The 72,089-nt window shown below is 36.8% G+C and overlaps 1 protein-coding gene across 1 annotated transcript; it reads right to left on the bottom strand.

Annotated features, from left to right (window-relative positions):
* Nucleotides 1–51,337: 51,337 nt before the first annotated feature.
* LOC149246109 (uncharacterized) lies at nt 51,338–52,072 on the bottom strand. The gene has a single exon (XM_089439857.1). It carries the CDS (start codon nt 52,070–52,072, stop codon nt 51,338–51,340), a length of 735 nt encoding a protein of 244 aa, XP_089295983.1.
* Between the last annotated feature and the right edge of the window lie 20,017 nt (nt 52,073–72,089).

Genomic DNA, 72,089 nt, shown 5'->3' with positions numbered 1-72,089 from the left:
CATAAAGCCACAAGAATTCCAAACAGTGCTGCAAAACCCTGGTCTTTCCTTTGCCAAAATGCTGAAGTAAAATATACAATAAAGTCTCAAAGCCTCTTCCCCAAGAGTCCAACCTGTGCTACTGAATGAAAATTTACATATATAGATCAAGCTAACCTCATTCCCTAACCTATAGGGGTCAAGCTCCTCCTTCTAGGAGCTGTTTCAACCAATTCTAAACAAGGAATTGAAAACTAGGTAGTCAAACAACTAACCCCTATATGCTAGGAAACTGATTCATTCATTAAATTTTTGCTATTTTGTGAATGAATCATCTAGAATAGGTAATATAGTGCCAAAATTACATCATATACATCAAATTACATCAAGGAAAACCAAAAATTACATCAAGAGGTGAAATTGGTCAAAACTGGCCGAAATTCTGAGCTAGAAGGTGAAAAATTGGCCAAAATCCTCAATGCGCAGCACGCTGATCTCTACGCGCAGCACACTTTTCAGGCTGATTTTGAGGCACTTCCCGGCATCCAAATTGAGCTCAGGTTGGCTTGTTGGAAAGCCCTAGATGTCTACTTTCCAACCCAAGTGGAATTTTCCCATTTGGTGTCCATTTGCCCCTCCAAAAGTTCATTCTCCCAAGACTGCTTCCTGTGTGTCCAACAAGGGGCAGTGAGGTCATTTTTTGCATGTTTTTTGACCCTTTGGGGACCCAAACCTTGATGAAATGCCTTGGCAATATCTGAGCAGGTATATTTCATCATGAAAAATCCAAAAATGCAAACCATTTGTGATTTGGACCTCCCAATCTTATGGGTAGCGCGCTGCGCGTTGAGCCAAAAAATTCAAAAATGACAAAATTTTCTCCAAATTCCTTGAAATTTGGGCTAGGGGTCCCCAATCAAGTACCATGCTCAGCCAAAGAGGCTTCGGCCAAAATCTGAAGACGATCAAGCTCTTTTTTTCTTTTTTGCTTTTTGACCGCTTTCTTCAATTTTGCCTTTAGACTCCTAATTCGCGCCTTGCAAACTAGGTTCCGGGCCTTGTAATGCATAGTCATGTGTTTCAATAATGCATTGTCTCTATTGGCCTTTTTTAGTCGTTCCTCCAAGTAGATGTTGACCCTCTCGAGAGTAGCCTCTCGATCCTCATTTACCTGTTCAATGGGTGTCATCTCATGTATATGTCTTCGGGCAGCTTGTCGGTCTTCACGGATTTGTCGCAGCTCCATAAGTGTGTGTTGAAATCAAAACTTCAATGCATACTCAAAACCCAAATATGTTTACTAAAGCATCATGAAAACCAAGCCATAATGGTAATGCTCTGTTTCTATGAATTGGCATAAAACAGTCACTGTTTGACAAATGGACAAAAATATAATGTGTACCCTTTGCAACGTTGCCTAGAGTTTACAAATGAGTATGGGACTATTGTTCATCAATAGAGGATGGAAAATCTTCACAAAACCACCCGCATGTCCTTTAAAAAACCCTTAAGGAGTGATTTTCACATGAACATAGGGTTTCGGTTTTCAAGAGCCAATACAACAAATTTCCCATCTTGTAACACACTTCAAACATTATAACATTGACTGAGCAGCAAGAAAATACCTACTTGCAAGTTTTGGAGTGGGTTTGGTATGATCTGGTTGCATGGACAGAGTTTTCTTCTTGCTGTAACTCAATGCGTGGCGCACAAACCCAACGCGCAGCGCACCCCTCTATGCGCAGCGCCCTTGTTAATTTACACTGGCCAGTGAGGCCCAATGCGCAGCGCACCTCTCTATGCGCAGCGCACACTTTCTATGCGCAGCGCATTTTGCAGGAGGCTTCTGGAGGCCTTCCCAGTGTCCAAATTAGGTGTGTGATAGCTCGTTGGAAATTTATTTGAGTCTACTTTCCAACCCAATTGTAACTTTTCAATTTGGAGTTCATTTTCCTTGTCAAAAATCAAATCTCCCAAGACTGGTCAAAATGTGCCAAATGAGGCTGCCTCAAGGCAAAGTGCTGTTGCAGTCAGCTTTTGAATGCCTTCCTCAACTCCAAATTGAGCTCATAATAACTCATTGGAAAGATATTTTTGTCTAGTTATCCTTTGACTCATCAAGAAAGTTATTTGGCCAACCAAGCTAGGAGAAAAATTGATTTTCCCAAGGTCACTTCAGAGGTGCATCAATTCTCCTAAGGCGATTGTATTTTTGACATTTCTCCAAAACCATTATACCTGTGTAAAAAGTGAAGGAGGTTTTTCTTCCTTGGCCTGTTTTGGAAAAAAACCTCTCTCCGTTTTCCCAAATTCATCTTTGATTGCTCATAAACATCATTTGAGTGAAACTTATCCCGATGTGTGAAACAAGGGATTTTGTCGAAATGAAGGGGATAAGGGGCTTCTAAATTCTTGGGGAAATTTTTGGAAGTAGGGAGGGATGTTAGGAAGCAGAGAAAAGTGGAATCTCAAAGATCGAGTGAGGGGAAGGGGTCCAAAAGGGCAAAACACAGGCCCAACCTAGAAAATTGTTGGTTGTAGCAAGAAACTAGGGTTTGTGCGAAAATGAAGAATTTGGGGGATCTCAGTGATGGAAAGTGTTTAACAAAGTATATTAAGGATAGGGGAAGGTGTATGAACATCAGGATGCAAGTTTTGCTAATGATTTGACCATTCAAGAGAAATTACCTCCAAAACCCTAGGAGAGGGAAATGGACCTTACCAAGGCACAACTGAAGCATGAATAAGGTGTAACATGACCCAATGGAACCTGATATGATGATAAAAACCATATGAATGATGATAGACTCAGCTGAATAGTGACATAGACTGACATTTGGGCAACTTTGAAAAGAGTGAAAACAAACCCTAGACCTAATGCCTAGTAACCAAATTTTGCTTGAAGACTCACTGAAATGACAAAATTTGACCTTGACACTCTAAGACCACTTTGTAAGAGCATGTTTGATCATTGGAGGAAGGCTGCAAAGACTGACACTAACATTGGCTCCAATGGGGATGGTAGCTCCTTGGAGGTGCCAAGAACAGCAGATATTTGGGAGAGCAGACCAGTGCCTTCATCCATCGGGCGATGGAGTCATTATTCCAACAACCAACACAAGATTTCCGACTCATTTATGGACTGAAACTTGACTGAAATGATTGAAAAACTGACTCGGCAAACTTCACACTAAAACTGTAATAAAACTGGAACAAAATGCTGCCCTTTGGCTGCTTATTTATTTACAAAATCTACCCTACTCTGCTGTAAAAACAATAGATCAGGTGATACTGAAATGCCAGATCAACCATTCAAGTAAACCTGAGAATGATGCCGCTTGAGAATGCTTCCACCAGGACACAGATGTAATTGCTGGCAGCCCTTCATGCACGTAATGAATCTGGCTATGTATTAGACAGCTTGATTTGTCAGTCAAACTGAAAAACATTTCCATGTACATCGCAATTGGATCACGAAAGCCAGACTCCGTTTGCTGCCCCAACTCCGCAATACATACCTCCAGCTGCACACTGTCAATGCAAACATCTGTAGGCAATTCTATTATTCCTTGTTTCGAAGGAGAAAGGATTTCCAAGAACTTTTTAGGGTCTTGGAAATCATATGACTGGATCTGCTCATCTAAACATTGAATCTCCTTCTCAACTCTTTCAACAACTAACTCACAGACACCAGTTTTAGCTTCAAGAGGAAACTTCGGAGATTTCAAACATTGAAGCAAGGCACTGAAAAATTCTTCATTAATTTCAAACTCTGCTAACTGATTTCTTACTTCTTTTACAGCTTCACAAAGTGCAGGGTTTGCCACATACCCTACCATTGCATAAATGGATCAGCGAGCACTGGACTGTCTGGATCAAGTTGGAGTCGCCAAGTGAATGTCTCAGCCTTCATATGTGTCTGATTGCTGTCCACCATCAGCATCAGATCTGCAACTTGATTTCATGTACTGGAGCAAGACAATCTACAAGTCGAATGTCACATCAACAGCAAACCATCTTCCCCAGTATGGTCGCCACTATGTTAGCGCTCGAATCTGCCTCAGGCTGAGGAAGGCAAAACTCGAGGCAACATCAAACCAAGCTCAGCCTCATAGCTAGCCCTACGAGGGCAGGAGAGGGCTCTCTCCGGGTCTATCTCGGCTAAAGGTTTTCAAAGGGGCTGAGATGACTCAAATTTAATACTGATTTTAGGCTAGTAAAGAGATAGGAAGGTTTGCTTTAGATTTTTGAGTTTTTTGCTGGAGAAATGGGAAAACCAATTTTGGGTGCGGGGATTGAGGTCAGATTTTTGCAGAGATCGAGTTGGGGCGAGGTAGGCAATAGTCTTGATGCCTTTTGATCAGGTGTATGGACGGATCAGAATGACCAGGAGTTGAAGAGGGCAAAAGAGAATATGGATCCTCTTCAAACTGACGAAAACATAGAAAATTAAACAAACTTAAAGGCAGAGCATAACAATCTATGGATTCTACCTTAACACTTCATTTGTTCAATTGCAGAAGATGAAAGAAGGGAAATGATACACATTAACAACTTACAATTACAGAAAGAAGCACACCATCAACACACAAAGCCACAAGGATCCCAACAGGTGCTGCAAAATCTCTGATCTTCCCTTAGCCAAAATATGAAAAAATATGTACAATAGTGTCCAAAATCTTCCCAAGAGTCCAACCTGTGCTACTGAATGAAAATTTACATATATAGATCAAGCTAACCTCATTCCCTAACCTCTAGGGGTCGAGCTCCTCCTTCTGAGAGTGGTTTCAACAAATTCTAAACATGGAGCAGGAATCTAGGTGACCAAAACAACCTGCTTCTAAAAAGAAGGAAACTGATTCATTACATTAATTGTTTGCTAATTTGTGAATGAATCATCTAGAAGAAGGTAGATAAGTGCCATGTTACCTTACATACATCAATTTACATCATGGTGGGTCAAAAATTACATCAAGGAGTAAAACTGGTGAAAACTGGCCGAATTCCTGAGCTGGAGGATGAAAACTGGACCAAAAACCTCAATGCGCAGCGCCCTGATCTCAATGCGCAGCGCACCTTTCAGACTGATTTTGAGGCACTTCCCGGCATCCAAATTGAGCTCAAGATAGCTCGTTGGAAAGCTCTGGATGTCTACTTTCCAACCCAAGTGGAATTTCCCAATTTGGAGCTCATTTTCTCCCTCAAAACTGAATTCTCCCAGAGGTACTTCCTGTTGTTGCAAAAGGTGGCAGTGAGGTCATTTTTTGCATGTTTTTTGACCCTTTGGGTACCCAAACCTTGATGAAATGCCTTGGCAATAGCTGAGCAGGTATATTTCATCATGAAAAATCCAAGGATGCAAACCATTTTTTATTTGGACCTCCCGATCTTATGGGTAGCGCGCTGCGCATTGAACCAAAAAACCTATTTTTAGGACAAAATTTTCAAAAATGACAAAAATTTCTCCGAATTTGCTCAAATTCAGAGTAATGACCCTCTATCATGTATTTTGCTTCGCCAATGAAGCCTCGTCCAAAATCTGGAGTGGATCGGGCTTTTTCCGCCGTTTTAGTGCCTTGCTCGATCGCCTCTTAAGGATCTTCATTTTCGCTTTGCAAACATGCATGCAGGCCCAGTAATGATTTTTCATGTGATGAAGCAAGTCTTTGTCTCTATTGGCCTTCGCCAACAACCCCTCCAAATGTCGGTTGACCTTCTCAAGCACAAATTGTCGCGCAACAGGTGTCAAATCACCCGGTCTTTTACGGGCCAACCTACGGTCTTCACGGATTCGTTGCAGCTCTATAAGTGTGTGCTCGTCCTCTAACTGTTTATTGCGCTGCTCCAAGTATTTGATCTGACACTCTGCCTTCAGCAACTTCTCATTCAATCTATCAATTTCAGTCTTTTCCACATCACTCAATGCAACATCAATATCATGACCACCTGAATGGCCCTCCTCGTAAATTGGCTCCTTTCCTCTGTCCTGAACCTGTACCTGTACTGAAGAAGAAGGCGAGACCCCTTCCATACCATGTGGAGATAATACTCGCCGTGTAGCTGCAAATAAGGCCCTGTGGCCTCGCTGATATGTCACACATGCTGGAGCGCTGACATGCTCGGTCTCAGGAATGTCAAACTGATGTGAAGGCCCTCCCTCATCATGAACTATCTCAGGAGGTGGCTGTGGCACTGTGAAAATATCACGAGAAATGAAATCCTCCCAAGTAATGCCCTGCTGCGCCAACTGATGAACCACTATGATCTTGATCAAAGCATAATGATAAATACTCCTGTGCTGCTGTGCTGGGGTCTTCCTTTGTACTAAAGGCACCATCCTCTCTATGTTGCGACACATGAAAAATGGAATGTTCATCATACGTACCCTTGTGAAATGCATCAACAAACGAACATGGTACGCATATAGACGTGAGAATCTGCCCTCACAACTGAAATATCGGATGATGAGTTTCATCAATGGTGCATACTCATCCCTCAGGAATCTGAAAGGAAAAACTGCACTCAAATGTCTTATATACGCGGACTTAATATATGGCTGATAGTAAGATTTCTCTAACTGCTGACGTTTACTCCATTGCTCTCCAACATTTGGTATCCCAGTGGCCTCTGCAATAATCTCTGGTGACAAAATGAAATCAACTCCGGCGAGGTTTACATGGCCATCATGTAAATGTAGAATGAACAACCGAGCTAATTCACGATGAAACTGAATTTGTGAGATTAGCTCACAATAGTGATAGCATGACTGACGATGAAAACAATCCATTGCAAGCGGGCAAGCCTGCAATTGAACCAAAGAAATAGGCTCTTCCCTGAGAGGCTTACCACCTTTGCCACCTCTGCGAGACCTTCGTGGCACATTACCCTCTGCTGTAGAATCACTGTCATACTGCTGCTCATACTCTGACTCTGTGTCTGACATAGCTCTGAAAACACAATGTCTGCAAAAATGTATGCTGTCTGCAATAGTAGGTTGTAGGTGTGGTGAAATTATTATTTCAATACATGCTCAAAAACCAACCGAAACATCATAAGACTTATGCCATAATGGACATTCTGTTTTAGTGTATTGGGCATAAAACAGTCCTAAGGACAGTTTGACAAATGGACCAAATATGAAGTGTTGTTGGCTTAAAGCTTTCACATGGGCATGGAGCTATGTTTCACCGAGGAAGGGCAGAAAAATCTTCACCACTTACCCATATGTCTTTTAATACCCTTAAAAAAAAATTTGCTAGGGGCTTAGGGTTTCATTTGATTTCTTACACCCAACACATCACCTCCTCTCTTCAAACACACTATGAACACTATCAAATTGATTGAATCAGTTATAGAACACCTACTTGCAGCTTTGGAGGCGTTTAGGCACGATCTGGGCGCATAGACAAGTTTTTCCTGTGGCTGAGATTCAACGCGCAGCGCGCCACCCCAGTGCGCAGCGCACGCTCCTATGCGCAGCGCCCGTGTAATTTTGCACTGGCTCAAACCGCCCAATGCGCAGCGCACTGCCCAACGTGCAGCGCGCACTTCCTATGCGCAGCGCACACCTGTAACACTGTCCACGGGTTTGTAAACACGGTCTTTCGCCTTCCAACACTTGAACACGCTCTTGCCTTGATAGTTGGTGAACAAATAGACTTGTTTTCCCCTTTTATAAGTAAACAAAATATCTCATTTGATTTAAATTGATTTTCAAAAACCCACTTTGTAAGGTTTGGCACTTTTCACTTTTGGTCTTTAATACAACACTGCTTTTTGATTTTTTCTTGCTTTTCTGAGGTTTGGACTGATCATTTTTGTTGATTTTGCAGGGATCTGGCATTTGGCTTTGGAAAAGATCAGAGGCTTGCATCTGGATCTTCTTGTGATGAAACAAATACAATTATTTCAAAATGAAGTTTGACAATTTTTAGTTCCAAAACAGAGTTTTGGACTAAAAATGTCTTTAAATGCTTTTTGAGAAAGAATATAAAATGAAAATCTTTGAAACCATCCTCATGACCTGCAGGCTTCTATTACATATATGCAAAGGACTGAAAACCCTAGACTCGACTAAAAATGTCTTTAAATGCTTTTTGAGAAAGAATATAAAATGAAAATCTTTGAAACCATCCTCATGACCTGCAGGCTTCTATTACATATATGCAAAGGACTGAAAACCCTAGACTCTAGGACTAAAGACTCTTCTTTACCGAAACCAATTATTTATGACAATAAGCTTTGGTAATTGTTTAGGAATTTGGACTAACCCTGCAGGTACAAGCATGAGGCAACACAAGACAACCAGACCCCCTCGTCAGTCAATGGCATGCCCCTAGCGAAATGCAACGAAGTGGAACAAGCGAGACACCTAAAAATGATATGCAAAAGCGAAAAGATCTCTGACGGAGGGCTGTAAGGACCGACTCTAACAAGAGACATGAATGATAAGATGGATCTTGTAGTGGCTAGAAAATTTTAACTCGTAATCCACTAGCCCAATATGCTTGAGAATCATATGGAGGCAATAAAAATATGGATCAAGCTTCTTGTGGTGATATACTTTGAGGGACTTTTGCTTATTTGGTTATACATAACGGAGCACCTAATATGTTTCTTCAAAATGACATTTAAAGAGATGTTGATCAACTTATTGCTTCATTGTTAAGGTCCTACTATATCCCCATTACTTAGATGCTTTATTAATATAGGAGGCCACCTTCCTTGAATAATCCCCATTAAATAATTAGTTAATTTCCAATAATTGTATAAAGTTCTTTTTTATTAATAAGGCCCAGATTAGTTAGTCAGAACTCATTACAAGGGGTCCATACGTAGTTAACATTATATATATATATATATATATATATATATTAGAATTTTATGTAATGTTTCATGAATAATTGTTATTGTATTTGGAGCATTGTTCTTTGAGGTTGCCCCCTTGAAGAGGCAAGTGAATATAGATCTATTTTCTTTTATTATTAAAGAAATATTTCATAGAAGCTACCTCTCTTTTCTCTTGTGTTCATGGGTTTGCACTATATTTTATGTGAATCACACCACAAATGGTACTAAATCTTTTTGTTTGTTTGTTTTTTTGTGACATGAAGTAAGATAATTTTTTAGCACAAAGTCTAAGAACTTTTTTTTGCTAATTTTTGAGGTAAGAAAAAGGCCAACAAAAATTAGATCAATTTATAAAATCGTATATAAAGATTAAGAAAATCCAATTGAATAATTGCATTCCTTTCCAAAAATTACTCAATTTCAAAAACAAAATGCTCACAAAATGGAGTCTTAAATGTAGAATTTTAAACTTTATTTATTAAAATAAATAAATTGTTACTATTATTTTATCATTTAATCTATATATATATATATATATATATAACCAAACAAAAAAACTAAAAGCCATTAATAAATAAAGATATATATATATATATCTATATATATATATATATATATATATATATATATATAGATATAAACAAAAAATAAAAACCATTAACTATATATCTAGACAAAACAAAATTAAATAATTAAGGAAGGAAAGAAAAATGAAAGCTGTTAAACCCAAGGTAATATATATATATATATATATATATATATATATATATAGATAGATAGATATATAAATAAAAAATAAAAACCATTAACTATATATCTAGACAAAACAAAATTAAATAATTAAGGAAGGAAAGAAAAATGAAAGCCGTTAAACCCAAGGTAAAATGAACCAATAACAAAGACTCATAGGAATAACAGACATAAACCAAATAGGCTTTAATTTTACTAGATTGTTAATTTTTTATTATAATTTTTTTTTTGCAAGCTAAGTGGTAAATCCTTTCATTATTTCAAAAGATGTTATAGTATCCAACCCATAACCGATGTATGGTAGACGGACTCACTATATCTTGTGAAACCAGGTCCGTTGACCATTTATTAACATAATAAATAGTCTAAAATTTTAACAAAATCATGAATTGCAGTTTCACAAAAGAGATTACATCATCATCAAACCATAGAACTAGAACTAAACACATCATTAAATTAAGTATTAGAGGAGGTCACGAGTTTTAGATCTCTTGCACTCGATCCTAGGAGGGTGGGGCTAGAGTTACAATTCCAAGGTTGTGCTTCTCAATTTTGGCAAGTTGTTTGTCCATCTGCTCCATATAAAATAACATGTTCCATTGTTGGCTTTTGACATCTACTAAGTTGGAAAATATATTGTATTGCTCTGCTTGCCTCTCCATCAAAATCCCTCCCATAAATGATTTCATTTTACAATATAGGAAAAGGGCTTGAAGATATTGCTTCCTTATACCCCTGGTATGTCCAGGGTCTAATACTAGTTTCCTAAACTCCTCCACCAGCTTTGAATCTGACATTAAATGTTTATCTATAGTCCCTAGTTCCTCCAAGTGATGCAATTCATTGCGAACTTCAACAAAGGTAGTTTCATGAAAAGTTAATGCTACCTTTATGGCTTGGTTTTGTTCTTGAATATGCCCTTTTGGGCCCTGACCACCACCCACACCCCTTTGACAATGCATTTGTTGTCGTTGCATGGTGTTATAATAGCTTCCTCAAACCTATATATCTCCTCAACACAAATAATAGAGGTCTGCGTCAAGGTTTCCAAAACACCACCACTCAGATACTAACAAGCAATCATTGACTCAAGCCTAGTTCAAATCTCCTCTCAAGCATAATGAAATCACCGTTAAAGCACCAAGCATAGAAATCCCAGAGATATTGATCAAACCTGCAACAAGCTTTTTCAAATTGATGTCTCTACCACCCAAGGGGTTTGAAGATTCATAAACCACTTACAAATAGCCAATAATACAAAGGATTATCAATTTTCTCCATTTTCCATAGTCACGAGGTATCTAAACATTGATATAACCATCCACATAGCTTAATACTTCATAAAAATTTGCAATCACTACAACAGATAAGACCGTACAATTACAGATAGACTTTCTAGACAACATAGGGATAAACCCCTCCCACAAAAATGAGCCAAAGAATAATTCAGTCTAAAGGACTAGTGAGCCCACAATTCCAAAGAAGTTTAACGGAATTAAGAAATTTCAGGACTAGAGGAGAAAGATAAAATGTCTTAGGATGACCTCTAGGGCGTTGGCTCTCAACACCACAACCACTGTAAATAACCACAGTTAAACTCTCCCTTTCTTTTATAGGTAAAACCCCCTCCCTTGTGGAGCTCAAGCACAAAGGAAACTAGGACAACCATGCATTTTTCAGGCCAATATAGAACCAAGAAATTAACTAGAGAAAATTATCAAATGTGGAATGAAACAATCATACGACAACCCAAACATTAGTATTCAAGATAGAGAATAGAAAACGCAGGCGAGGCAGAGGAATTATGATCCCAATGCAAACATACATGTAAGACTACAATGCAAAAAAGACAAGTTTGACCCATAGGCACCAATGTGATTGACAAGTTCAAAGCCCCAATTCCATTAACTCTACACAACCGAGATTTGCCCAAACACTAATACCTTCGAAGCATGAAAACAATCCTCTCAACCCTGGTTGCAATACCTAGCATATACAATTCTCAAAACTCAGCACTGACTGAGAAAAACTCGGCTCCCCAGCCAAACCAGTTCAAGCACCATTGTATACCAACTAGCCAAATAAACCTCCGATCGAACAAAAATGTGAATTACTTCACATGTAGTGGCATGTGCAAAGATGACCATGTTACCCCCGAAAATTAATGCCAAGCATTCTCGAGCAACGTAAGGCGGTGGGAACGAATCCCGCTGAGCTTTTAAATCTTATACTCACCTCGTCATAAAATTCTTTTTATTAGAATTATTAAAAAAACATATATTTTTAAAATTTAAAATTTTAATTATTTAATTAACTATTAAAATATATATGAGTAAATTATATTTATTTAATAAAAAATATACATATATGTTATTTATAGAATTAATAATATATCTAATTGACGTTTCGTTTTTGACTCGATGAAAAAACCTAACTTTAAAACTTTTTATTTATTTCTTTTAATTGAATTAATTGTAATTCTGATTTGATATTTTCGAAATGTGCAGATAAAGCATTTTCTCACAGGGGAGAAGGTCCAATTGTCATGTGATATTCTCTATCTTCCGAGAGAACATTTGCTTTCTTACTTTAAACATGTGAATAAACATTATTATTTTTCTTTAATATTGACAGCGAGTTTAAATATTATGTGAATAAACACTATTATTTTTCTTTAATATTGACAGTGAGTTTAAATATTTCAATGTTGATTCAATATAGCCGAGATGGTATAGTATTTATAAAATGAAGAATTAGATTGATAAATAATAATGGAGTTGTTTTTAGTGTGATTTTTTTTGGATTTTTTAGTGTGGGAATTTAGCTAAAAAAATTGAGGTGAAATTTTGATTTGTCTTATTTAAACTGGTTTATTGATTATATATATGGATTCAACACCATGAAAAACCCCTAAGGCACTTCAATTGTGTAGGGATTACCCATCAAACTTGTGATTTCAATATATTCTTGTGGGATTTTAGATAAATTACATCAATAAAACCCACTGAAAGCTTCCAAAAAATCTCAAAAAAAACAACTTGAATAATAATAATAGAACATAACATCAACTCAATTTAAAAAGTAATAAAAAATTCATTTAATTTGATTATAATTTTGTTTTTAATAAAATTATAAATAATTTATCTTCTAAAAAACTCATAATATGCATATTACATTAAAATAAATTTAAATAATAATATAATCATAATATTTAAAAATATATAATTATTAAATATATAAAAATCTAATTAATAAACCTATAATTAAGAAAAAAAATATTATTTATATATAATTAAAAAAATCAAATCTTTCAAAATAAATCTATATTAATTAATATCGCAATCTTATGATGATGATAGTGGTGGTGGTTAACGTTCACTCAGACCAAACTTTGGTTTATCGAACCTAAAAAAACAAATTATTTAGTTTGATTTAAGATTTTATTCCTATGCTCAAAAAGCTTGGAGAGAAGCCTCCTGAGCTCACTATAATTTTGACATCGTAAAAGGCTAGGAAGGTCAGTATTGCGACAAAGATTATGAAATTGAGATCTAATGTGGTTGTACGTGGGGCACTCTAAGAGGAAGTGGTTTTCATCCTCGATGTTCCTATTCTCACAGAGATGGCAGATCCTTTCCATCCATGGTGTTTTAGGAACTGCACAACAACCTATTTCACTATGGAGCTCATGAGTGTTCGTTCTAATCTTTGCTATATTAATTTTCTTCTTTGAGCTAGTTAACACAGAGAGATACTTTTGATCTTTTAAGATGGGGTTGATGACCTTCTTATAATAACTTAATTTTCTTTTAGCTACTAAATCTTTCTCACACCACATTTTTTCTTTGAACTTAGAAGTAACAATGTTTTTAATGTTATTAATGTTTTGCAATGCATCATTCTCATTGATCTCCCAAAGGTTTAACCAGGCCCTCGTGTGTTTATACCACCCCCACTTGAGCCTTAGGTGGTTGTGGTTGGAATTTAAAGCTAGCTTAGGAAGTCTATGATCTCTTATGTTATTGAGTTTGTGCTAGTACAATAGAAGCCTAGTCATAGCTAGGCTCTCGATAGGGGAAAGACCTACATCTATAAGGAGAATAGGATAGGGTGTATTACTTTTAATTTTCAGGTTATATGTTATAAAACACTTCTAGATTTGCTCAATCTTTCTCCAGGATTCTCTAGAGATGCTGCAACCCCAGACCTCACATCCAGATAAGATAACAAGAGTGACTAAAGTTTCAAAGAGGAACTTCTTTTTATCCCACATTACGAGGTTTGTCGTTTTAAAATTATTTTCAAGACCAAAATGAGCTTTCCACCCCCCATTAATCCTTTTCTCAATGCTATAGTTCTAGTTGAGCTTGTGATGAATATCAATTCCTAGGTACTTGTAAGAATACACTTCCTCCAAGTTATTATTGTCATACATAAAATTAGCATGTCCTTCTTGGATTTGATAATCATAACTTTTGTTTTGTTAGTGTTAACAGTCATACCCATGGTAGAGCAGAAATCCTTAAAAAGCCTAAGTTGATTATCAAGATCAGATGGACACCTTGCGAGAAGAACAATATCATCAGCATAGAGAAGAAAAATGATGATTATCCCAGCTATGATTGTGCCAACGCAACTTGCTTCCTCTAAATAAATTTTAAACTTGTCGATGTAAATACCAAATAAAATAAGAGAGAAAAAAACCTAGCTATTTAAAATAGCTTTTACTTCTAAAACCTATTTGATATCCTTATTTTCAAGTTCTCGTTATTCATATAAGTGATTGAAATTAATACTTTACTCTTTCATATCATCATTTTCCTAAAACTACGTAGAGGTAATGATTTCTTTTCATATTCCAAATGTTGACTGCCAAATATCCTCTAAATTATTAGTAATTAAAGTGTCAATGGCCTATATATATATTTTCAAATTATCTGCCACCATATGTATATATATAATTTTATCCAAATCTACTTAAAACTAATGACCCAATAAACCATTTGGTGGAACACTTGCGAAAATGAGCAATTCTCATTGACTTTCATCTCTACAACGAATGTGATCATAATTCTTATCTAATTGTTACATAAATTTCGACATTAATAAAACCGAATTTCATTTTAATGGAGGTGCGTAAAATTATATATATATATATATAACAAAAATATGCAATAAAAATTTATTTTCGTTTTAAATTGTATTTTTACTACTTTTAGATGTAACTTATTATTTAAAAATAAATTAACATGTTAATTTATAATTAAATTATTTTATAATTAATATTTTTAAAATTAAATTACAAATATTTTTTAATTATATAGACAAGTACATTTATTTTAGAATAAGTTAAATTATTAGATAAATAGCGGAGATTTAATTTCTAAATAATATGTCAAAATATTCGTAATACTATACATACATCAAAAATTAAGATGTATCTCCAAATTAGTTATGTTCCTTTAATTAATTTATCTCAAATTAATTAATTAAAGAAAATGTCATATCAACACTTGTCATATTTAGAGTATGTGCTATAGATAAGTTATGGTATTCACCCATGATATTGTAACAAAAGTTATTTACAAGTTAAAAAATTTCATGATAAAGTAGGAATGAATCTTAGTGGTTAAAAATATTGTTTAACTCATGTATTATAGAGTAACTGTTTCGATGCTAATATTTATTAACATTTACTAGCGATTTAATTTATATAACTATACTAATTTATTTTAATTACATAACTCACATTAAAATAAAAAATAAAATAAAAATATTGATGCCTCATACAATGTTTGAATCATGTTATTGTATGGTCAACTTCCATTGATATTTCAATACTCTACCAATATCTTATTCGTATTGCACTGAAGTTTCTCAATTATTTATCGGTATAAAATTTATGCTTTGAGATTTTGTTGTGGGTATGTTTTTATTATTAATAATTATATTTTATTGACAATGATTATTAACGTCCACTAAGACCAATATGGTCTATCGAACCTTAAGAAAGAAGTGGTTAATTGGGATTATTTAAAATTTTATTTCTATGATAAAAAAGGAGGGAAAGAAGCATTTTGAGGTCACTGTAGTTTGCTGACTGAACAAGTCGAGGAGGTTGGTAGTGGGGAGAATGTTTTGGAAATGAGAGCGAATGTGAGTAAGGGTTGGACAATTTAAGAGAAAATGTTTTTCATCTTTGACTCTCTTAGTATCGCAAAGGAGGCATATTCTCTCATCCCAAGGTATCTTGGGAATAGACCAATGTCCGATTTCACTCTGAAGATCATGAGAATTAGTTCTAATCCTTGCAATATTCATTCTCTTCTTAGCATTGGTTAAGATAGAAAGGTAATTCTGGTTAGCAAGTGTGGGGTTGATAACCTCCTTATAATATCTTAACTTTATTTTCCCCTCTAACTCCTTATCACTCCACAACTTATCCTTAAATTTGGAAGTAATGATGTTTTTAATATTATCCTTATTCCCCAAGATGATCTCCTCCTTTATCTCCCAATGATCGAGCCAGGACTTGGCATCCTTATGCCACCCTCACTTGAGTCGAAGGTGGTTTTGACTAGAGTTAGAAGCAATTTTTGGGAGTCTCTTGGCTTCCATGTTGTACAACTTCTTCTTATACATCAAATACCTAAACATAGTTGTGCATTCAATGGGGGAAAGGCTAGCCTCAATTAAGAGAATGGGGTAGGGAGTATTACCTTTAATCTTGAGGCTGTAGGTTATGAATTGCTTTTGGATTATTTCAACATTTCTCCATGAATCTCTAGACAGATTGCAACCCCGCACCTCACATCCATATAAAATAAGAGGGGTGATGAGAGTTGCGAAGATGAACTTTTTTTACTCCAAACCCAAAGATCAGTCATCGTCGTATTAAGTTTATATTATGAATTTTACTTTGGTATTAGATTTATATCATTTTTATAATATAAATATATATTTTTAATAATGTCAATGTAATAAATTTTAATTTTAAATATATGATATGTTGAGGGGCTTAATTTTTTCAAAATTGTAAAATTATTTAATTATAAAGATTAAAAATATATATTTTAAAATATATATAATCATTGTATAATAAATTTGAAGTTAAGATAAATTTGCATTGGTTATACATTAAACTTATAAAAAATAAATTTAAAATAAGATTTCAAAAACATTATTTCCATGTTTTTTTTACTTGAAATGAAAGCAGGGGAAACCTGGAAGTACTTCCTCACATTTTTTGGATAGTAAACTGGGTAAACTGTCGACCTTGATTATGGGGCCTCGACCCAAGGGAATTAAAGAGAGTTGAACCTATGATCAACAACAACTAACAACAATATCCAAGAACTTCACGTATGGCTCTAGACCACTTGAGCTAATCCTTGGGGCTTAATTCCACTTACATAAGTGTTCTATAAAGCCAACCTAGATCTATCTTAACCCTTGATTTATCAAGTGTCAATAGGCATCAAATCTCTCGAGGTGAAAACCTCTTCTTTGAGTCGAAAACTTGAGGAAATGTTTGCACCTCAAGAGATTTGATCCCTCTCAACACTTAATAGATTTGGGGTTAAGATAGATCTAGGTTGGTTTCAGTCATACGTGGTCACATAAAATTTGTTGAACATATAGTTATTATGATCATTTTAAATATGCTAAATATGTTTAGTAATCTAGTCATTTTAATTTTAAATTTTCTTAGTTACCTCATATTGTTGAGATGATAGAGATTGTTAATAACTTGAATGGTGAAAAAAATGAAATAATATTTTTGAATGCAAAGTGATGATTTGAATGGAAAGTGGCATCCAACTTGGAATTTACCTATGGTATTGTAAGCGACATCTACCCATGGTATTCATTCACCCATGGTATTGTAAGTGGCATCTACCTATGGTTTTCATGCACCCATGGTATCTACAAACCCATGGAATTTACTCATGGTATTGTAACAAAATATAAGTAACAAGTCGTATTTTTGTAAAAGGACAGAAAGTCCACCATAATGTAGCTTTTACAGTTATTCTCTATTTTAATAAAAAGTTTCTTTGTGGTTTTATTTACTGTGTGTTCTCTTTCTCTTGCATTTCAAGTTTCAGATCTTGTGGGACTTTGTTGAATATGAAGAGCCACTGAAGAGAAGGGTTTTGTCTCGTTAACCCATGACCGTGATGAATGAAGATCCAAGGATAGAGATACCCTATAATGCTTGTGACCAATTGTGATACTAACAATGTGCGACCTAGAAAATGGAATTTGATGAAGCGTGGGTTTTTGGATGACCGATAACCATGTAAAACGAATATATGAGGATAGAGATTCCTTGTAATGCTTGTGACCAACTAATATCTGCTTTCTTTAAGAATTCAAGATATATTTGAAGAACTAGAATCCTCTTTCCTTCAAAGAATTGATGAGAATTATGCAAATACTGATACTTTCCCCCAGTATGAAATATTTGAGAATTTTGCAGATTGGAGAATCCAAGAAGGAAAATGCAGAAAAATCCAAGTTACCAGAGTATCCCAATGCATACAAAGATCCCTCCAGTATTTGAAAACATATGCTTATCAGTGGGATTTTCATAGTTTAAGAATTAGAGACAGTATAGAACCAAATCCTTTTTCTCAAGTATTCAACCATGAAAGTATTGGTAATTCTAAAACTTGTAACAATCAAGAGTTAATCAAACAGCATGCTGAATTCTTAAAGAAAGCAGATATTTTATCATCTCCTCTTTTATGGGAATTTCTTCTAGATCCAAAATCATGGCACCTGTGAAAATACTAAGGGCAAAGTCAACACTTCCTATGATCTGATAATAATTCAGAGGAGGAAAATGGCCTCCAAAAACGAAATTTTGTGTCTCTTCATCATTGTCCAAACAGCCCGCTACAAGAGCAGACTGTGCACCTTTGCTAGAACAAGACTCTCAAGAGCCCAATGATTTGGAGCAGGTATATCAAGTAGGAAATTATTTGACTACTTGGTGTTCTCATGCTGAAGATGTTCTAGATAATTTAGGACAACAAGCAGAATTGATAAATGCGAATTTAAAATTGTTATATGAAGAGCAACAGGAAGAAAAAAGATAAAGAGAGGAGAGAAGAAAAAGAAAAATGAAGAAAAATGGTAAGAAAATCCCTAAATTTCATGTGGATATGACAGCCGCAAATTACTGGGATTTAGAAGAAGAAGCACCAGAAACAAGTGAAGGAGAAGGGACTTCCAGAGACACTGGAAAATTGACCAGTGGATCTTTTAGAACATTCAAAGCAGAAAAACCTTTTGAATCTAAGAAGGAAGTCATGACTTTGGAACAAGCTGCAATAAAGTTTCCATCCTTTATTATGCCATCAGTAAAAAATCAAAATAAAGCCCATATCCTGAAAGAAGATGTTAAGTATCCTAGAATCGAAGAAGATCTGTTTGCTACAAATTCTAGTGGTTACATTCTAGATCTAGATAACTCATCCAATCCTGGTGAGTCTATTAGAATCTGGATAGGAGCCTTATATCAAATGCAGGTCACTACAAGATTAGACAATGTGTCTATCATGATTCTAGCAGAAAAGAGGATGGCAGGAATAGTGTTTGACTGGTGGATGGGAGGAACAGAAGCAGAGAGAATAGCGGTCATGGAAGCAGGATTAGCTACATTTGAAATGTTGCTGAAAACTCAGTTTATGCCAAAACCAAAAGATGAAAAGAAACAACTATTGACTGACCTTAGCCGCATGGAACTAAAAGATCTAAAATATTTATCAATTCGGTAAAGAATTTATGGCTAAAGTCTTTAAAGCTAATCTGTTCAATGACATTGCTCAAAAAGTTTCTTTTTTATCAAAATTACTAGGAAATTTAGGAGATCTGATCATGAAAGATCTTGAGGTTCAAATGAAAAGCTTAGAACAAGTTTATTGGGTTGATCTTCTGTTTAGAGTGTCAGAAAAGGTCAAATATTTGTGTTGGTAGAAGAAGGCACATGACATCACCCCAAGTTCAAATGTCTGCAAAACTGTATTACCATGGACGCCTTTTAAATCAAAGAAGAAGAGATACAAAAGGTATGGTAGATACAAACCCAAAAGAGTATCGAACCCGAAGAGACCTTTCAAAAATTCAAATATTTGAAAAAGAGAACAGCTCCAAGAAACAACAATTGTTGTTTCATTTGTAAAAAGGAAGGACATTTTGCCAGAAAGTGTCCTCAGAAAGAATCTGGTAAACTCAAAGCTTGTATAGATATAGAAGAATTTCAAGATGATTGGTCTATAGTAGAATCGGATGAAGAAATTTCTGATGTATATATTCTTACAGAAATTTCAGATAATGAAGATGAAGAACCTGTACAGAAAATGAACATTTGTATGAATTGTTTTGAAGATGATTTTTCTAGTGAACAGCACTATAGTGAAATTGAAAGTTCTTCAACTGTTGTGTCATCAAGTGAGACAGAAGATGATTCAGACCCAGAATCCAATTCTGACGAGGAATCAGAAGAAAAAGAAGAACTATCAGAGAAGCCAGATAAAGGTAAACAAATTGCATTACCTTTGCCTAAATTAAACTCTTTATGTCAATTTGAAAAGAAAATTGCACCATCAACTAGTATACCTCTGCCAGAGATTACAAGAAATGAACAAAACACATTGCTGAAAAAGATTGTCAAAACAGAAAGCTTGATTTATATTCCAGTGGAAGTACAAGTCAGAAATGAATGGATTTCAGTAGATGCATTTGTAGACACTGGAGGATCAAATAATCTAGCTCGACCATCTTTGTTCAAACCTCTCTGGAAACCATTAAAGAATATACTAGTTTCAGAAACAATTGGAGGATCTGTCCAGCTCACACACTATGTAGAAAATATTTCTTTAAAAGTTGGGGGGAGTATTGTAAAAATCTCAGCAATTTAGCACTATGACCCTTCAGCAAGTTTGATGTTAGGCATGCCATTTATAAACTCTGTGCTTCCAGTAACTATCAGCCAAGATAAGCTGATAATAAATCTGAAGAAAAAAGTTATATCTGTGCCTAGGCTAAGTATTGCAAACTCTGAAGCTAGGCGCGAGAATAGCCAAAAGAAAGTAGGAACTAGAAGGCCGTCTAAAGATTCAAATGATTGGCAAGAGGTCCTACAAATTTATGAAGCTAGAGCAGAAAAGATAAATAAACAATCAGCATGCATTGAAGAAAATTGGTCTACAGAACAGAGAGATATCTACCAGAGACTTCTAAAAAGCTGTTCGGACAACCCACAACAGTTTTGGGAAACTGAGAGTCCGATGCAGGAGATAGTCACCTTACATGACAATGGAGTAAAAGGAAAAGTGATTCCTTGCACACCATCTGATGAACAAGAAATGAGGAATCAAATTCAAGAACTACTAAAGATGCAGCTTATAGAAACCAATGAATCTCATTATGCATGTTCTGCATTTTTAATTAGAAACCATTCTGAGATAGTAAGAGGTAAACAATGGATGGTTATCAACTACAAACCTCTTAATGCCATTACTCGGAATTTTAATTACCCATTGCCAAGGCCAGAAGTGATTATGCAAAAGATTCAGCATAGCAAGGTGTTCAGTAAATTTGATATGAAGTCAGGTTACTATCAGATACAGATTCAGCCAGAAGACAGACATAAAACAACTTTCATATGTCCAGCAGGATTTTATCAGTGGAAAGTTGTTCCATTTGGGTTGAAGAACGCTCCAACCTTCTTCCAAAGAAGGATGGATTATATTTAGCTAAATATGATTTCATAGTTACATATATAGATGATATTTTGATTCATAGTCCAGATGTACATACTCATTTGAAACATCTAGAGATTTTTCTTGAAATTCATGGCATTGTTTTGTCAAATACTAAGATGTCCTTATTTCAGGATAGAATTGATTTTTTGGGATAAATGTTGCAAATGGTTCTATTCAAATGCAGCCCCATGTGTTAACAAAATTGACACAGTTTCCTGATGAACTGAAGGACAAAAAGGCAATTCAAAGATTTATTGGAGTTCTGAATTACTTGCACAAATACATCCCAAATCTCTCAGAAAAGACAGCTCCTATAAGAAGACACAGCAAAGGAGGGTGGTCAGATGAAGCTACTGAAGCAGTGAAGAAACTCAAAGAAGAATGTCAGCATCTACCAAAGCTTCAACCACCAGGTGATGGTTTATTAATTTTACAAACTGATGCTTCACTTGATTTTTGGTCAGCTGTACTTTTAGAACAAAGAAGAAATAGTAAAGGAGAGATTGAAGAAAATTTGTGTGGATATGCTTCTGGGGAGTTTACAGCAAGTCAGAAAAACTACTTCATAGCTGAAAAGGAAACCTTAGCTATCTTCAACAGGATTCAGCGGTTTGAGGTATATCTAACCCCGGTTAAGTTTTTAATCAGAACAGACTCCAAAAATTTTAAGTATTTTCTGTCAACAAAAATTTCAAGACAACTTGCAAAAGGCATAATTTTAGCCTGGCAAATCTGGTTTCAGCAATTTGAATTTGAAGTTGAGTGGATACCAGGCAACTCAAATTTCTTGACAGACGTTCTGACCAGAGATATGAGCAAAATGTTTATAACCTGTAAATATTCAGTTTTTGAGATTCCAGGTAAAAGCCCTACAGATGATAATTTTGCCACCTTTGTAGATAGATTTCGACTCTTAGAAAATTATGCAAGTTCTGTGACAGATGAAATCAAGAAAGTGGTTGGTTTCAGACTAAGGAGAAATTGGTGGATCAGAAGATGCCAAGCATGGCAGTCAAAGAATTTGGGCATATCTTTAGGCCTTGATGAAAACTTGGTGAAAGTCTTTTCTTTACCAAATATGAAGGTTAAGCTTTTCTTCAGAAGCTTATCTGATTTATGGTCTAGTGTCTACACACACGAAATGATCTGGACACTCAGAATTTTGAATTATTATCATATCATAGGAAGTGTTGACTTTGCCCTTAGTATTTTCATAGGTGCCAAGATTTTGCATCTAGAAGAAATTCCCATAAAAGAGGAGATGATAAAATATCTGCTTTCTTTAAGAATTCCAGATATATTTGAAGAACTAGAATCCTCTTTCCTTCAAAGAATTGATGAGAATTATGCAAATACTGATACTTTCCCTCAGTATGAAATATTTGAGAATTTTGCAGATTGGAGAATCCAAGAAGGAAAATGCAGAAAAATCCAAGTTACCAGAGTATCCCAATGCATACAAAGATCCCTCCATTATTTGAAAACATATGCTTATCAGTGGGATTTTCATAGTTTAAGAATTAGAGACAGTATAGAACCAAATCCTTTTTCTCAAGTATTCAGCCATGAAAGGATTGGTAATTCTAAAACTTGTAACAATCAAGAGTTAATCAAACATCATGCTGAATGGTTCCACGAGTTTGGGAATTTGAGAATGGTAGAAAAAATTCAAATTCTTAATAAAATGGATAGTCTGCAAGGACAACCAAAAGCTTTAAAATTTGCAATTAATCAAAAGGCATTAATCACCATCTCAGTTATATCTCCAAATTAGAACAATAATGTCATCCACATTATTATTTTGATGATATCCAAAAGAATATGCACGTCAATGATTTTTGAGTTAGGATGGCAGCATAGAGACTGTTTGAGTGAAAACTGCAGGTTATGGGTTCAACACTCTATTGAAAGTTCCACCAATATGTTTCAGATGTTCAAATGGGAATCATTAGATGGTATAGAATTGGCAGTACAAAGATCACCAACAGCACGCAATGCGTTTAAAGATTCTTTTCTAGATATTGAAATAAGTGCTCTTCCTTTTTTGAACAAGTGGGAAAAACAAGAGTTGATACATACACCACAAAAACCAGGACTTCACAGAATCAAAACAAATATCATAAAGGGAGAATCGTCATCTGCAGCATCTCATCGTATGACAAGATCGCCAAAAGAAAAGAAAGAAATGACAGATGCACAAGATCCAAATGAAGGAATCGAAGAACAGTATGACCGACTTATGAATAGATACCATCAACAACTCATCGATGAGTACGAACCATCCGCTGGATCGTCAGAAGAAGATTTATGGGAGAATAGGAGTCCGACAGGACCGTGGTAAAGAATCTCTTGTTAGCAATGTGACACTGTTGGTCACATGTTGTGACTGGAATCTTTGTACAAAAGAAAGATTGAGTAGACACCGTCGCTGGAAAAAGATACCGACAGGACCCTCTAGTTCTTCTCCTCAGGGAACACGCACGAGTCTTACACGACCTCTCTCCACAGGTCTTCACTCCAGCGCCTTACAGTTCAACCTCTTTCACAAAATAGAAACTATCCTCAGATGTGCAGAACTGTCCTCAGACAGACGGCCCAGTAGGATTCGATAGTAATAAAAAGCAAGAACAGAATACAAAGCTTATTACAACAGAAGCGTCTCAGAGTTCATTACAACACACATGCTCTCAATCGAACGATGTCTTGAACTCATGAGAACTCATTCTTAAATAGACCTAAAACGAATCTAAGCTTAGCTAAGACATGACATAAAGTAGAAATAATTGAGGGTCCTGTCGGTATCTTTTTCCACCGACGGTGTCTACTCAATCTTTCTTTTGTACAAAGATTCCTATCACAACATGTGACCAACAGCGTCACATTGCTGACAAGAGATTCTTTACCACGGTCCTATCGGACTCCTATTCTCCCATAAATCTTCTTCTGACGATCCAGCGGATGGTTCGTACTCATCGATGAGTTGTCGATGGTATCTATTCATAAGTCGGTCATACTGTTCTTCGATTCCTTCATTTGGATCTTGTGCATCTGTCATTTCTTTCTTTTTTTTTGGTGATCTTGTCATACGGTGAGATGCTGCAGATGACGATTCTCCCTTTATGATATTTGTTTTGATTCTGTGAAGTCCTGGTTGTTGTGGTGTATGTATCAACTCTTGTTTTTCCCACTTGTTCAAAAAAGGAAGAGCACTTATTTCAATATCTAGAAAAGAATCTTTAAACGCATTGCGTGCTGCTGGTGATCTTTGTACTACCAATTCTATACCATCTAATGATTCCCATTTGAATATCTGAAACATATTGGTGGAACTTTCAATAGAGTGTTGAACCCATAACCTGCAGTTTTCACTCAAACAGTCTCTATGCTGCCATCCTAACTCAAAAATCATTGACGTGCATATTCTTTTGGATATCATCAAACTAATAATGTGGATGACATTATTGTTCCAATTTGGAGATATAACTGAGATGGTGATTAATGCCTTTTGATTAATTGCAAATTTTAAAGCTTTTGGTTGTCCTTGCAGACTATCCATTTTATTAAGAATTTGAATTTTTTCTACCAGTCTCAAATTCCCAAACTCGTGGAACCATTCAGCATGCTGTTTGATTAACTCTTGATTGTTACCAGTTTCAGAATTACCAATCCTTTCATGGCTGAATACTTGAGAAAAAGGATTTGGTTCTATGCTGTCTCTAATTCTTAAACTATGAAAATCCCACTGATAAGCATATGTTTTCAAATACTGGAGGGATCTTTGTATGCATTGGGATACTCTGGTAACTTGGATTTTTCTGCATTTTCCTTCTTGGATTCTCCAATCTGCACAATTCTCAAATATTTCATACTGAGGGAAAGTATCAGTATTTGCATAATTCTCATCAATTCTTTGAAGGAAAGAGGATTCTAGTTCTTCAAATATATCTGGAATTCTTAAAGAAAGCAGATATTTTATCATCTCCTCTTTTATGGGAATTTCTTCTAGATCCAAAATCTTGGCACCTGTGAAAACACTAAGGGAAAAGTCAACACTTCATATGATCTGATAATAATTCAAAATTCTGAGTGTCCAGATCATTTCATGTGTGTAGACACTAGACCATAAATCAGATAAGCTTCTGAAGAAAATCTTAATCTTCATATTTGGTAAAGAAAAGACTTTCACCAAATTTTCATCAAGGCCTAAAGATATGCCCAAATTCTTTGACTGCCATGCTTGGCATCTTCTGATCCACCAATTTCTCCATAGTCTGAAACCAACCACTTTCTTGATTTCATCTGTCACAGAACTTGCATAATTTTCTAAGAGTCAAAATCTATCTACAAAGGTGGAAAAATTATCATCTGTAGGGCTTTTACCTGGAATCTCAAAAACTAAATATTTACAGGTTATAAACATTTTGCTGATATCTCTGGTCAGAACGTCTGTCAATAAATTTGAGTTGCCTGGTATCCACTCAACTTCAAATTCAAATTGCTGAAACCAGATTTGCCAGGCTAAAATTCTGCCTTTTGCAAATTGTCTTGAAATTTTTGCTGACAGAAAATACTTAAAATTTTTGGAGTCTGTTCTGATTAAAAACTTAACCGGTGTTAGATATACCTCAAACCGCTGAATTCCGTTGAAGATAGCTAAGGTTTCCTTTTCAGCTATGAAGTAGTTTTTCTGACTTGCTGTAAACTCCCCAGAAGCATATCCACACAAATGTTCTTCAATCTCTCCCTTACTATTTCTTCTTTGTTCTAAAAGTACAGCTGACCAAAAATCATGTGAAGCATCAGTTTGTAAAATTAATAAACCATCACCTGGTGGTTGAAGCTTTGGTAGATGCTGACATTCTTCTTTGAGTTTCTTCACTGCTTCAGTAGCTTCATCTGACCACCCTCCTTTGCTGTGTCTTCTTATAGGAGCTGTCTTTTCTGAGAGATTTGGGATGTATTTGTGCAAGCAATTCAGAACTCCAATAAATCTTTGAATTGCCTTTTTGTCCTTCAGTTCATCAGGAAACTGTGTCAATTTTGTTAACACATGGGGCTGCATTTGAATAGAACCATTTGCAACATTTATCCCCAAAAAATCAATGCTATCCTGAAATAAGGACATCTTAGTATTTGACAAAACAATGCCATGATTTTCAAGAAAAATCTCTAGATGTTTCAAATGAGTATGTACATCTAGACTATGAATCAAAATATCATCTATATATGTAACTATGAAATCATATTTAGCAAAAATATAATCCATCCTTCTTTGGAAGAAGGCTGGAGCGTTCTTCAACCCAAATGGAACAACTTTCCACTGATAAAACCCTGCTGGACATATGAAAGTTGTTTTATGTCTGTCTTCTGGCTGAATCTGTATCTAATAGTAACCTGACTTCATATCAAATTTACTGAACACCTTGCTATGCTGAATCTTTTGCATAATCACTTCTGGCCTTGGAAATGGGTAATTAAAATTTTGAGTAATGGCATTAAGAGGTTTGTAGTTGATAACCATCCGTGGTTTACCTCTTACTATCTCAGAATGGTTTCTAACTAAAAATGCAGAACATGCATAATGAGATTCACTGGTTTCTATAAGCTGCATCTTTAGTAGTTCTTGAATTTGATTCCTCATTTCTTGTTCATCAGATGGTGTGCAAGGAATCACTTTTCCTTTTACTTCATTGTCATGTAAGGTGACTATCTCCTGCATCGGACTCTCAGTTTCCCAAAACTGTTGTGGGTTGTCCGAACAGCTTTTTAGAAGTCTCTGGTAGATATCTCTCTGTTCTGTAGACCAATTTTCTTCAATGCATGCTGATTGTTTATTTATCTTTTCTGCTCTAGCTTCATAAATTTGTAGGACCTCTTGCCAATCATTTGAATCTTTAGACGGCCTTCTAGTCCCTACTTTCTTTTGGCTATTCTCGCGCCTAGCTTCAGAGTTTGCAATACTTAGCCTAGGCACAGATATAACTTTTTTCTTCAGATTTATTATCAGCTTATCTTGGCTGATAGTTACTGGAAGCACAAAGTTTATAAATGGCATGCCTAACATCAAACTTGCTGAAGGGTCATAGTGCTGAATTGCTGAGATTTTTACAATACTCCCCCCAACCTTTAAAGAAATATTGTCTACATAGTGTGTGAGCTGGACAGATCCTCCAATTGTTTCTGAAACTAGTATATTCTTTAATGATTTCCAGAGAGGTTTGAACAAAGATGGTCGAGCTAGATTATTTGATCCTCCAGTGTCTACAAATGCATCTATTGAAATCCATTCATTTCTTACTTGTACTTGCACTGGAATATAAATCAAGCTTTCTGTTTTGACAATCTTTTTCAGCAATGTGTTTTGTTCATTTCTTGTAATCTCTGGCAGAGGTATACTAGTTGATGGTGCAATTTTCTTTTCAAATGGACATAAAGAGTTTAATTTAGGCAAAGGTAATGCAATTTGTTTACCTTTATCTGGCTTGTCTGATAGTTCTTCTTTTTCTTCTGATTCCTCGTCAGAATTGGATTCTGGGTCTGAATCATCTTCTGTCTCACTTGATGACAAAACAGTTGAAGAACTTTCAATTTCACTATAGTGCTGTTCACTAGAAAAATCATCTTCAGAACAATTCATACAAATGTTCATTTTCTGTACAGGTTCTTCATCTTCATTATCTGAAATTTCTGTAAGAATATATACATCATAAATTTCTTCATCCGATTCTACTACAGACCAATCATCTTGAAATTCTTCTATATCTATACAAGCTTTGAGTTTACCAGATGCTTTCTGAGGACACTTTCTGGCAAAACGTCCTTGCTTTTTACAAATGAAACAGCAATTGTTGTTTCTTGGAGCTGTTCTCTTTTTCAAATATCTGAATTTTTTGAAAGGTCTCTTCGCGTTCGATACTCTTTTGGGTTTGTATCTACCATACCTTTTGTATCTCTTCTTCTTTGATTTAAAAGGCGTCCATGGTAATACAGTTTTGCAGACATCTGAACTTGGGGTGATGTCATGTGCCTTCTTCTCCCAACACAAATATTTGACCTTTTCTGACACTTTAAACAGAAGATCAACCCAATAAACTTGTTCTAAGCTTTTCATTTGAACCTCAAGATCTTTCATGATCAGATCTCCTAAATTTCCTGGTAATTTGGATAAAAAGGAAACTTTTTGAGCAATGTCATTGAACAGATTAGCTTTAAAGACTTTAGCCATAAATTCTTTACCGAATTGATCTAAATATTTTAGATCTTTTAGTTCCATGCGGCTAAGGTCAGTCAATAGTTGTTTCTTTTCATCTTTTGGTTCTGGCATAAACTGAGTTTTCAGCAACATTTCAAATGTAGCTAATCCTGCTTCCATGACCGCTATTCTCTCTGCTTCTGTTCCTCCCATCCACCAGTCAAACACTATTCCTGTCATCCTCTTTTCTGCTAGAATCATGATAGACACATTGTCTAATCTTGTAGTGACCTGCATTTGATATAAGGCTCATATCTAGATTCTAATAGACTCACCAGGATTGGATGAGTTATCTAGATCTAGAATGTAACCACTAGAATTTGTAGCAAACAGATCTTCTTCGATTCTAGGATACTTAACATCTTCTTTCAGGATATGGGCTTTATTTTGATTTTTTACTGATGGCATAATAAAGGATGGAAACTTTATTGCAGCTTGTTCCAAAGTCATGACTTCCTTCTTACATTCAAAAGGTTTTTCTGCTTTGAATGTTCTAGAAGATCCACTGGTCAATTTTCCAGTGTCTCTGGAAGTCCCTTCTCCTTCACTTGTTTCTGGTGCTTCTTCTTCTAAATCCCAGTAATTTGCGGTTGTCATATCCACATGAAATTTAGGGATTTTCTTACCCTTTTTCTTCATTTTTCTTTTTCTTCTCTCCTCTCTTTCTCTTTTTTCTTCCTGTTGCTCTTCATATAACAATTTTAAATTTGCATTTATCAATTCTGCTTGTTGTCCTAAATTATCTAGAACATCTTAAGCATGAGAACACCACTAGAAGATGAAATAAAAAAGTTTAGAAAATATGCTAAGGAAGGAAATAAGAGTCTGACTCTCTAGTTCTTCTCCTCAGGGAACACACACGAGTCTTACACGACCTCTCTCCACGGGTCTTCACTCCAGCGCCTTACAGTTCAACCTCTTTCGGAAAACAGAAACTGTCCTCAGACGTGCAGAACTGTCCTTAGACAGACGGCCCAGTAGGCTTCGATATTAATAAAAAGCAAGAACAGAATACAAAGCTTATTACAACAGAAGCGTCTCAGAGTTCATTACAACACACATGCTCTCAATCGAACGATGTCTTGAACTCATGAGAACTCATTCTTAAATAGACCTAAAACGAATCTAAGCTTAGCTAAGACATGACATAAAGTAGAAATAATTGAGGGTCCTGTCAGTATCCTTTTCCACCGACGGTGTCTACTCAATCTTTCTTTTGTACAAAGATTCCTGTCACAACATGTGACCAACAGTGTCACATTGCTGACAAGAGATTCTTTACCACGGTCCTGTCGGACTCCTATTCTCCCATAAATCTTCTTCTGAAGATCCAGCGGATGGTTCGTACTCATCGATGAGTTGTTGATGGTATCTATTCATAAGTCGGTCATACTGTTCTTCGATTCCTTCATTTGGATCTTGTGCATCTGTCATTTCTTTCTTTTCTTTTGGCGATCTTGTCATACGGTGAGATGCTGCAGATGACGATTCTCCCTTTATGATATTTGTTTTGATTCTGTGAAGTCCTGGTTGTTGTGGTGTATGTATCAACTCTTGTTTTTCCCACTTGTTCAAAAAAGGAAGAGCACTTATTTCAATATCTAGAAAAGAATCTTTAAACGCATTGCGTGCTGCTGGTGATCTTTGTACTGCCAATTCTATACCATCTAATGATTCCCATTTGAAAATCTGAAACATATTGGTGGAACTTTCAATAGAGTGTTGAACCCATAACCTGCAGTTTTCACTCAAACAGTCTCTATGCTGCCATCCTAACTCAAAAATCATTGACGTGCATATTCTTTTGGATATCATCAAACTAATAATGTGGATGACATTATTGTTCCAAATTGGAGATATAACTGAGATGGTGATTAATGCCTTTTGATTAATTACAAATTTTAAAGCTTTTGGTTGTCCTTGCAGACTACCCATTTTATTAAGAATTTGAATTTTTTCTACCAGTCTCAAATTCCCAAACTTGTGGAACCATTCAGCATGCTGTTTGATTAACTCTTTATTGTGACAAGTTTCAGAATTACCAATCCTTTCATGGCTGAATACTTGAGAAAAAGGATTTGGTTCTATACTGTCTCTAATTCTTAAACTATGAAAATCCCACTGATAAGCATATGTTTTCAAATACTGGAGGGATCTTTGTATGCATTGGGATACTCTGGTAACTTGGTTTTTTCTGCATTTTCCTTCTTGGATTCTCCAATCTGCAAAATTCTCAAATATTTCATACTGAGGGAAAGTATCAGTATTTGCATAATTCTCATCAATTCTTTGAAGGAAAGAGGATTCTAGTTCTTCAAATATATCTGTAATTCTTAAAGAAAGCAGATATTTTATCATCTCCTCTTTTATGGGAATTTCTTCTAGATCCAAAATCTTGGCACCTGTGAAAATACTAAGGGCAAAGTCAACACTTCCTTTGATCTGATAATAATTCAAAATTCTGAGTGTCCAGATCATTTCATGTGTGTAGACATTAGACCATAAATCAAATAAGCTTCTGAAGAAAAGCTTAATCTTCACATTTGGTAAAGAAAAGACTTTCACCAAATTTTCATCAAGGTCTAAAGATATGCCCAAATTCTTTGACTGCCATGCTTGGCATCTTCTGATCCACCAATTTCTCCTTAGTCTGAAACCAACCACTTTATTGATTTCATCTGTCACAGAACTTGCATAATTTTCTAAGAGTCGAAATCTATCTACAAAGGTGGAAAAATTATCATCTATAGGGCTTTTACCTGGAATCTCAAAAACTGAATATTTACAAGTTATAAACATTTTGCTCATATCTCTGGTCAGAACGTCTGTCAAGAAATTTGATTTGCCTGGTATCCACTCAACTTCAAATTCAAATTGCTGAAACCAGATTTGTCAGGGTAAAATTCTGCCTTTTGCAAGTTGTCTTGAAATTTTTGCTGACAGAAAATACTTAAAATTTTTGGAGTCTGTTCTGATTAAAAACTTAACCGGGGTTAGATATACCTCAAACCGCTGAATTCCGTTGAAGATAGCTAAGGTTTCCTTTTCAGCTATGAAGTAGTTTTTCTGACTTGCTGTAAACTCCCCAGAAGCATATCCACACAAATTTTCTTCAATCTCTCCTTTACTATTTCTTCTTTGTTCTAAAAGTACAGCTGACCAAAAATCAAGTGAAGCATCAGTTTGTAAAATTAATAAACCATCACCTGGTGGTTGAAGCTTTGGTAGATGCTGACATTCTTCTTTGAGTTTCTTCACTGCTTCAGTAGCTTCATCTGACCATCCTCCGTTGCTGTGTCTTCTTATAGGAGCTGTCTTTTCTGAGAGATTTGGGATGTATTTGTGCAAGTAATTCAGAACTCCAATAAATCTTTGAATTGCCTTTTTGTCCTTCAGTTCATCAGGAAACTGTGTCAATTTTGTTAACACATGGGGCTGCATTTGAATAGAACCATTTGCAACATTTATCCCCAAAAAATCAATGCTATCCTGAAATAAGGACATCTTAGTATTTGACAAAACAATGCCATGAATTTCAAGAAAAATCTCTAGATGTTTCAAATGAGTATGTACATCTGGACTATGAATCAAAATATCATCTATATATGTAACTATGAAATCATATTTAGCTAAATATAATCCATCCTTCTTTGGAAGAAGGCTGGAGCGTTCTTCAACCCAAATGGAACAACTTTCCACTGATAAAATCCTGCTGGACATATGAAAGTTGTTTTATGTTTGTCTTCTGGCTGAATCTGTATCTGATAGTAACCTGACTTCATATCAAATTTACTGAACACCTTGCTATTCTGAATCTTTTGCATAATCACTTCTGGCCTTGGCAATGGGTAATTAAAATTCTGAGTAATGGCATTAAGAGGTTTGTAGTTGATAACCATCCGTTGTTTACCTCTTACTATCTCAGAATGGTTTCTAACTAAAAATGCAGGACATGCATAATGAGATTCACTGGTTTCTATAAGCTGCATCTTTAGTAGTTCTTGAATTTGATTCCTCATTTCTTGTTCATCAGATGGTGTGCAAGGAATCACTTTTCCTTTTACTCCATTGTCATGTAAGGTGACTATCTCCTGCATCGGACTCTCAGTTTCCCAAAACTGTTGTGGGTTGTCCGAACAGCTTTTTAGAAGTCTCTGGTAGATATCTCTCTGTTCTGTAGACCAATTTTCTTCAATGCATGCTGATTGTTTATTTATCTTTTCTGCTCTAGCTTCATAAATTTGTAAGACCTCTTGCCAATCATTTGAATCTTTAGACGGCCTTCTAGTCCCTACTTTCTTTTGGCTGTTCTCGCGCCTAGCTTCAGAGTTTGCAATACTTAGCCTAGGCACAGATATAGCTTTTTTCTTCAGATTTATTATCAGCTTATCTTGGCTGATATTTACTGGAAGCACAGAGTTTATAAATGGCATGCCTAACATCAAACTTGCTGAAGGGTCATAGTGCTGAATTGCTGAGATTTTTACAATACTCCCCCCAACTTTTAAAGAAATATTGTCTACATAGTGTGTGAGCTGGACAGATCCTCCAATTGTTTCTGAAACTAGTATATTCTTTAATGGTTTCCAGAGAGGTTTGAACAAAGATGGTCGAGCTAGATTATTTGATCCTCCAGTGTCTACAAATGCATCTACTGAAATCCATTCATTTCTGACTTGTACTTGCACTGGAATATAAATTAAGCTTTCTGTTTTGACAATCTTTTTCAGCAATGTCTTTTGTTCATTTCTTGTAATCTCTGGCAGAGGTATACTAGTTGATGGTGCAATTTTCTTTTCAAATGGACATAAAGAGTTTAATTTAGGCAAAGGTAATGCAATTTGTTTACCTTTATCTGGCTTGTCTGATAGTTCTTCTTTTTCTTCTGATTCCTCGTCAGAATTGGATTCTAGGTCTGAATCTTCTTCTGTCTCACTTGATGACACAACAGTTGAAGAACTTTCAATTTCACTATAATGCTGTTCACTAGAAAAATCATCTTCAGAACAATTCATACAAATGTTCATTTTCTGTACAGGTTCTTCATCTTCATTATCTGAAATTTCTGTAAGAATATATACATCAGAAATTTCTTCATCCGATTCTACTACAGACCAATCATCTTGAAATTCTTCTATATCTATACAAGCTTTGAGTTTACCAGATGCTTTCTGAGGACCCTTTCTGGCAAAATGTCCTTCCTTTTTACAAATGAAACAACAATTGTTGTTTCTTGGAGCTATTCTCTTTTTCAAATATCTTAATTTTTTGAAAGGTCTCTTCGGGTTCGATACTCTTTTGGGTTTGTATCTACCATACCTTTTGTATCTCTTCTTCTTTGATTTAAAAGGCGTCCATGGTAATACAGTTTTGCAGACATCTGAACTTGGGGTGATGTCATGTGCCTTCTTCTGCCAACACAAATATTTGACCTTTTCTGACACTCTAAACAGAAGATCAACCCAATAAACTTGTTCTAAGCTTTTCATTTGAACCTCAAGATCTTTCATGATCAGATCTCTTAAATTTCCTGGTAATTTTGATAAAAAAGAAACTTTTTGAGCAATGTCATTGAACAGATTAGCTTTAAAGACTTTAGCCATAAATTCTTTACCGAATTGATCTAAATATTTTAGATCTTTTAGTTCCATGCGGCTAAGTTCAGTCAATAGTTGTTTCTTTTCATCTTTTGGTTCTGGCATAAACTGAGTTTTCAGCAACATTTCAAATGTAGCTAATCCTGCTTCCATGACCGCTATTCTCTCTGCTTCTGTTCCTCCCATCCACCAGTCAAACACTATTCCTGCCATCCTCTTTTCTGCTAGAATCATGATAGACACATTGTCTAATCTTGTAGTGACCTGCATTTGATATAAGGCTCCTATCCAGATTCTAATAGACTCACCAGGATTCGATGAGTTATCTAGATCTAGAATGTAACCACTAGAATTTGTAGCAAACAGATCTTCTTCGATTCTAGGATACTTAACATCTTCTTTCAGGATATGGGCTTTATTTTGATTTTTTACTGATGGCATAATAAAGGATGGAAAATTTATTGCAGCTTGTTCCAAAGTCATGACTTCCTTCTTAGATTCAAAAGGTTTTTCTGCTTTGAATGTTCTAGAAGATCCACTGGTCAATTTTCCAGTGTCTCTGGAAGTCCCTTCTCCTTCACTTGTTTCTAGTGCTTCTTCTTCTAAATCCCAGTAATTTGGGGCTGTCATATCCACATGAAATTTAGGGATTTTCTTACCCTTTTTCTTCATTTTTCTTTTTCTTCTCTCCTCTCTTTCTCTTTTTTCTTCCTGTTGCTCTTCATATAACAATTTTAAATTTGCATTTATCAATTCTGCTTGTTGTCCTAAATTATCTAGAACATCTTCAGCATGAGAACACCAAGTAGTCAAATAATTTCCTACTTGATATACCTGCTCCAAATCATTGGGCTCTTGAGAGTCATGTTCTAGCAAAGGTGCACAGTCTGCTCTTGTAGCGGGCTATTTGGACAATGATGAAGAGACACAAAATTTCGTTTTTGGAGGCCATTTTCCTCCTCTCACAAATCTTTTATTTGCATATCTATATTCTTCCATAGGTGGATAATTATGCACATGAGTTCTAAACATTTTATTTACAGCAAGAAATGGTTTTTCTTCAGGTATATACAATTGTTTTTCAGACCGGGGTGTACTTGTGGAAGTAGACGGTTGTTCTTCTGGTATGGATAATTGTCTATAAAAGGACTTTCTTCCACTTTGGACTGGAATTTCTACTGGTAGTACATGTTTCTCTGGCAAAACTATTGGCTTGAGAATCCTTGGATAAATAGACTGATTAGGGATAATCTTACCCCTCCATCTTCTAGAGCCAATCTTTTAATTTTGCTGCTGACATTATCTGAAGCCAAAGATTTATATTGGATGTACCAGTGATCGGGTAGTGTTTCCTTATCATAATGCACACCTTCAATATGTGCATTTCCTATCTCGACTGTCACACAGTCTTTCAATACCGGCTGTTTTAATTTAGGATGTACTGTATTTGTTAACTGAAAGGAAGTTTGAACAATTACAGACTAAAATTCACTCTCATCTGCCATAGACAATCCTTGCACTCCTATCAAGGCTTTCCAACATTCTTTAAGATGAATATCTGTCAGACTAATAGCATAATCAGGATAAATTGTTCCATACTGACAACCAGACATCAAATTTCCCAGTATTGTTCCTATTCTGGCATGATCATATTCATTGTGCCTTGAGTCAAACAATTCTGCTATGCAGGGAGTATTTAATCCATGTCTAAATAGAGGAGCCAAACCAATCCTTATAGCTCCAAAATGTAAATAATGAAATCTTCCTTCCTTAGCATATTTTCTAAACTTTTTTATTTCATCTTCTGAGAATATATTTAATCCTATTATCTGCACATGTGGACCTTTAATTCTGATCTTAACTTCAACTTCTTTGAAATAATATTTCTTCGAAAGCTTAAACATCATTGGAACCGGATAGACTTCTTTAGTATCTAATGCAGGGGGGTTCCAGCTTTCTGGATCTTCAACTTGTTCATGTTCATTTATATCTGACTCAACAGATCTATTTTCTACTTCAGATACTGATCTTTTATCAATGGTAGAGAAAGATCTTAAAAATTTAGCCATTACAAAGTGGTATAATTCTATTCCAGAAATTCACTGATAGAGCTTTTATTTACTCAGCACAATGTATAACAAAGATGCTTTTCAAAGGCTGCCTGGCTCGTCTCAGGTTCTGTCTATAGAATTATACAGGGTCGTTTCAAGGCTCTGATACCAAATGGGGGTGACCGTTTACTCTGGTAACTTGGATTTTTCTGCATTTTCCCTCTTGGATTCTCCAATCTGCAAAATTCTCAAATATTTCATACTGAGGGAAAGTATCAGTATTTGCATAATTCTCATCAATTCTTTGAAGGAAAGAGGATTCTAGTTCTTCAAATATATCTGTAATTCTTAAAGAAAGCAGATATTTTATCATCTCCTCTTTTATGGAAATTTCTTCTAGATCCAAAATCTTGGCACCTGTGAAAATACTAAGGGCAAAGTCAACACTTCCTATGATCTGATAATAATTCAAAATTCTGAGTGTCCAGATCATTTCGTGTGTGTAGACACTAGACCATAAATCAGATAAGCTTCTGAAGAAAAGCTTAATCTTCATATTTGGTAAAGAAAAGACTTTCACCAAATTTTCATCAAGGCCTAAAGATATGCCCAAATTCTTTGACTGCCATGCTTGGCATCTTCTGATCCACCAATTTCTCCTTAGTCTGAAACCAACCACTTTCTTGATTTCATCTATCACAGAACTTGCATAATTTTCTAAGAGTCAAAATCTATCTACAAAGGTGGCAAAATTATCATCTCTAGGGCTTTTACCTGGAATCTCAAAAACTGAATATTTACAGGTTATAAACATTTTGCTCATATCTCTGGTCAGAACGTCTGTCAAGAAATTTGAGTTGCCTGGTATCCACTCAACTTCAAATTCAAATTACTGAAACCAGATTTGCCAGGCTAAAATTCTGCCTTTTGCAAGTTGTCTTGAAATTTTTGCTGACAGAAAATACTTAAAATTTTTGGAGTCTGTTCTGATTAAAAACTTAACCAGGGTTAGATATAACTCAAACCGCTGAATTCCGTTGAAGATAGCTAAGGTTTCCTTTTCAGCTATGAAGTAGTTTTTCTGACTTGCTATAAACTCCCCAGAAGCATATCCACACAAATTTTCTTCAATCTCTCCTTTACTATTTCTTCTTTGTTCTAAAAGTACAACTGACCAAAAATCAAGTGAAGCATCAGTTTGTAAAATTAATAAACCATCACCTGGTGGTTGAAGCTTTGGTAGATGCTGACATTCTTCTTTGAGTTTCTTCACTGCTTCAGTAGCTTCATCTGACCACCCTCCTTTGCTGTGTCTTCTTATAGGAGCTGTCTTTTCTGAGAGATTTGGGATGTATTTGTGCAAGTAATTCAGAACTCCAATAAATCTTTGAATTGCCTTTTTGTCCTTCAGTTCATCAGGAAACTGTGTCAATTTTGTTAACACATGGGGCTGCATTTGAATAGAACCATTTGCAACATTTATCCCCAAAAAATCAATGCTATCCTGAAATAAGGACATCTTAGTATTTGACAAAACAATGCCATGAATTTCAAGAAAAATCTCTAGATGTTTCAAATGAGTATGTACATCTGGACTATGAATCAAAATATCATCTATATATGTAACTATGAAATCATATTTAGCTAAATATAATCCATCCTTCTTTGGAAGAAGGCTGGAGCGTTCTTCAACCCAAATGGAACAACTTTCCACTGATAAAATCCTGCTGGACATATGAAAGCTATTTTATGTCTGTCTTCTGGCCGAATCTGTATCTGATAGTAACCTGACTTCATATCAAATTTACTGAAAACCTTGCTATGCTGAATCTTTTTCATAATCACTTCTGGCCTTGGCAATGGGTAATTAAAATTCTGAGTAATGGCATTAAGAGGTTTGTAGTTGATAACCATCCGTGGTTTACCTCTTACTATCTCAGAATGGTTTCTAACTAAAAATGCAGAACATGCATAATGAGATTCACTGGTTTCTATAAGCTGCATCTTTAGTAGTTCTTGAATTTGATTCCTCATTTCTTGTTCATCAGATGGTGTGCAAGGAATCCCTTTTCCTTTTACTCCATTGTCATGTAAGGTGACTATCTCCTGCATCGGACTCTCAGTTTCCCAAAACTGTTGTGGGTTGTCTGAACAGCTTTTTAGAAGTCTCTGGTAGATATCTCTCTGTTCTGTAGACCAATTTTCTTCAATGCATGCTGATTGTTTATTTATCTTTTCTGCTCTAGCTTCATAAATTTGTAGGACCTCTTGCCAATCATTTGAATCTTTAGACGGCCTTCTAGTTCCTACTTTCTTTTGGCTATTCTCGCGCCTAGCTTCAGAGTTTGCAATACTTAGCCTAGGCACAGATATAGCTTTTTTCTTTAGATTTATTATCAGCTTATCTTGGCTGATAGTTACTGGAAGCACAGAGTTTATAAATGGCATGCCTAACATCAAACTTGCTGAAGGGTCATAGTGCTGAATTGCTGAGATTTTTACAATACTCCCCCCAACTTTTAAAGAAATATTGTCTACATAGTGTGTGAGCTGGACAGTTCCTCCAATTGTTTCTAAAACTAGTATATTCTTTAATGGTTTCCAGAGAGGTTTGAACAAAGATGGTCGAGCTAGATTATTTGATCCTCCAGTGTCTACAAATGCATCTACTGAAATCCATTCATTTCTGACTTGTACTTGCACTGGAATATAAATCAAGCTTTCTGTTTTGACAATCTTTTTCAGCAATGTGTTTTGTTCATTTCTTGTAATCTCTGGGAGAGGTATACTAGTTGATGGTGCAATTTTCTTTTCAAATGGACATAAAGAGTTTAATTTAGGCAAAGGTAATGCAATTTGTTTACCTTTATCTGGCTTGTCTGATAGTTCTTCTTTTTCTTCTGATTCCTCGTCAGAATTGGATTCTGGGTCTGAATCATCTTCTGTCTCACTTGATGACACAACAGTTGAAGAACTTTCAATTTCACTATAGTGCTGTTCACTAGAAAAATCATCTTCAGAACAATTCATACAAATGTTCATTTTCTGTACAGGTTCTTCATCTTCATTATCTGAAATTTCTGTAAGAATATATACATCAGAAATTTCTTCATCCGATTCTACTATAGATCAATCATCTTGAAATTCTTCTATATCTATACAAGCTTTGAGTTTACCAGATGCTTTCTGAGGACACTTTCCGGCAAAATGTCCTTCCTTTTTACAAATGAAACAGTAATTGTTGTTTCTTGGAGCTGTTCTCTTTTTCAAATATCTTAATTTTTTGAAATGTCTCTTCGGGTTCGATACTCTTTTGGGTTTGTATCTACCATACCTTTTGTATTTCTTCTTCTTTGATTTAAAAGGCGTCCATGGTAATACAGTTTTGCAGACATCTGAACTTGGGGTGATGTCATGTGCCTTCTTCTGCCAACACAAATATTTGACCTTTTCTGACACTCTAAACAGAAGATCAACCCAATAAACTTGTTCTAAGCTTTTCATTTGAACCTCAAGATCTTTCATGATCAGATCTCCTAAATTTCCTGGTAATTTTGATAAAAAAGAAACTTTTTGAGCAATGTCATTGAACAGATTAGCTTTAAAGACTTTAGCCATAAATTCTTTACCAAATTGATCTAAATATTTTAGATCTTTTAGTTCCATGCGGCTAAGGTCAGTCAATAGTTGTTTCTTTTCATCTTTTGGTTCTGGCATAAACTGAGTTTTCAGCAACATTTCAAATGTAGCTAATCCTGCTTCCATGACCGCTATTCTCTCTGCTTTTGTTCCTCCCATCCACCAGTCAAACACTATTCCTGCCATCCTCTTTTCTACTAGAATCATGATAGACACATTGTCTAATCTTGTAGTGACCTGCATTTGATATAAGGCTCCAATCCAGATTCTAATAGACTCACCAGGATTGGATGAGTTATCTAGATCTAGAATGTAACCACTAGAATTTGTAGCAAACAGATCTTCTTCGATTCTAGGATACTTAACATCTTCTTTCAGGATATGGGCTTTATTTTGATTTTTTACTGATGGAATAATAAAGGATGGAAACTTTATTGCAGCTTGTTCCAAAGTCATGACTTCCTTCTTAGATTCAAAAGGTTTTTCTGCTTTGAAAGTTCTAGAAGATCCACTGGTCAATTTTCCAGTGTCTCTGGAAGTCCCTTCTCCTTCACTTGTTTCTAGTGCTTCTTTTTCTAAATCCCAGTAATTTGGGGTTGTCATATCCACATGAAATTTAGGGATTTTCTTACCCTTTTTCTTCTCTCCTCTCTTTCTCTTTTTTCTTCCTGTTGCTCTTCATATAACAATTTTAAATTTGCATTTATCAATTCTGCTTGTTGTCCTAAATTATCTAGAACATCTTCAGCATGAGAACACCAAGTAGTCAAATAATTTCCTACTTGATATACCTGCTCCAAATCATTGGGCTCTTGAGAGTCATGTTCTAGCAAAGGTGCACAGTCTGCTCTTGTAGCGGGCTGTTTGGAAAATGATGAAGAGACACAAAATTTTGTTTTTGGAGGCCATTTTCCTCCTCTCACAAATCTTTTATTTGCATATCTATATTCTTCCATAGGTGGATAATTATGCACATGAGTTCTAAACATTTTATTTACAGCAAGAAATGGTTTTTCTTCAGGTATATGCAATTGTTTTTCAGACCGAGGTGTACTTGTGGAAGTAGACAGCTGTTCTTCTGGTATGGAGAATTGTCTATAAAAGGACTTTCTTCCACTTTGGACTGGACTTTCTACTAGTAGTACATGTTTCTCTGGCAAAACTATTGGCTTGGGAATCCTTGGATAAATAGATTGATTAGGGATAATTTTTACCCCTCCATCTTCTAGAGCCAATCTTTTAATTTTGCTGCTGACATTATCTGAAGCCAAAGATTTATATTGGATGTACCAGTGATCGGGTAGTGTTTCCTTATCATAATGCACACCTTCAATCTGTGCATTTCCTATCCCTACTGTCACACAGTCTTTCAATACCGGCTGTTTTAATTTAGGATGTACTGTATTTGTTAACTGAAAGGAAGTTTGAACAATTACAGACAAAAATTCACTCTCATCTACCATAGACAATCCTTGCACTCCTATCAAGGCTTTCCAACATTCTTTAAGATGAATATCTGTCAGACTAATAGCATAATCAGGATAAATTGTTCCATACTGACAACCAGACATCAAATTTCCCAGTATTGTTCCTATTCTGGCATGATCATATTCATTGTGCCTTGAGTCAAACAATTCTGCTATGCAGGGAGTATTTAATCCATGTCTAAATAGAGGAGCCAAACCAATCCTTATAGCTCCAAAATGTAAATAATGAAATCTTCCTTCCTTAGCATATTTTCTAAACTTTTTTATTTCATCTTCTGAGAATATATTTAATCCTATTATCTGCACATGTGGACCTTTAATTCTGATCTTAACTTCAACTTCTTTGAAATAATATTTCTTCGAAAGCTTAAACATCATTGGAACCGGATAGACTTCTTTAGTATCTAATGCAGGGGGGTTCCAGCTTTCTGGATCTTCAACTTGTTCATGTTCATTTATATCTGACCCAACAGATCTATTTTCTACTTCAGATACTGATCTTTTATCAATGGTAGAGAAAGATCTTAAAAATTTAGCCATTACAAAGTGGTATAATTCTATTCCAGAAATTCACTGATAGAGCTTTTATTTACTCAGCACAATGTATAACAAAGATGCTTTTCAAAGGCTGCCTGGCTCGTCTCAGGTTCTGTCTATAGAATTATACAGGGTCGTTTCAAGGCTCTGATACCAAATGGGGGTGACCGTTCAACAACAGAGCAATTCAACAGAATATAAACAAGATGAAGCTATTGGTATACAGAACTTACTTCTTAAAATCTCGCAGCTTTCTGGAAATAAGAGTCTGACTCTCTAGTTCTTCTCCTCAGGGAACACGCACGAGTCTTACACGACCTCTCTCCACGGGTCTTCACTCCAGCGCCTTACAGTTCAACCTCTTTCGGAAAACAGAAACTATCCTCAGACGTGCAGAACTGTCCTCAGACAGACGGCCCAGTAGGCTTCGATATTAATAAAAAGCAAGAACAGAATACAAAGCTTATTACAATAGAAGCGTCTCAGAGTTCATTACAACACACATGCTCTCAATCGAACGATGTCTTGAACTCATGAGAACTCATTCTTAAATAGACCTAAAACGAATCTAAACTTAGCTAAGACATGACATAAAGTAGAAATAATTGAGGGTCCTGTCGGTATCTTTTTCCACCGACGGTGTCTACTCAATCTTTCTTTTGTACAAAGATTCATGTCACAACATGTGACCAACAGTGTCACATTGCTGACAAGAGATTCTTTACCATGGTCCTGTCGGTCTCCTATTCGGTACTAATAGTGTGTGTCCTAGCAAATGGACTTCGATGACAAGGGTTTTGTGTGGTTAGCCCATAACCTTGGGTTTGTGGGTGACCCATAATCATGATGTTTGTTAGTATGCTTGGTAAAAGTATGGTGCCTTGTGTGGCGGATTATTGTATCCAATGAGATGTTGTAAAGGACTCTTTCAAATTAGTATTATTTCTTTTATGTATTTTTCTCTTTTCTTTTGATTTTTTTTCTTATAATAGACCTCGCACTTCAAGTGCTAATAGCTCTCAAACTAGGAAACAAAATCAAATTCTGTAAAAAACCATTGAGCTAACATAAAATCCTTTCAAATGAGATATTTTTCACATTCTGAAATTCTTTGTGTAGGTTGTAGCACTTGCATGAAGTTTGTTGAAGATTGTTGCAAAACTATGAAACTGCAATGTGCTTCAAATCCTCATTCCCATGGAGTTATAACTTGCTCTGATACCACTAATCTGGATCGTGGGGGCGTGGGGGAAGGGGTAGCCCCCAAGATCTGAAAATTTGAAATGCAAGAAAAATGGGAGAACACACAGTGAACAAATCCACAATTTTTTTATTAAAACAAAGAATAACTATAAAAGCTACATTGTGATGGACAATTTGTCCCTTTACAAAATGCGACTTGCTACTTATAGCTTTTTTAGTTACAATACCATGGGTAAATTCCATGGGTGGGTAAATACCATGGGTGAATGAATACCATGGGTAAATGCCACTTACAATACCATGGGTAAGTTCAATAGGTGGATGAATACCATGGGTTGATAAATACCATGGGTGAATGAATACCATGGGTAGATGCCACTTACAATACCATGGGTAAATTCCATGGCTGGATAAATACCATGGGTGGATGAATACCATGGTCGGATGCCACTTTCCATTTGGATCAAGTGAAAATGCAATAGTGTTGAATGGTAGAAAATGTGAATAAAAAGAATGTAATCAATTAAAAATAATCTTCATTATGATCAATCTCAAACTATTTTCTTCTACTGTTCTTATTATTAAACCTGTTAGTTTTGCCATATTTTTCTATAGATCATATTAAAAGGGTGATTGAAATCGTAGACAATGCAATTTTTTAATTCAAGCTATTGTAGTAAATGTCATACCTTATTTCTTACTCTCCAATATTAATATTAGCTTTCTCCAAAGTCAATCATTGTGACTTATGGAGTGTTAAACTCCAAGTGAGTTTTAATGATAGTTTTTTTTTTATTTCCTCATTTAAACAAAAAGTGAATAACAATGTTAAATGATGGAAAATGAGAATAACAAGAATGTAGTCATTACAAATAGGTTACAGATTCAAGAAGCAAACATTTCAGGAAAGTGAACATTTTATTTAAGATGAAAATTTAAGTATTTTATTTATGGTTAAATCACAGTAACACATAAATCAATGAGTCTCATCAATAATTTTTATGTGCTTACATTGAAATCAATGCACACTGTTAATCTAATTACTTTGAAGTTAATGTACATCATACATCTAGTTACATCAAATCAGATATCAACATCTACACTAAAATTAATACATCTAGTGCAAACAATCAATAGGATTAGAAATCAACATCTAAACTGAAATCAATGCATCTAGTGCAAGCAATCAAATAGAATTAGAAATCAAAATCTACACTAAAATCAATGCATCTAGTGCAAGCAGTCAAATAGGATTAGAAATCAATACCTACATTGAAAATTAATGCGTCTAATGCAAACAATCAAATAGGATTAGAAATCAAATACTACATTGAAATCAATGCATCCAACAATCAATCAAATAGGATTAGGAATCAACATTTACACTAAAATCAATGCATCTATTTCAGTGAAAAACCAAAATATTCATAGCTTTCTAAATTCAACTTATTTTACCTTTTGTAAAAGTCCTACTTCCTCTTCCTTTATGATTAATAATGTTCAATATAATATATAGTACTCTATAATATTTGTATTTATCTCTATGTGTCTCTTTTTTCTTCCATCTCTCTCCCCGTCCATCTTTGTGCCTATCTCCCTCCCTCTCTCCCCCATCTCTCTCTATGTCTTAGGGTTGGAATTTCAAAACAAACTTCAATAATACTCAGGGTTGGACTTTCAAAACAAACTTACCCATAAACGATTTTACATTTTACTAATCTATTGTAAGAGTTTGAAGGAAGATTTAAATGGTAAGGCAAACTTTTTAATAGTATTTGATTGACAAATCACTTAGTGATGGACCCTCAAAAAATCCATCACTCATGGTAGCCATGATATTATGAGTGATGTAGCCATGATATTATCTAATGACAATTAAAGATGGTCCACTAAGCCATAATTTGGTAGCCATGATATTATGAGTGATGTAGCCATGATATTATCTACTAACAATTAAAGATGGTCCACTAAGCCATAATTTGGGAAACAATAGAAATTTCAGTAATGATTTTAAATTTTTGAAAATCTTTAAGGATTTTGGATGTCCCAAGGGTTATTGAGAGTATGTACTGAATATTGATAATGTTGAATGTAATTTCACTATTAAAAAACCAATTCAAACACTCCATGAAAAAGTCTCACCAAATTTTAATCCAAATTTCACCATCTAACTAAATTGTAGACTTGGTAAACAACACCGTGACCGTTATTACAGTTAGTGAAAAGTTCCTTCTCGACCTCGAATTCTCTGCAAGATGTACGTTAGGCTGGTGCTAAGTGCTAACGATAGAGACGGAGGAACTTAATAATCCAAAAATGATGGCCAGACGTTGGATGCTCTCTCTGTACTTAGCGGATGGTCGACTACCCCCACAGAATTAGTTTTTCTTTTTTAAATTTATAATTATGGCAGGGTGACAGAAGAGCTTAATAAGCCAAAACTGATGGCCCGGTTTTGGATGCTCTCTCTGTACTTAGCGGATGGCTGACAGCCCCACAAAATTGGAAATATTATTAGTCTGCTCGGAGTTTAACGTCACTCGTAGCAGACAGATTTGACCACAATATGTTTGCAGGTCAACAACTTTTTCGTGTAAAACTCGGTAAAACAAAGGACGTCGTGGATAAATATATAAGAGAGTCCTACCAATGTAAAAGGGCATGTATAAAGCAGTTGTCTATAACGCGACTTTTTGAAAGTCTTTCCGGCGGGTTTTTCCGGTCGAAATCCGGCAGGAATTTATTGGAATTGCAAGTTTGATAGCTAGTTTCTGCACAATGAAAGCGTCCCAAGGGTTTTTCATGGTGCTGAATCCAAATATGCAGTTAAAAAAACCATTTTAACTGCAACAAATCAAGATTTAACCTCAATTTCTTCCGCCGGATTCCGTCACCGAAATCTCCAAAAAGTTGCATTATAGACAACTCCCATGTATAAATGGAAACTCCTATTTCCAACCTCATAGAAAAGTAAATGCTGTCTGACATGTGAAGTAAATAGTTTTTGCCTTCTCTCCACGTTGCTATCTTGATTCGCATACTGTCACTCAAGAAAAAATTATTTACCTCGCATGTCAGACAGCGTTTACTTTTCTATGGAATTGGAAATAGAAATTTCCTTATAATTTAGACGTTATCCAGCTGCCAACAATGGCTTGAAATCTAGTCATTATGAAGATATGTACATCCCTTCAATGTCATTTGGTTGCTAATATTTTCTCAATAATCCGCTTGGCCTTTAAACTAAGCTCCTTCATTTTGTTTTTGTCCTAAACTATAATTTATAAATACAATACTATCATTTACGATGAATAGATAATTATAGCCATTCTATTATTTACGATGAATAGATAATTATAGCCATATATTTGTTCGGCCAAATCTGGAGGGTGACCACGTCAATTTGACAAATGATGAGCTAATGAATATAATAATCTATATTCAATATAGCCGGCCGTTTTAGTGGATACCCACTACTAACAAAAGAATGAGCTGATTACTAAAGAAATACACGACCTTCAAGACAATGCAATATCCGCATAATATTATTCAAAATTTTGGCGCCAACGGATCACATTCCCGTCTTTTTATTTAATTTCCCGCCAAATATTGTCATCTACCCGAGCTGCCCGGTGTAGGCTGGTCAGCTCCACACGTTTTTGTAGTTTTGTAATGATGATAGGTTTGAGCAAGTGGAGTATTTGGCGTAAGGTTCAAAGCGGTGAGGGGTCGCAATCCTCGGATTCACCATGGAAAATGTGTGGGTTTTTACTGGTCTTTACAATTAATTTTAAAAAATTGTGGAATAATTAATATATTAAAAATTTTATATATAAAAAATTTACCCACAAATAAATATATTTAATAGCCATGAGTTATCAGTAAATTATAAATTAATGAAGAAAATATGTTAATAATATAAGTGAGAAGTTATTTTTAAATATAAATTAATGAACAAAATACATTAATAATATAAGTGAGATACGTTAACTTGGATAACAAGGAAACCAAAGTCTTTCTTTCCATATTCAGTGAGTAATATCTGGGAATTTTGAGTCCTTTGCAAATGCATTATGTATAAGTGAAACCTAATAACATATACAAATGTGTATGAAAATTGTATTTGGAATAATAAATATATACAATTGTGTAGAAAAATACATTGACATGATAAATATTTAAGGATATAGTCATTTACAATAAAATTTGCTTATGTAATCAATTATTGTTGTTGGGAATGTTTTTTTTAATTGTGATCAATATTTTTCTTTTGTATTCATTTTACCATGTTCTTATTTTATTTCTTCTATTTTTTTCAATTAACAATGATCATATTTATTAAAAAAAAATGCAAGTTAGTGAGTGAAAAAATTCCCAACCACCTAAAATATATGCAAGTCCTTATTGGTGGTTTCATGGAAGTAATCATATATCTTCAACAAAGAAGATAAAACAACACGATAATGGAGCATAAATCATAGAAGTCATATTAAGAGGCATGCACTTACCACAAATTTTGATTATCTAATATATTACCTTTGTTTGATTCCATGATCATGACTATACATGAAGGGAACATATATATACTAGCCTATATATATCTTAACCCCTGATCTACTAAGCACTCAGAGGGATCAAATCTCTTGAGATACAAACACCTTTTAAATTGAAAAGAGATTTGATCACTCTCTACACTAGGTAGATCTGGAGTTAAAATGGATCTAAGCTTTTATATATATATATATATATATATATATATTGAAATGTTTTACTTAATATGGGTTAAATATTTTATTTAATACACCTCAATATTACTTCTACATATTGAGATAATTTATTATAACCCACATTGAATTTATTATTATTATTATTATTAAATGGTCTATATTAAGAGTTGAATGAGCTACACATCTCCCTTTTATTATTCTTATTACATCATAATTAAATTTTGTCACTTTCAATTCCTTCTTTTTGGTCATTAAAATATTTTATTCTTATTATAACATATACATATATAAAGTTAATATTGTAATAAATTAGTTAACATGGATACTAAAATAGTTTATATAATCTCTACATTTGAATATTTAAAAAACATAAGTGTTAAAAAATGGGAGCTAAAACTTATAATCTAAAACTAGCAGCTCATAGGTGAGCAAGCTGCACTTGGAGACTACCCAAGCAGAGAACACTCTATTCAATTAATCATAAAATCATAAATATATAAGTTTACATCATTTTAGAGAGATTAGAATTGACCCCTAGAAAATAGGAACTAATCCTAATCTAGGACATACATACAACTGAGAAACAAACTCTCTCCAATAATACAATATTCTCCATTATTTTCAACTCTCCCCCTTAATGGAGAAAGGGTTCACTTGTACTCCTAACATCTCCCTAAACATTTCAAATTTAATTCTCCCAAGGGGCTTGGTAAAAATATTTGTTGCATTATCACAAGTATTACAATATTCAATAAAATTTCTTTAGACTGAACCTTCTCTCTAACAAAGTGAAACTGAGTATCAATATGTTTTGTGTTTTTGTGAAACACAGGGTTGTTTGCCAACTTGATTGAGCTTTGGTTGTCACATCTAATTATTGTAGCATCTTTTTGTTCTTCTCCAGCATCATGGAGAAGTCTCCTCAACCAAATTGCCTCACATGTGGTTGCACACATTGCTTGATACTTTGCTTCTGCAGAAGATAAGGATACAATACTTTGCTTCTTGTTGCTCCACGCAATTACCCTGGATTTGATATTGAAAGCATAACATATTATGGATCTTCTGTCATCAGGTTACTTGCCCAATCTGAATATGAAAAACCTGTCAAATTAACATCAGAAGAATTAATGTACTTAATACAAAAATCAATGGTTCCTTGAAGGTATCTCAAGACACCTTTTGCTGCCACCCAATGATTCTCAAGAGGTTTTGACATGAATTGACTTAACACACTGACTGAAAATGCTAAGTTAGGTCTAGTTGTAGTCAAATAAATCAGACTCCCAACTAGCTGTCTATACAATGTGGCATCCACCTCTTTAGAATCATCATCAATCTGAAGTTTAAGATTCTGTTGTAAAGGCACTGAGGCAACTTTGCACTATTCCATTCTGAATTTTTTCAATAATCCTCTGACATACTTTCCTTGAGTGAGAAAAGTCTGGCTAGAGTCCCTCCAAACTTCCAGACCCAAACAATAATGTAATTCTCCGAGGTCTTTCATTTCAAAAACTTGTGACATCTGCACTTTGATTTCTTTAATCAATTCATCAACATTTCCAGTGATAATTAGATCATCTACATATAAAGAAATCAAAACAATTTTCCCCTTTTCATCAAACACAGTATACAGATTTGGGTCGTTTTTTCTCCTCTTATAACTATGCTACAAGAAAAAGGAGTCAATTTTTTCATACCATGACCTGGGTGCCTGTTTCAATCCATATAATGCCTTCTTTAATTTGCAGACTAAATTTTCTTGCCCTTGTTTGATAAACCCTTCAGGTTGTTTTAAATATACCTCTTCTTTCAATTCTCCATTAAGAAAAGAAGATTTCACATCTAGCTAGTGTAGACTCCAATGATGCTTTGTAGCTAAAGCTATTAACATTCTAATAGTGTTTAACTTAGCTACAGGAGCAAAGGTCTCCTCATAATCAATTCCTTCTTTCTGTGAGTAACATTTAGCTACCAACCTAGCTAACCATTTACAACCTATAGGTTCTTTCCCTTCTGGTAGTTCAACTAAATCCTAGGTTTTGTTTTTAATTATTGACTTATATTCTTCTTTCATGGTTTCCCTCCATACATCATACTAACTTGCTTCATTATAATTTAAGGACTCAACAACATTAAAAATGCTGGTCATAAGAGCATAGTCTCTATACCTTGCTGGTAGTTGAGTCTTCTCACCTGATCTCCTTGGTAGCGAACTTGCCTCAAATATGTCTTTCTCACTCCTTAGTGGATTCAGATCGTTGACTGTACTTGCATCACTTGATTTTTCTTTTTTCTATTGTTGTTGTTGTTGTTGCACATGGTTGTCTTTAATTTCCTCATTGTTGTCTTCAATCAACAAAGGCATGTGCCACTCCTCATAGCCTTTGTCTATGTTCCCTTCATCAACATTCTCATGGAATATAACATATATACTTGCAAACACCTTGTGAGTAGATGGATTAAACAAATTTTATGCTTTAAACTTAGAACAATACCATATAAATATGCATTTTAGGGCCTTAGCATCTAATTTCTTCCTATCCTCCTTAGGAATATGTGCAAAATATTTTGAACCAAATACTCTTAAATGAATAACTACAGGCTTAAAACCATATAAAGCCTCAAATGGAGTCTTCAGATCATGATTCTTTCTTGGACTCCTATTCTTTAAATAGACTATAGTATTAATAGCTTCTGCCCAAAATTAGATAGGTTCTTACCTTTCAACATGCTGCGTGCACACTCCACCAAAGCTTTGTTATTCCTCTCTGCAACCTCATTCTGGTGTGGAGTGTGGGGTACTGTAAATTGTTGAATTATTCCATGGTCCCTACAATATTTGATGAAGTTTCCTAGCTTGTATTCTCCCTCTTGATCTGAGTGGAGAATTTTGATGACCTTCCATATCTATTTTTCAATCATACTTCTAAATTCTTTAAAATATTCAAATGTATGACTTTTCTTGTTGAGAAAATATACCCAGGTATATCTTGTGCAATCATCAACAAATAATAAAAAATAATAAGCTCCTCCTAATGACCTTGTCTGCATCGGTCTACATATATTAGTGTGCACAAGTTTGAGTATATATCTCTTTCTTCTATTTAAACTTTAGGGAAATTCATCCCTGTGCATATTTCCAAGTGCACATCCTTCACAATCAACATGTGCATTTTTAAAACAGGAATTCCATTAACCATACCTTGTTTTTGTAGTAGCAATAAGTCAGGAAGATTGATGTGTTTGAATCTTTGACGCCGAAAATTCTTTGTTGCCATCGTTGTTGAAGTCAAAACTTGGTGTGGCATGTTTGTAACATTCAACTTGTACAGACCTCCAAATTGTATTCTATATGCAACTGATTTCTGTTTGTCCATCATATCCTTGATGACACAATAGGTTTTAAAAAACTCTACCTTCATGTTCTGATCTACAATCATAGAGACATAATTCAAATTCTTTTTAATTCTCGATACATACATCACATTCTAGATGCATCTGATATTTCCATCAGGTAATATCACAGGAATGTCTCCATACCCTTTGATCTGGTAGGCTCTGTCATCACCAAGGTAGATATTAGCACCACTGTTGGTTTCTTTAAAACTTTCAAACCAGTGCTTGTTACCTGTCATGTGAGTGGATGCTCCAGAATCCACAAACCAGGTTTCGACCTCATCAATTTTAGCAGAAAGAGCAGAATCAGACACAAACAATTTGAGTTCATGATTTTGATCTTCGTCAGCAAAGTGCCCTGTATGTTTCTTCTGTCTGTGTCTGGCTTCATCAGCCTTCTTTTTATAACAATGTTTAGCAATGTGACCATATTTACCACAATAAAAACACTTGATTCCTAAATCAATTCTGGTCGAAGACATACCTTGAAGTGGCTTTCTTTGGGGTGTACCACCACCTTTCTGTCCTGCTCCTGGTTTCCCTCTAAAAGGATTTTTCTTTGCCATCAATGCAAGATCTGCATTCTGAGGCTTCAGATTCATCTGCCTCTCTTCTTCTTGCATCAAGATCCCTGTCAATTCTTCGAAAGTGGGGGATTTCTCCCTTGCGTTCAGCCCTGTAATAAACATATGATAATCATTAGTCATACCATTCATGGTAATCGTGACAAGATCAATGTTCGACACTTTCTCCCCTATATCGCCCAGCTTGTCTCTCAGCTCTTTGATCTGAGAGATGAATGCAACAACTGATTCATTCTCCTCCATTCTGATGGAGAGAATCTTACTCTTTAGGAACAATAAGCGAATAGAGAGAATCTTACTCTTCAGGAACAATAAGCGATTTGTATTCTTTATCTCATACAGATCCTTGAGAGTCACCCAAATATCATTTGCAGATTTACACTCTCTGATGTGAGGGATGATGCAGTCTTTCACTAACAATTTCAACAACACTTTCGCTTTGTTCTCCCTCTTCTCCCAATCCTGAATTGCTGCAGTTGTTCCACCTTTGGTTATAGTCGGATTCACTTCATCCGCATTTGCAATTGCGCATGCACTTTGCCCCTCAAACAGTGTCTGCAATTTGAATTTCTAGTTTGAATAATTCGACCAATCGAGCTTATTGCTCTCATTCAAGTATGCTTATGCCATATGATTATTCATTGTGACCGGATCAATCTATGGACTTATCTCAAGATCCATAATCTCCAATAGTCGATCTGGCCAACAGTAAAAATTACACAAGTGATCTATAGAAAAACAGGAACAAGATACCAATGGGGTCAATATCTGAGGCAATCTCCAAGACTCAGATCCGATCCGATCTCCACCAGGATCTCAACAACAATCTCCCAAACGATCTCCATGATCTCATCATCTACGATGTACAGAGACCCAAATCTGAGTTGATCCACGCGATCCATGATCCACACGACTGATATAGAACCTGATCCACTATGACAGATCTAGCCAATCAACACTCATCTGCACTAGTGCAGGTTTTGTGTATCAGACCCACACTTTTTCCCTGCATTATCAAAGATCGCTCTAAGTTTTTGACCCCTAATTCTGCGTTGCTCCCTTCTTTAGCCAACATGGGAAAGAGGGAAAAAAAACCTTGTGATGTTGCAATTATGCACAAGAGAAAAAAAACCCACCTCTCTTTAGCCACCAAGGCTAATGACATACCCAGCCACAACAACTCTCGATTTAATCAGCCACCAAGGCTCTATTGATGCCACTAAGGCTCTTGATTCTGCCACTAAGGCTCTCAATTCTGCCACTAAGGCACTCCAACCACTAAAGCTCTCAATTCTACCACTAAGGCTCTCGATTATGCCACCAAGGAACTCAATTTAGCCACTAAGGCTCACCAGCTTTGATACCATGTTAAAAAATTGGAGCTTAAACTTATAATTTGAAACTAGCAGCTCACAGGTGAGCAAGCTGCACCTGGAGACTGCCCAAGCAGAGAACGCTCTATTCAATTAATCATAAAATCATAAATATATAAGTTTACATCATTTTAGGGAGATTAGAACTGACTCCTAGAAAATAGGAACTAATCCTAATCTAGGACATACATACAACTAAGAAACAAACTCTCTCCAATAATACAATATTCTCCATTATTTTAAACTATAAGAACCATAGATATTCCTAACAAGAAAATGTGAAAATTTAGGTTTTTTTTTTTTTTCATTTACTTTATCCTTCTTTAAAGTTGATATAAAATTAATTACTTCACATGGATATTGAAATATTTTATTTTAGAAAGTGAGGGTGAATTTGTTTTACCATGTTTCCTTCATGTTTCTTTCACACCGAGTTGTGATATCCATAGCATATCAAAAGTGAAATATTTTCACAACATCTCCTGCATTCTGGGTTATAATACTTTTAATTAAAATTATTTGAATATGTATATTGATTTCTACATTATTATTATAGTTCATATTTCTTTTTTATTTAGATAATATTTTATTTTTATTTTAAAAGACTCCAGTTTGAGCAATGACAAAATCACACATGGACCTCATACTACATTATCCACATTAAAACGATTTTTTTTGTTATAAATATGTTTTTAAGTGTGCATCAATATTGAATGGCGAGGCGGCCATGAGCTAAACTGAACCGCATTTCCAAAAAACTTGACGACTTCTGAAAAACTGCAAACCAAGAGACCGGGAACCAGATTGGAATGACAGAAGAGGAAAGGGGGGAGAGATCCCCTCCTACCGAGACGTGGCGTCAGGGTATTCCTACCAGAATACAAGTAATCTGAAACAAGCAGGAGATACAAACAAAATTTTAGGACCTGTCCTTGGGGCGAGATGGCAGGCAGGCAATAGAGGTAAATGTTTACCATGTGTGACGGAGAAACTGAGATTCATCATTTCGATGAACAAACTGGAGCGATACAAAAGTTACATGAAAGACCACGTGCTAATATGTAAGTTCATCGGAGTATGGTTGACAAAAAAGGACCTCACCAAATGGATTCAACAAAAATGGCAACCCTGAGGTCATATTGAGCTCAAGCTGGGAGCTAGAGGCTTCTTCACGGTAATATTCTCGAACCTGCAAGACAAAGAAAAAGTATTTGAAAATGGTCCTTACTTTCATTATAATGTTGGATTGTTTATGAGATATTGGGAAGAATGCTATGACCTAGACAAGGAAAAATTCCTGGCAGCCCCGGTTTGGGTCAGGTTATTTGGTCTCCCAATGGATTTTTGGGACCCAGAAATACTGGAGGGCATAGGAAATACGATAGGCAGATTTGTCAAAATAGCAGAAACGACAAAAAAAGGAAGATATACTTCATATGCGAGAATATGTGTATACATGAACATAGTTGAACCTATCCCAGACTCAGTGGAACTAGAATACCATGAAGAGGTATGGCAGCAAACTTTAGACTATGAACACATCCCATTCAGATGCAGAAGATGTCATGAGTATGGTCACCTATTTAAGGAGTGCCCAATGAACCTAGAAGAGGGAGAAAACATGAACAAACAACAGAGGAAAAATCAAGAAGATAAGGAAGGGTTTCAAGAAGTGAAAAGCAAGAGAAGACAAGCAAGAGAGAACACCAACGGGGGAAAAAAGAATATCAAGCTCAGCCAAGCAGAACAAATAGCTTTGAAGCACTACAGGGAGAAGAAGAAGAAGACAATGAGGTCCAAACTATGGACTATCAGGAAAAAGGAAAGGAAAGCAGTTCGAGTCAAGGCAAGCTAAACCCCAAGAGGAAAGCCCAAAGAGAGTCGATAGAGAAGGAGGAGAAGGAAGACAGAGAGAAGATGGAAAACACCACAATGGAAATTGATACAAGTAAGGGAGAAGAATTAAGCATGGAAGAAGAGGTGTTGAGGAAACTGTTAAATGAATGGAGACACCTAGATGAAAGATTCATTCCAGAAGACCAAAAAATATTATACAAAGAAACATTCCAGCAGTATCAAGCTAAGCAGGGGCAGGGACAGGTGGAGATGGTAGAACAACTGGGGATGCATCAGGACAACTCCCAAGAATACTCAAATAAAATGAAAGGAGGAAAGAAAAGAGGCCGAAGAAACCTACAGGAATCTATACAGATTATGGGAGAAATGTTGGTGAATATAGGGAGGGTGGTACTGCTATCAGCGGTATACCAACAAATAAACAAAGTAACCCAATGATAATTACATCCTAGAATATAAGAGGCCTCAACAGTAGAGGCAAGCAGAGACATTTAACTGAGAGACTAAGAAAAGAAAAACCTCAACTCATGCTGCTACAAGAAACAAAAATTACAGGAGGGAGAATGGAAGATATACTAAGTAAAATAAAACCAAGGTATGAATGCATGACCATAGATGTGAGAGGTAGCACGGGAGGTATAGCAATACTGTGGAACCCAACAGAGATCACAATGGACTATTGGGTAGGTATGAAGAGAATCCTCATGGGGCGGTTCTGCCTAATAGAAACAGAGAATGGTTCCTAGTCTCTACAGTATATGGCCCTCACATTCCAATGGAAAAAGAAAATTTCCTCCAACAAATAAAGAAGCTTAGCCAGCTCCACAAAGAAAAACTTTGGCTAGTAGCAGGGGACTTCAATTTGATAACATCAATAGAGGAGAAAAGAGGGGGATTGCGAAGAGAAGAGATGGAAATGGAGAAATTCAGAGATCTACATGAAGAACTAAAATTGGTGGACATATCAACTATAAATGGAAAATATATGTGGAACAACAAAAGGGGAGGAAGAAGACAGATAGCCTCTCGATTGGACAAATTCTTGGAAACATAACACTTCATTGGAAAATATATATTCTATGAAGCATTAATTCTTCCGCGTCTAGGGTCGGATCACTAGCCTATTAAACTTGAAGTAGAAATGAATCAAGGAAACCAAAACAGACCCTTTAGGTTTGATGCATTTTGGTTAAGAGAACCGACCCTAATAAAAAAAAATGAAGGAATGGTGGAATGAGAATGAGATAGTAGGGAGAAACCTGATGCATACCTTTCAACTCAGACTAAAAGATCTAAAAGGAAAAATAAAGAAATGGAATAAGGAAGAATTCGGCAACATACAGAAGGAACAGGAGTTAATCCAAACCAAGATGAAGAAAGTACAACAACAAATAATCAATGAAGGTAGAAGTGAAGGGCTAGCAGAGGAGGAAGGGCAGCTGATTAATAAATTGGAAGAAAGAAGACAACAAGAAGAGATCCTATGGAAAAAGAAATCAAGAATCCAATGGTTAAAGGAAGGAGAAAGAAACACAAGGTTTTTCCACAAAGTAATGATCTACCATAGGCAGAAAAACAAGATCTTCTCCTTAATGGATCAACAAGGAAATCGTCTCATCCAAAAGGAAGAAATGGAAAATTTGTTGGTACAACACTTCAAAGGGTTCCTGATAGAACCAAACATAAGAAGGGAGGAGAATATAAACAAAATCACACAGCACATCCCCAACCTGGTGAGCAGAGACCAGAACATGGCCCTATTAAGAGAAATATCCAAATCAGAGGTAGAAGATGTAATTAGGAATATGGCAAGGAACAAAGCACCAGGGCTAGATGGATTCACAGCCGAATTCTTCCAGGTGACATGGCCATTCCTAGGTGAAGACATAGTGAAATTAGTGGAGGAGTCCAGGCGCACCAAAAGAATGCACCCAGCCCTGAATTCCACATTTCTAGCCCTGATCTTGAAGACAGAGCATTCAGAAGAACCGCAAGGGTTCCGACCAATAGCACTCTGTAATGTCATATACAAAATTATGGCTACAATTATGGTAAATCGTTTAAAACCTATACTACCTGGGTTGATATCTCAGGAACAGACAGGGTTTGTCAAAGGAAGACAAATAACAGATGGCATAGTGGTGGCACAGGAGGCAATTCACTCATTAAAAAAATAAAAAACCAAAGGAATGTTGGTTAAATTAGACTTGGAAAAAGCCTATGATCGACTGAATTGGGATTATCTACAAGGAATATTGAAGGCATTTGGCTTTGATGCAAGATGGATAAGCTGGATAATGTCGATGGTAACAACCCCAGTTTTGTCAATTATGCTCAATGGATCTCCCACAGAGGCATTTAACGCAACCCGAGGGCTCAGGCAAGGTGACCTGCTTTCCCCTTTCTTGTTTATCCTGGCAGCGGAAGGCCTTGGAAGGTACATAAAGGAGAAAGTTAGAAGTGAACAGTATACTGGCCTCAGACTATGGGGGAACGACCTACCATTAACTCACTAGCAATTTGTAGACGAAATAATGATGTATGGACAGGAATCACTCAAGGAAGCCAGGAAAATTATGGAAATTCTCATAGACTTAACTAGCAGTTTAGGGACAGAGATAAACAAAGATAAGTCTGATATATTTTTCTTCAACACAACAACACCCTCACAAGCCTTCTTCGCAAGAGTAATGGTATTTTGAATAGGAAATTTCTCCATGAAATACTTAGGCATTCAACTAAATGGTTAGCATAATAGAGTGGCCAACTGGAAACCCCTGTTGGGGAAAATCCAAAGAAAGATGCAGAACTAGACATTCAGAACATTGAATATGCCAAGTCACGTAATATTACTAAGATCAGTATTACAATCTATCCCAATATACCAACTCACTAGTCAGGCAACTCCCAAAACAGTATGCCAAAATATGATAGACATATTCAAATAATTTTTATGGGAAGGGCCTAGAGTGGAAAAAAATATGGGCGCTTCTATCATGGAACAGGCTCAGTAAACCCCTAAAAGAAGGAGGCATAGGCCTCCGAGATCCCTATATACTAAATCAAGTTATGGGAGCAACGTTATGGTGGAGATGGATCTAGGGAGGGGTAGACCTATGGAAACAGCTATGGGAAAGGAAGTATGACATGCCTAGGTCTCTAGAAGGAAAGCTGAGACTCTAAGATGACAAGAAAGGTTCAGAAATATGGAACCTAGCTAGAGAAAACAGAAATATGATCAACAATCATAACTTTTGGGAAATCAAAGGAGGTGACAAAGCCAATTTTTGGGAAGAAGAATGGCAACAAAGAGAAAAACTAAACAACAAGCCCCAGCTAGAAGAAGTCCACCAATATACTAACCTCCATGGGGAAAAATAGTTGAAAACTTTTGGTGCATAGATCCTGGAGAATGCTGGACAAAGTGGAAAACAGGACTAGCCAGAAGCACTAGAAACACCCTAGTGGAAGTTATGCTAAAATGAAATGACAACCAGGAAAATAGAAAAAAAGAAGGGTCGGACATACTAAGATGGGGTTACAGGATCAAAGGAATGTTCACAATTAAAGAGGGTTACCAACTACAAGCAGAACATCTCAGGCATCAAGAGACAAATACTTGGGAAAGCATATGGTAGGAAAAGACATGGCCAAAGGTCACTTTCTTCATGTGGATCCTGTGCCATGGCCATGCACTTACATGGGATCAACTACAAAAAAAAAGAGCTGCAAGGACCCTCGATATGCTACTTATGCTGAGAACAGGTGGAGACAATGGAGCACATGACCAATACATGTAGATATAGTGATAACCTATGGAAACAACATAATCAACTCTTTGGAGTTAGTGACAGGAATCCAAATAACATGAAGACAACAATAGATAATTGGCAGAAAAAGCCTTACCAAAATACAATCCTGAACTGAGCTTGGAGAATTTCACTAGGGTTCGTCCTATGGGCAATATGGAAGGAACGAAACAACCTGATCTTCAAAGAAGAAAGAAGAACAAAAGTAGAAAAATGGAACCAGATAACCTAGAACATAAGAGAGACAATACTGGCAGAGAAATGGTACGAGGAAGATTGGAAAATTAACCCACAGGAAGAAAGGATTATGAAAAGCCTGAACTTGAAACCTAGTATGTTGAACGCATCTTTGTGGAAGCACCATACCTTCAATGGAGAGGAGGAAAATCACTATAAAAGGCCTCAGAAAGAATTCATCAAACTTAATTTCGATGGGGCTGCAAAAGGGAACCCTGGAGAGGCAGGGACAGGAGGATTATTCAAAGACGACAAGGGGAAGACACTTAGAGTCTATGCTATGGATTGTGGCAATGCGACCAACAATGAAGCAGAGCTTCATGCTCTGAAAAGGGGACTGGAAATTGTGATAAGAGAATGATTCCAAAAACTACAGGTAGAAGGAGATTCAAAAATGGCGATCGAAATGGTGAAGAAGCTACAACAAGGAACACAATGGGAAAAGATCAACCAAAGCTGGAGAACTGCTTGGCTGGTCCAAGAGATCAATAAGCTAATTCGACAGATAGGATACATCATCCCAACACATGTCTGAAGGATGGGCAACATGGCAACAGACAATCTAGCAAATTGGGGATGCGGCCAGGTAGGCATAAACTTAGATATAAAAGCGGAAGAGCTATCACAAATGGAGGAAATGGAGAACTTAGTGAAGATACTAGAAAAAGACAAGGAACAAGAGGAGAACCCCCGATCGGGGTGTAGCAACGTAGAGGAGGTGGGCTAGCAGAGATGGGATAGGGAAATGGCAGACACCGTCCACACGAGTGCAAGGACAAGAATAAATTTGGGAAGTGGAGGGAGAGGACAGTGGGAAGGGCAGGTGGAAGGACAGGGCAGGGAAGGAGCAAGCCCCGAGAGAAGGCCGGTGGAGCCAAGAAAGGAAGACAACGAGGAAGGCATGGGGGCCAGCGGGAGAGTGGGCAGAATGATGCCAGCAAGTGGCAGGACAATGAAGGAGGACTCGCGGCAAGAGCAACACGAAGCATGCATGAGTTAATGAGAGATAGAGAAAGAAGGGATGAAGGGTCATCATCCCGAGGGGACGACTTAGGGAAAAGGGTGGTGAGTAAATGCGAAGGATAGGTGGTAGATACATGGAAGGATAGAAGGGGAAGGGGGACAAAACATATGGGCAGAGAGTCAGTTGGTCGTTACATTCAGAAGGTGAGAATGAGAGCAGAAGTGGAGAAAGGTGGTAGAGGAATGACGACGCAACCTGGGGAATGCAGCAGCACCATCTCTGGTAGACGGTATGTTCTTCTTCTGCCCCTAAACCTCAAAATAATAGGGATGCCAAATTATATAGGACTAGGGAAGGTGCCCTAAGGTAGGGACTCAGTAAGAGCCGAATCCAGGAACTCCTGGAACCTCGGCTGGGTTAAGAATATAGATATCATAAGGAGAGAAGAAAGAATTAAAACCCTGGCACTAAAGAAGGCACACAGAGAGAAAGGAGAAAGCCGAGGAGAGAAGAGCGAACCTGGTAAGGATGTTGGTCTGAGGAATCTCGCTCCGGCCAGGTGGCGCCTGAGGCTCGGAGGAGATGTTGCAAGCACCTGGAATAGAGAGGAATCCACCATGGAGACCTCAAGAGATGAAACACGAGATATCGCGGTCCCTGAGAATCCTATTGGGAATTCCTCGAGAAAAATTGAGAGGAAAAACAAAGAGTCAATTAGAACAAAGAAGATAGAGAAAAGGGAGAAGGGAAGGAAATTATCTGGTGCAGTGAAAAATAGGGTCATGGTCCTTCTGTCTACTCCCTTGATATGCTCTCTATGGTTAAGCTTCCCCGCGGTGTCCAGAACAACAATACAGACTACCCTAGTGGCGGCCCCGTGAGGATGTCTCTATTAAACCATCTGGGCGATGGCCGACAGAGCGAGACTAACCAAAGAAAAGAAGAAGTGAGGGTCAGAAAAGATAAAAACCATGAGATGACAGGGGGAAAGCTGGAAGGAACCCCAAGAAATCTCAGGTTGTCTGGTCTTGAGCGGGATACCAAACATGGCTCAGTTAATTGTAAAATTGATTGGGTGTCATACCAATAGAATACTGATACTTTTTATGGTTATGTTATAGGTTTCACCATAAACTACGTCCATTACAGTGTGAAGGCAAGAAAATGGAGAGAAGCCAACAATAACAACAACAAAGACAAAATGGGAAGAGATGGAAAAGAAGCGACCAAGAAGGGCAAGAGAGACACAAGTAAAAAGAACGTTGAGGGGGTGAGAAGCTCCAACAGAGAGAAAAGTAAAAGAGGGAGAAAGATAGGACGTGAGCACATGAAGACCCTCATTGACGCATACATGGTAGGGAACCCACCTGAGGTCAGAGCCCAAATAGTTGGTTGGGAGAGAGAATTAAATGACAATATAAAAAACCAAGACCTTCCCATGGAAGAATGGGAGGACATGGTTCATGACCCAGGCAACTCCTGCGGATAGCACACACTTTTCAGATAAACGATCCAGCAATACTGGCTCATGAAGAATGTGGTGGCTCGGGCCATGACTCTCAACAAAGAACATGTAGCAAGCAAAGGCTCGGAGGCACAGGAGGACACCAAGGAGAAAGATCCCATCAGAGCAGAGCTACTCAGGGAGATAGCAGCAGTCCAGATCCAAACTTATCGAAATAACTTAGCACTGGGAAGGATTGAACAAACTCTGCAAGATATGAAGAGAAGCGAGATGTTGGGTTCCAATGCCAAAGCCCCAACCCTTGTGACATCCTTGGACAAGGAGTAAAATAGTGATATAGATACATTTTGTTTATGTTCCATGACGAATAGCTTTTACTTTTCAAAGTTGAATTGCAGTATAGTTAATATAGATAATGTTGTTAGGTTGATAGAAAAAGACATACAAATTTTGGACAGCTTTTAACGCTGACAAGTGGCCAACCTGGTTTCCTACGGGCACGTTGAGGCCACCTGGAACAAATGGAAAAACTTGATTTTGGCCAGTTAATATAAATAGCTAAAGTACTACCAAGTTTACAAAAAAAAAGTGTGCATCAATATTGCTTAATCCTATATATTAAAATATTTTTATTCATGACCCACATTGAAACTTTTTTATTATTATGAATAATTTTAAATGTCACATATTAATTTTATATTAAGAATTAAATGAATTACTTTGATTTCTTTTGGACATTGAATTTTTTGTTCTATACAATATTAAAAAAATTTGTTTTAACATTATAATTGTGCATGAGAGGGAAAGTTGATATTGACATATATTTGTTAACATAGATTTTCAAATAGTTTATTGAAATTTTGGGTTGAAATATTTTTGAGAAGTATAAGGTTTAAACATCTTAATGACACTTTTTCTTTCACTTCTAATAGAGTTAGTCTTCTTAAAGTTGACATAAAATTATATGACATCATGTGCATATCGAGATATTTTATTTAAAACTTAGAGTGAGTGAAATATTTTTACCACATTAGGTTGTAATATCAACAAGAAATCGAGTAACCATAGTGAGGTTGACATTATTGATATTTTATAATGCCTTTAATTAAAACTAATTAAATAACAATTTTTTATTTTTATTATTATAGCCAACATTACTTTTCCATTTATAGAATATTTTATATTTATTTTAAGAAAGACACGTTTCAACTCCACATTTAGCAAGGACAAAATTACACATTGCCCTCATACTGAGCTATAGATCACACCTCTAAGTGCATCTATATATAAATGTGTATGTGTGTAAAGGATTTTATTTGATGATATATTTTTAGAAGGATGAACCTCTAGATTAGGTTTTGATTTTGATTTTGATTTTTATTTTTATTTTTTTTAAATTTAAGGTGAGGTATGATCATGTCCTAGCCTAATTTTGATAGTTTTGTAAATATCAACTTAGTCCCCTTTAAGTATAGGTATATATATTCTCTTCACTTTATATATATATATATATATATATATATATATATATATATAGAGAGAGAGAGAGAGAGAGAGAGAGAGAGAGAGAGATGTTCATTTACACAATGTCAAAATCATTATTTATATAATTAAATAACTAAGTTACAAATTTAATTAATTAAATTCATTAGACTAATATAATATACTTAGATAGATTACAAGTCATCCACTCCTAAAATATTGAAGCATTGGTCAAGATGAATGGGTAGTTATAAATTCTCAATTCTCTAAGGTAGCTTCATCTTCCAATAAGTGTCTTCACTTGAATTACACAATCCTCTAAAATTTTGCCTTAGCCTGTTTTGGAGCCTCCCTACCAACCTTACACAACACTTTGTCTTACTTCGTCAAGTACTCAAGCTTCAGTGTTTTCCTCGCACAAAGGCAGCCTGTCGATCACAGTCGATCCATTCCCCTCACAGGTTGCTTACCCAGACTTGGTCCAGCTGCAGGCTGAGCAACTTCCCCTTGAAAATTGTGCATTCCTAGAGGGCAACCAGCCTTCCCTCCAGGAATTGCGCAATCCTCTCTGACAGTCTGCTACGCTCCAGGATTGCACAATCCTGCTAGCCAACCCTCCCAGCAGGATTTGAACAATTTTTTCCAGCAGCAGGCTATTCAGCCCAAGATTTGCGCAAATATGGGTGGAAATTAGTTGCTCTACCCAGAAATTGCACAATCCCCTTGGGCAGTTAGCCCAGCTCCAAGCCAAGAATGTGCATTTTTCCCGAGCAATTGAGCACTCGCATGGAACGATCTGGTTGACCAATACCACCCGGGACCAAGGAAACTTGACTTGCATGTATGCATGACTTGATCTTCGCGGAATAGAAAGAGACAACATGCAAAAGGAATCCCACAATTTAGGGAACCATTTTCAGCAGCCGGGGGTTACATGAAAAGTTGTTTTAGAAGTTTCCCTCCAAGTGTCGCTTTTTCCTAGATTTGTGGCATGCACGTCATGAGACCAAACTTATTTATTCGACGCATCAGAGCTCATTCATTCACATCAATCTTGGAGCTCTGACATCCCACAACACATCCAGGACTCATCGACACATCTGGCTCAGCTATTCACGGGTAAGTGGCCTCAACTTGTCTTTTTCAACATTTCTGTGGCTTTTTGTGTATTCACTTGTGTGAGTGTTGTTTTCTTGATTTATTTGAACGCCTGCTATCATTTACATATATTCTAGCTTTTTCTAGCTCTATTTCAATTTCCGTTTCTATCTCACTGTTGTCGCATAAATGAAACTGTTTTGCAAGGACGTTCGCCCAACCAGCGAACGACCTCACCCAAATGCATGTTGATCTATTTGCTTAATCTTCCCTTCATTTTTTGCATGCATTGTTTATCACTTCTACTATCACTTAGTGTTGCCATGCATTTCATCAACTTACTTGCTTTCAGTTTCCCTTCGGCGAGTCGGGCCAACCTTGGCCCGGTCTCTGCCTTCACTAAGGCTGCATTGTGCAATCTGGGGAAGGAAGGCTCACCTTCCTCTCCAGATTTGCGCATTCTAGCCCAACACTAACCTCCTAGACTGTTTTGCACATTCTTGAAGGACAGTGGCTTCTTGGCCCAGGAAATTGCGCAAATCTATCCCTGGGCCAGCAGTCCTTTCGAGCTGGAATTGTGCATTGAGCAATCCTAGCAGCCAATTTCCCAACTAGATTGTGCATTTCATAGATCCAACAACCAGTCTATCCTCCCAGACTACCTTTTGCACAATTCTGGCAACCTGTCACTCAGCCTCCCAGTGAAATTTGTGCAATCTTTCTCATCAGTTTCCCATGTATGTGTTGTGTCCTTCCCCGGAGTTGCTTTGTTTTCACTAACATATTTCTTTCCATCCATGCTGCTTGTTTCTAGATCTTTTAGGTGTTCATCTCTCTCAATGTATTCTAAGAGAACAGGATCTCAGGACACTGATGGTATGGCAGCTGGAGAAGCAGCCAAGTAGGTGTCCTCTGGTTTGTCGATCTATGAAGATACGAAGTTGTATCTAGACAAGGACATCATACTGAAGCGGCAAGAGGTGAATGAAACATTCACAGGTACTTTTGGGGAAGCCTTTGAAGACCGTCAGGTGTACGTGAACATTCATAAGTCCGTCTTGTACCAGATTGCATGTAGATATCTCGTGTTCCCATGCGTGGGCATCATTCACTAGATCGTCTCTCACAATAACCCCGAGATGATGACCTTGAGCAGTGTTAGTGGGACGAAGCTTGCAACCTTCTGGCCACAATATTACAATGAGATGTATCAGATGACCGAGCCCATGACTTTCATGACTCCCCCGTTCAGCTTGCCCAATAGCAGAGACCACTCTAGAGACATTCTGAAGGATTGGGTAAACGATCTAGCTCGTTTCAGGATGACCCCCAATCAGATCTATAAGACAAAGATATTGAGGAAGGCATACCAATACTTAGTCATATTCGCATGTCGACTGAGTGGCCAAGTAAGCATTAACCTTCCATTAGAGTTGGGTGGTCACGCTAAACCAACTGGCTAGAGAAGGAATACCATGCAACTGATCCTGCATACTGGCTCATCAGCTGAAGGAGCAAGTCACAAAGGCTCGACAGTCACTCGAAGGCATGCATGCAGAGATTTACATGTTCACCTACATTCGAGATGCATTTTGTGCCCGACATGAGTTCCCGGGCTTAGAGTGGGCATGGTCGCCGGTGAAGACTATTGTGAGCACGTGTTTCAAGTTATTGTCTGAGTGCAGCTTCATAGGAGTGATCATACGGTTGTCTGACCATCTTGTCACCCCAGTGTACAGGTTGATATTCGAACAGGATCCACCTTGCATGTCAGAAGAAGCGATGAAGGCATTGTTAGGCATTGCAGATTGGTATGCCTCACTGGACGACACATTCATCTGAGTGTTTAGTGCGGAGAAGCCTCTGCATGTTCTGCCAAAGTTTTCTTTGGACGTAATTATCATGCAGGAAGTAGCATATCATATCTCAGCAGGATTGATAGCTAGGCTGCAGTGGAAGAAGAAGGCACCTTGGCCCACTCTTCCATTGCAGATTGGGTTATACGAGATCCGGAGCATCAAGCAAGCGGATGTCGAAGCTAAACAGATGAAGAAGTACCCATTCGACCTCCGAAGCTTCAACCCGTATGACCCACATTGCATTGTGAAGGATCACTGCATGAGAGTTCAGTTCAATTTGATCCATAGGGAATTTCATTCGGCTGAAGAGGACCCATGGAGATACTGTTACGATTCCTCTAGACCCAATGAACAGGTCAATTTCGCCGTAGAGTGGTTATCACGACAGCATGAAACAGCATCACGGAGAACACAGTAGTAGCAGCAGTAGCAGCAACAACAGAGACAGCAGAGCCCAACATACCTGTGTGCAAAAAAGGGAAGAGGAAGATTGTGGAACACAGGGAGGAGGAGCAAAGCTGCAAGTTTTGAGCACATCCACTTGTAGAACAAATAGTTATGGCTATTCAATAGAAGATGCAACAGCGCGACAAGTGAATCACGTGAAAGTAGAGGGATAAGAAGAGAATGGAAGAAGCAGAGAAGGAGTTTCATGAGCTGAGGGAGCAACTCCGGAAAGAACAAGAGATGCACAAACAGGAGAAGGAAGCGTAGCAACAAGAGCTTCAGAAGGGGGCGCATCACGTGCGGACAGACGAAGCAGTGCCTGTACAAGTAGTTGATTCTTCTAAACAGCTAGCATCAGGTGAATAGGGTGAACCCTCACAGGGGAAAGACATTTCTCATGACATAGAACAGGCTCTTGAATAGTTGGATGCAAACATGGAGAAGCAAAAGTTGGAACAAGACACTGACCTCATGCCTCACCAAAGAGAGGTTGACTCACTTGCTTCAATGCATCCAGACGATGAGCAAGTCTCGAATGACCAAGGAGGCACTGAGATCCTTGGTCGTCAACCAGAAGCAAAGATGCACAACATCTCCTTTGATGAATCTCATCATAGAGTTTTGCAGGCTCAAAGAGTATCGACTCTGGAGGACCAAAAATCCCCTATGCAATTTCAAGAGCAAGTGATCGTGGCTTATGTGCACAAGCATCCAGCTACATTGGCCGATGCAACTAGAGTGTATGCCGAAGCCACTAGCTCAAGTGTTCGTTTTCTCATAGATGAGAATGAGCGAATGGTGAAGGAACTACAGGTGGCCAAGCAGGGAGGAGACTTGGTGACAATCTCTGCCCAAGCTAAACTGAAGAAGGCAATACTAGATGAAGTATTGTCCTTGGACACAGTTATGCGAGCATTGTACTCCAAGATTGGTATCGTGCATCAAGTAGTGGTTCATCTCCAAGGATGGCAGGAGCGATGTGTAAGAAGAGTACGCATCTTGAAGAACATACATACTATTGTTGATAACATGCCAGCATGGATGATGAAGTACAAGGGAGCCTGGCTTCACTTGCAAAAGATGATGAAGGCCAATGCAGTCGAGTTGCAAGCATGTATTCAGAGTCAGATACAGAACTATGAAGACCTACGGCAACTTGTCACTAGCATAAAGGCTTCCCATGCACGAGTATTCAAAAGCATGGAGGTTATAGTGCACACTCATGCAATCCCATCACTTGCGGCCCTCACCTAGGTGAAGACCAAGAAGCAGGTCCAACAGGAGCTTGATTCGTACTTCGACGAGTTGATGTGCACCGCCACCAGCCCCGACTTGCCTATCAGTGTAGACATCATCTGCAAGTGCGTTTCTGGTTCGGCCACACTAAAGACAATGATGTGCATGCTCACAGACGAGTTGGACAGAGGAGCCCGAGTAATGTACCTAGATGCTATGGAGACAAGGTTCAGATTTCAGACGGATGCCACAGTAGAACACACGAACACTCTCAAGGACTACCAATCATGGCAGAAATATGTCATCGTTGATCATCATGAGGATGTCGAGCTGTTGGACTTCTATGGCTATCTAAGTCTGAATGATGTCTATTTTGGCTTTTCCAAGCCACTATTCACATGGGTACATGTGCATTGTAATGTTGAGTCGTGCCAAGTGTAAGTGTCAAGAGTGGATGTAACATCCATAGAGTAGGTGAAGAGTGATGCGGGGAGTTGAATGTGTAGAAATTTCACCGTAGATCACCTGATAATGCAATATACTAAAGCAAAATACTTGATCTACTTCTATTATCAAACTTTGCGAAAGCTTAATCGATTTTGAGCAAGATCAAATAGAACACATATAACAGAGAAGAAGATTCAATCACACATGAAACACAGAAGAATACTCTGGCGAAAGCCTCAACTAAAAACCCCGCTATTTGTATTATCATACAAGTGGAAATATCTCAAGATTACACAAAGCTTTACCTCACAAGTTATCCAGCTCTCAGTACAATCCCTCACTGCTGCTCATAGGCAGAATAAACAACACATATGCCTTCCTTCAGTCCTCCAAGCCTCCTATTTCCTTGTAGTTTCTCCTGGGTCCTCCAGCTACAACCTGTGCGATTCTCACCTCACACACAACACTAACCTCTAAAATAACTGCGCAATCCTGAAGGAGATAATTCCTTCTGCATGGATGAGTTTCCTTTATAGGAAAAATTCTCCAACTGATATTACAATGTCCCCATCTTTAATCTCAATTGGATCTTTCTCTAAACTGACATGCATTGGTTATTTATGAGAGAATATTCAGTTATCTGGAGAACACTAGTTGCATGCATGCATGCATCAACTCACTGAACTCACAATTATTTCCTCAAACTGTTTGGAACTAATTTAATTGGAATTAACTCAGTTAACTGAGCTAACTAATTACAACTCAAATACAACTCATCCTTATCTCCTTAATTAAGGGACAACTTCCTTAATCAAAGGGATAATTGTTGCATGTATTCACATAGACTTCATGTTTGATTTTCTCCAACTAATTAACTCAAGATGAATTAATTAATTATTTTTCAAACAGCTGCTCAGACCAAATTCGAATTTTAATTCTCAATTTTAATTCAAGGACAAATTAAAATTGGAATATATCCCAAAATGTTATTTATAGCAATGTTATTTTTAGCATTTCTATTTTTTGCTATTTCCAACAGAGTTGGAGTATATCCTGAAATGCTATTTTTAGCATTTCTTGTTGCTATTTTCAACACTCCCTCTCAAAAAGAAAGGCATTCAACTCGAACCTGATCCCGAACCTTTGGAATATTCTGCATGCAACACTTCTCTCAAGTGTTGTTGCTCCAACAACTCCAGAAACAAAAAATATCCAACCTAAATCAGAATGATGCCTATGTCATCAAAGTCTCTGACTGTTATTGCCTTTGTCAACTGAAAACTCTGCACCTCTGTGCCCTTCAGTATCTAACTGCCTTAGCCTCTGTCACTTTGATCTCTGACTGCATCAATACCACTGATTCCTCCTGCTGCATCCGTGTTGTTGTTGGTCCTGTCTCCCAGCACTGCACCTCCTCTCATCATGTTGCATCGTGCTAGCCACTATTGCACTGCAACTCAGTTACTGAGAAGTAAGTAATTGTTCTCCCAATTGACCTCCTTGTTGGGCTAGAAACATCCTCTGATGCTGAAGCTTCCTTTGCCTCTCCATCCGCATCTGTCTCTACCCACTCAGCCAGTCCTACTACTCCTCGTCGGGGCTCCCGTAGCAAGGTGATGAAAGGATATTTTGGGGTAAGGCAAAATCACTTTCATATCACTTTTTTGATCCTGAGGCCTGTAGGTTATGGGCCTACAAACCTATCGAAAGCATTTATTTTAGGCCTTAAGCATTTAAACCTAGGACCATACAACATATTGGAATGCACGGATGCACAGGAAATACATGAAAAACCTGACCCAAAACATATAAGGCCGGATTTCATAATTATACACCCATATTTAGAACTCCATTGGATCCATCCAAGTCTAAAGCTTTTCCGCTGCTCCGATCATTCATTACCTCTGATATTCGATTGACGCTATATCGGCCTATCGGCGATATTGCTTATCAGCCATCGGCACATCGCATTCCCCGAAATCCTCCACCGATCAAATCAACTTGCATGACAATCCTCCACCGTTGATCTAACACACTTGATCTGACGACTGTCAGAGATTTCGGGTGGACAAATAGCACGGGGTTACCCGCTCGAAAAGCAGTTTCCTCTCTCCTCCTAAGTGCTACATGTCGCTCGGTTAGTGGAATCAGTTACTCACCCCAAATTACCACTTACCACTTAGATCCCACGGGAAATACCATTTCAAATTGCAAAACTACTTTCCTCGCGAATTAACACCCTGCATCTAAGCCTCGCAATGACTGTTAGATCTAAACGATCGATAGTTCTCGTTCTTTGTCGCCCACGTCGTTGATCTTCTTCTTATTGATGGATCTCTGCACTTAATACGGATCTGCCATAATTTGAAAACACTCACATCACTCATATTATTAGTGGATCGCCATCGATCCTTACAATGATCGATGGTCGATCAAACCTACAAACACAGAATATTCAGACTATCTGTGAAACAACACACAAATGCACAAATACAACATTGAACACACTTTATATTATACACGATATGAATACAGATCTAAGGCATTTCAGCCTTAGGAACAAGCTCCCTTCGATTACATTTTGACCACTCTGGTTTACACAAATTCTATTTGTCACTCTCTATTTTTTTCTTAAACACACAGGCTCATAATATATAAGGAAACCTTTGGATCAGATCACAAGAAGGATCTGATCAAATCCTTCTATGATTTCCTCTTGCAAATCACTCAACTAATCTCTCTATATGCATACATATGGCAGATTACATTTAATTAAGTCCATCAAACTAGCTCTATTAAAACAGAATTTGTCCCCTGTTTAGCTCGATGGTCCACGTCTCCTTGCTCTGCTTTGGATTCGTCCTTTAATTAAGAGTGTCGGATGCTCCTGCACCAGACTCCCGAGGCACAAAAATTTATGACCTCCTAGTCATATGCTTCTCCTTATTCTTAGCAATTCTACCCACTTCTCAGTGGAACTGCCTTCATGATCTTTTATGAGCTGCAACCAACCTATGCAGTAATAGTCTTCTCTGCTACATGATACCTCACCAAGCTTTCTCCTCTGAGCTTTAGTCTTTTGAAATCCTTATGGTTCTCTCCTCTGGAACCAATTGAGCACTCCTTGCTCTAGGTTGCTGCAAGTCTTCTCACCTTCCGCTGCTGCTATCTGCACGACAGTAAAGACCATAAACTCACCATACTTCAACAACTGTACCTGTTCTCCTTCTGCTTGCAAAATCTTCCTCCTTCTCGTAAGAAATCTTCTTCCTTTCCCGACTCTGATACCAAATGATGAAAGGAGATTTTGGGGTAAGGAAAAATCCCTTTCATATCAATTTTTCGATCCTGAGGCATGTGGGTTATGGGCCCACAAACCTATCGGAAGCATTTATTTGAGGCCTTAAGCCTTTAAACTCGAGACCATACAACATATCGGAATACCAGGATGCACAGGAAATACACGGAAAACCCGACCCGAAACATATAAGGCCGGACTTCAAAATTATACACCCACGTTTAGAACTGCATCGGATCCGTCCAAGTCCAAAGCTTTTCCATTGCTCCGATCGTTCGTTATCTCCGATCTTTGATCGGCGCTATATCGGCCTATCAACGATATCGCTTATCAGCCATTGGCACATCGCATTCCTTGAAATTCGATCACTGATAAAATCAACTTGCATGAAAATCCTCCATCGTTGATCTAACACACTTGATCTGACGGTTGTCAGAGATTTCGGGTGGACAAATAGCATGGGGATTACCCGCCCGAAAAGCGGTTTCCTCTCTCCTCCCAAGTGCTACGTGTCACTTGGTTAGTGGAGGGTGCTCACCCCGAATTACCACTTACCACTTAGAGCCCACGTGAAATACCATTTCGCGTTGTGAAACTACTTTCATCGCGAATTAACGCCCTGCATCTAAGCCTCGCGATGACCGTTAGATCTAAACGATCAACGGTTCTCGTTCTTTGTCGCCTATGC

Source organism: Pinus tabuliformis, chromosome 7 (genome assembly GCF_031772625.1).
Source record: "Pinus tabuliformis cultivar Carrire ecotype Pingquan chromosome 7, CPIR1, whole genome shotgun sequence".
In the NCBI taxonomy this organism is placed as follows: domain Eukaryota; kingdom Viridiplantae; phylum Streptophyta; class Pinopsida; order Pinales; family Pinaceae; genus Pinus; species Pinus tabuliformis.
The sequence above is the reverse complement of the archived record's forward strand: the minus strand, read 5'-3'. Positions and strand labels throughout refer to the sequence as shown.

Excerpts from the sequence above, each read along its gene's own strand:
- LOC149246109 (XM_089439857.1), bottom strand. The coding sequence starts at position 52,072 with ATGGAGGAGAATGAATCAGTTGTTGCATTCATCTCTCAGATCAAAGAG.